This window comes from Vicia villosa, linkage group LG6, assembly GCF_029867415.1.
Source record: "Vicia villosa cultivar HV-30 ecotype Madison, WI linkage group LG6, Vvil1.0, whole genome shotgun sequence".
Taxonomy (NCBI): domain Eukaryota; kingdom Viridiplantae; phylum Streptophyta; class Magnoliopsida; order Fabales; family Fabaceae; genus Vicia; species Vicia villosa.
In genome coordinates, this window is record NC_081185.1 from 101,406,619 (window position 1) to 101,478,707 (window position 72,089).

At 35.4% G+C, this 72,089-nt stretch overlaps 3 protein-coding genes across 3 annotated transcripts; 2 read left to right on the top strand and 1 right to left on the bottom strand.

Moving 5' to 3' along the window:
- Positions 1–20,989: 20,989 nt before the first annotated feature.
- Positions 20,990–26,151, top strand: LOC131609419 (receptor protein kinase-like protein ZAR1). Its single transcript, XM_058881113.1, has 2 exons — positions 20,990–22,915; positions 25,223–26,151. Exons 1-2 carry the CDS (start codon positions 21,379–21,381, stop codon positions 25,849–25,851), a joined length of 2,166 nt encoding a protein of 721 aa, XP_058737096.1. The 5' UTR covers positions 20,990–21,378; the 3' UTR covers positions 25,852–26,151.
- Positions 26,152–31,097: 4,946 nt separating this feature from the next.
- Positions 31,098–39,627, top strand: LOC131614237 (protein DETOXIFICATION 44, chloroplastic). Its single transcript, XM_058885853.1, has 14 exons — positions 31,098–31,116; positions 32,711–33,101; positions 33,264–33,388; positions 33,520–33,678; positions 33,803–33,936; positions 34,731–34,866; positions 35,621–35,717; positions 35,825–35,925; positions 36,434–36,597; positions 37,528–37,599; positions 37,704–37,820; positions 38,433–38,528; positions 38,650–38,771; positions 39,074–39,627. Exons 1-14 carry the CDS (start codon positions 31,098–31,100, stop codon positions 39,132–39,134), a joined length of 1,794 nt encoding a protein of 597 aa, XP_058741836.1. The 3' UTR covers positions 39,135–39,627.
- Positions 39,628–40,102: 475 nt separating this feature from the next.
- On the bottom strand, positions 40,103–42,141 carry LOC131609420 (uncharacterized). The gene is made up of 2 exons (XM_058881114.1): positions 41,920–42,141; positions 40,103–41,805 (listed from the first exon to the last, which is right to left on the bottom strand). Exons 1-2 carry the CDS (start codon positions 41,940–41,942, stop codon positions 40,305–40,307), a joined length of 1,524 nt encoding a protein of 507 aa, XP_058737097.1. The 5' UTR covers positions 41,943–42,141; the 3' UTR covers positions 40,103–40,304.
- Positions 42,142–72,089: the final 29,948 nt, after the last annotated feature.

A 72,089-nucleotide genomic window follows, 5' to 3' on the forward strand; every position in this document is an offset into this window, starting at 1 on the left:
GAGGTATTTTTTTGCAATTTTAATTGTTTTTAAAATTTGATATAAGTATTAATTGGATTGTTGGTTGGTTTTTAAATATTATGTTTTTTTGGTAAAATTTGTTATTAGGTTAATATTGTAATTTTTGTAACAAAAAATAAAAATTAATGCTATATATTTATTTAAAACGAAATATATATATATATATATATATATATATATATATATATATATATATATATATATATATATATATATAGAGAGAGAGAGAGAGAGAGAGGGGAATATTTTTACTCCAAGAGTAAGTTATAAAGACTTACTCCACATCTTGACCATTAATTCTTCTCAATCTAATGATTAAAATTAATGAGTATTAGTTTTTTCTCTCCATATTTGATTACTTATTATTTTTAACCATTAGATTAAGTAAAATTAATGGTCAAGATGTGCAGTAAGTCTTGATAACTTACTCTTGGAGTAAGAATATTCCTCTTTGGGCAAAGAATTTGCTAAGAATATGCAGACATAATTTGAGATGAGCATGATAGGTGAACTCAAGTTCTTTCTAGGTATCCAATTCAATCAAACTCCAGAAGGTACTTATATACATCAAAACAAGTATGTTAAAGAATTTCTGATGAAATTTGATATGTCAGAAAGTAAGCCAGCCAAAACCCCTATGCATCCGACATGCATTCTGGAAAAGGAAGAAGTAAGAAAGTAGAACAGAAGTTCTACAAAGGTATGATTGGCTCTCTCTTATACTTAACTGCGTCAAGACCTGATATTTTATAAAGTGTCTGTCTATGTGCCAGATTTCTATCAGATCCTCGAGAATCTCACTTAACAGCAGTTAAGCAAATTTTCAAGTTTTTGAAAGGTACTACTAATCTTGGTCTTTGTTATAGTAAATCCAGAGAATATAAATTAGTAGGTTACTGCAATGCTGACTTTGGTGGAGATAGAGTAGAAAGAAAAAGTACTTCTGGAAGCTGCTAGTTCTGGAAGATAACTTAATCCCATGGTCCAGTAAAAGACAATCCACTGTTGGGCTATCAACTGCTGAAGCCGAATGCATTGTTGCAGCAGGATGATCTGGATGAAGAATCAACTTGAAGACTTTAACATATATGAGAGTAACATTCCTATACTCTGCGATAATACTTCTGCCACCTGTATTTCTAAGAATCCAATTTTACATTCTAGGGCTAAACATATAGAAATAAAACATCATTTCATTAAGGACTATACTCAGAAGGGGGTTCTATCTTTAAAATTTATTGATACAGACCATCAATGGGCTGACATCTTTACAAAACCCCTTGCTGAAGATAGGTTTAACTTCATTATAAAGAATATTAGTATGAAATAATGTCCAAAATGAAAATGTAATTCTTATATGATTACTCCTAAGAATTTTGGTTGCCTTTTTGTAAACATCTGATCAATTGTTCTTCTTAAGTCAGAAGGAAAATTGTTTCAGAATTTCTCTAGAAGATCTGGAAGATGCTCAAAAGATATAACATGTAGTTCACTATATCAAAAGATGTCAACCCTAAACTCCAAATCACCTTCTAAGGCTGAACACGTGTTCAGAATCTGAAAGGCTGAAATGTTTAAGTTGATGCATTGAGGCTCGAGTCACATTGGAAAACTACTAGAAGGAATTCTTAAAAGCTCCATCAGAACTTCCATGCAAAGATATCAGAATCTCTAGTTAGAGATAAAGACTTCATTTAGGGAAGTATTAATTTTATATGAGTATTGTTGAATGCAGTATAGGGCAAGCAACAAAAAAAAAGATTTGGAAATATTGATCCGGGAATTATCGTCCTCAGAGATGGAGAGATGTCATTCAACAGTTTCTACGGTTTCGAACTTTGGATTGAATGAGCAAAAAGTAAACAAAGATATAGACAGGAAAAGAATAAACACATTCTTAGAAGAGAAATAACTTATCAGGAATGTAAATATATTCACTCTTCACAAACATACACTTACCAACCCGTTATACTCAACCTACGATACTCATCTATGTCATCACGTATCTCTCACATAAGCGTCCATCTCTGGAGCACAAACGAGATCATCTCATAACTAAGGTTATCTCTAACGCGAAGTCGCGAGAACATCCGTATTCTCGCGTCGGCGATCTCTCACGCGCCACTCAAACACGAAAGCATTAAGAACAGATACAAACAGTGAATGCTAGCTCTAAATCTATCTCTAGAGTTCAGAACCAATAGATTATCATCCTAGATAAGGATTCAAGAAGTTTATCTCTAAAGCAACCCAAATCCCCAGCATAGAGCAAAAATCCAGGATAACATCAACACAGATTTGTAAAGCAAGTTAAATATAACATTATAATCAGTAAATATACATAAGATTCAAGTAAATATACAAACAAAACCCAACCAAAGAGAAATACACAAAGAAGAAGAGAAATGAATCGAAAATCTCCCGGTTTGTCAGCTCCGTTCGACGCTCAATCCACCCCCGATCATCCTTATGCAACCTCCGAAGTTGTTTTCTAAGCTAATTTTGATCTAAGAATGAAAATGATGGAGTTGGGACTCAAAAATACCCAACCCATAACCTAAAAATGTGATTTTTGCCCCTTTTAACGAGCTGTTGTCTTAGCAGGTCCGCTTAGCGGACCCCTCCGCTCAGCGGACTCAAAATTGCATCCAGACTCTGATTTGCTCCGCTGTAGCTCCGCTCAGCGGACTGACAGCAAAAGTGAAATCTTGTGTTCGCCATAAGTTGAGAACCGTAACTCCGAATTGCGCCCGGTTCGAAGCGTTGGAAAGCTTATTCAATGCTCTATCCAATAACGAATGAATGGAAACCAAAATGATGATTTTTATCATCCTTATTTTGAGCCTTGTTCTTTGATGAATTGGTAGAATTTGCATTCTTGAAGCTTAGCCTTTGGTCTTTATTACTCAATGCTCCAAAGATGCATGAATACCTATAAAATGAATGGAAAACTATTAATTGGTATAAAAATGAATCAAAAACACAAGTATGCACATATTTACACAAAAGTTATGATTTTATTACAAAAATCATAAGAATAGAATCGATAAGTGCCACAAATATATACTCAAAATATCGATATTTTGGCACTTATCAAACTCTCCCCAACTTGAAACTTTGTTTGTCCTCAAACAATGTCAAAAAAATCAAAGAATCAAAAGCAATAAACCAAAGAATCATGAATCAACAAGTTTTGAAAACCAAAAACAAATGTATAGCTTAATACAAAAACGTATAAACAAAGTAAATACTTACCATTATCCTACAACGACAACATATGAACGAAACGAATCCTAAGCACAAAAAGCATACAAAACATTCTAACACAATACATGCTCACATCATGAATCACACCTAGCAAAATTTCATCAATGGATGAAGAACACACAAAGGTGACGGACTTTTAACACTCATCCAACAATCTTGCAAACAAAAGATTAAATTATGCATTCATCCAAAAATCACATTGAAGATATGAAAGCAAGAATCACAAGGACTTTTAAAGGTTGTAATGTGGCTTGGTTAATAAACAAGGGATATGTCCTAAGGCTAATCGAAACAAAAACTTGCCTAAACCTAAGGGAGTGATCAATCCACCAAAGATTCAAACAACAAAACCTCGATTAAACTTCTTCCATAACCACAAGTTTCTCAAACCAATCACAATACTTATTAGCACAATTAGTCGCTTCTCTTTTCTTTTTGTTTTTCAAAACTTTTTCACTTTTCTTTCTTTCTTTTTCTTTTCTTTTCTTTTCACTTTTTTCTTTTTCTTTCTTTTCAACCTCATAGCAACAACCACATAAATAGCAACCATTTCTCTCCCCAACTTGAATTCAACCACATCATCATGTGAATACTCCCTACTTCTAAGGCAAGGTAAAAATTCATACCAAAAATCATGGTTAAGGGTTTAAGAAAACAAAGAATCAATCATCCATGCAAAAATGAGAACTAAACACTCAAAAATAAGTATTTAGGAAAAACAACATGGACATTGACAAAAAGGCTCAAAAGGGTTAACAAATGATCACACACTCTCAAGGTGAATTGACTATTTAGTTATAGTGGTTGTGCTCAAAATGAAACAAAATGCCTTGATCCTTTTCATGCTTTCATAAAATCAACATAAACAAATGATTAAGCATAATAAAATCCAGTTAAAACAAAGATTGTGGCCTCCAGCATATGTGAACAATGGAAAGCTTCCTCACATTTATGGTTTGGGAACTAAAGTGATTCAATCAACAAGCAAGTAATGCAAAAGAATGAATGATATGGTAATTGTACAAATGAAAAATTTCCTAAACATGTTATGTTATAGAAAGCAATAAATGAGTACCTTGAATGATACAACTTCAAAAACAATATCCTACCATACATCCGCAAGTTGAAACACTCAAGCTTTGGAAAATATCCTCAAAAATCTTCGAATCACCGAACAAAATTTGAATCCAAACAACCAACAAAAGAATTAGAAAAACAAAACTAATATATATTACTAATTAGCCTTGGTGAAAGTGGGAAAAAGAGTGAACCAGGTGGAATGGGAACCCCACTGGTACAGAGCAGAAAAACAAAATTCTGCTATGCTCGCTTAGCGGAGCTGATCTCGCTTAGCGGGCACATCAGAACTCAGAAAAATCAGAATTGCACCAGCAGTTCCAATCACACACCACTTCACCTAAATTCCTCTTAAACATAAAAATAAACAAAACTTTACAACCGTTGGGGTGCCTCCCAACAAGCGCTTGTTTTACGTCGTTAGCTCGACACCTTTATTGTTTCGGTGTTTGGAAAGTAGCTTCCTTCCATCATGCCATGGTGACGTCTCACCGTGCAAACCTAAAGAAAGTTCCTAACCAACCACTCAACAAACGTTACAGGTACAAATATATACAACAATTATACAAACATAAAAGAAAACACACATATACAAATATGTACATGAACAAACACATGTATACAAATATGGAACACATATAACTATTATCATACAAAAAAGAGAAAATTGGTGAATGTTGAATTCACAAGTTGAAAAGTGAAGATTTTGAATAACAAACTGGTCCGATCTCAACGTGTTTCACCAACATTCACCAACAAAGTATACTTGTATGCAAACATATACAAGTAACTATATGGTGAACATAAACAAGTAAACATGTACAAGTAAATATATACACGTGAAACTATACAATATATACGTTATATACAAAGTTCAAAACCATGGAAACTATTGCGATGCAATCCACAACCATCCCCGGCAATGACGCCATTTTGTTGAATGCAGTATAGGGCAAGCAACAAAAAAAAAGATTTGGAAATATTGATCCGGGAATTATCGTCCTCAGAGATGGAGAGATGTCATTCAACAGTTTCTACGGTTTCGAACTTTGGATTGAATGAGCAAAAAGTAAACAAAGATATAGACAGGAAAAGAATAAACACATTCTTAGAAGAGAAATAACTTATCAGGAATGTAAATATATTCACTCTTCACAAACATACACTTACCAACCCGTTATACTCAACCTACGATACTCATCTATGTCATCACGTATCTCTCACATAAGCGTCCATCTCTGGAGCACAAACGAGATCATCTCACAACTAAGGTTATCTCTAACGCGAAGTCGCGAGAACATCCGTATTCTCGCGTCGGCGATCTCTCACGCGCCGCTCAAACACGAAAGCATTAAGAACAGGTACAAACAGTGAATGCTAGCTCTAAATCTATCTCTAGAGTTCAGAACCAACAGATTATCATCCTAGATAAGAATTCAAGAAGTTTATCTCTAAAGCAACCCAAATCCCCAGCATAGAGCAAAAATTCAGGATAACATCAACACAGATTTGTAAAGCAAGTTAAATATAACATTATAATTGGTAAATATACATAAGATTCAAGTAAATATACAAACAAAACTCAACCAAAGAGAAATACACAAAGAAGAAGAGAAATGAACCGAAAATCTCCCGGTTTATCAGCTCCGTTCGATGCTCAATCCACCCTCGATCATCCTTATGCAACCTCCGAAGTTGTTTTCTAAGCTAATTTTGATCTAAGAATGAAAATGATGGAGTTGGGACTCAAAAATACCCAACCCATAACCTAAAAATGTGATTTTTGCCCCTTTTAACGAGCTGCTGTCTTAGCAGGTCCGCTTAGCGGACCCCCTCCGCTCAGCGGACTCAAAATTGCATTCAGACTCTGATTTGCTCCGCTGGAGCTCTGCTCAGCGGACCCCCTCCGCTCAGCGGACTGACAGCAAAAGTGAAATCTTGTTTTCACCATAAGTTGAGAACTGTAACTCCGAATTGCGCCCGGTTCGAAGCGTTGGAAAGCTTATTCAATGCTCTATCCAATAATGAATGAATGGAAACCAAAATGATAATCTTTATCATCCTTATTTTGAGCCTTGTTCTTTGATGAATTGGTAGAATTTGCATTCTTGAAGCTTAGCCTTTGGTCTTTATTACTCAATGCTCCAAAGATGCATGAATACCTATAAAATGAATGGAAGACTATTAATTGGTATAAAAATGAATCAAAAACACAAGTATGCACATATTTACACAAAAGTTATGATTTTATTACAAAAATCATAAGAATAGAATCGATAAGTGCCACAAATATATACTCAAAATATCGACATTTTGGCACTTATCAAGTATCAAACTCAGGGGGAGACTATACTTAAATTATGTTCTTATTGTTTATTCAAAATATATGAGTTTTTTTCATCATCAAAAAGGGGGAGATTGTTAGAACATAGTTTTGTTCTACATCTTTGAAAGAGTTTTGATGATAACAAACACTTAATTTTCAATAAGAACAAATATGCACTCAAATCGTATGGTTTAGCTTGAAGAAGTTCTAAAGCATCTTAAAGTGATTTCTCAGAAGCAGAAGGCTGCATTGAGAGAAGTTTACAAGAATAAGAAGTTCTAGACAGTGATCTCTCAGAAGCAGAAGGCTGCATTGAGAGAAGTTTACAGGAATAAGAAGTTCTGAAGACAAACGAGGAGTTCTTAAACTCTGGTACCGAAAACGCTTCAAGCACCAACAAGCAATAGTTGCAACAAATACTCTGATGATCAGAAGATCAACAACGTTACAATCTTCAATGCAAAATCAATCAGTAACGGTTGTAACATAATTACGGTAGACAGAATCTTCATTTTTGGAAATAGCACTAATCAATATTTCATCATCATTCCAAAACAAGAAAACATGTCACTCAACGGATCAAAAAGCTCTCCATATATAAGAGGACATCGTTGAAGAAAATGATATCTACACACGCACGCAACAATTAAAAGAGCTCTCAATTTTTCATTGTCATTTTCTTATTCTTATCTGTATATTGCGCTAAATATTGTGTACACATCACAATTGTGATAAAGCTTTTTAAAAGCAATTAGTTAACACACTTAAGTTATAAGTTATAATTTTTGTTACCTTGAGAAAACTAGATTGTGGTTTTTCTTGAGAAGACTTAAACAGTTGTTTAAGTGATTGTGTAATCAAAGATTTGATTTGTGGATTAAGACCTCATAAGAGAGAGGCGAAATCACCTTAACAGGGTGGACTGGAGTAGTTTGAGTTCAAACGAACCAGGATAACCAAACGTGTCATAAGTTTTTAATTTATTTAAAAACCCAATCTAACCCCCCTTATTGTGTTTTTCGTTTCTTCATATACCACCCTTCGACCTGAAACCACTATGGATCCTAGATGTAGAGTCAAGTGCTTTATTGTTGATCAAACGTTGTCCATAACTAGATGACCATAAAGATAGTTTATTGGTACTTCACAAAGCATGTTGAGGGACATAAGTGACCTAGATGGAATTTGCCCATCCTGCATAATAGGATAAATGTCTAAGAGCCCAATATTGAACTGGACAAGGGTGACATGGCCTATGGCTTGTGTTCAATATAGACATAAGGAAAAAAGGGTAATTGTACACACAAGCATTATCATGGAAAGTTTTTTGTCAGATCACATGACATTTTTGTGACTTGGATAGTAGTGATGTGTTTCTAGATACTGCTCACTGTTTATTATATTAAATGTATGATTTAATATAATTGTCAATGTCGTGAAAACCTACAGGGCCACACACATAAGGACAGGTTGATGAGAGACAGAGTAAATAAGGAACACCGTAAAGTACGGTGCACTTAAGTGAATTCAGAATGTGGTAAGGTACCACGTGCTTAAGTGATACGTGGCTTAATTGGGATTTTAACTTGCAGTCTTAATTGGGCTTTTAGCTTGTAGCCCACACAAGTGGTTCTATAAATAGAACCCTTGTGTTGTAGATTAGAATTAATGAAAATTCGCTATGAGAAATCCTAGGCGTATTTTCTTCTCTCTCACTCAAAAAGCCTTCATTCATATCAGCTATCACTGAGAATGAAGGGATCTGTTTGTGTGGACTGAGTAGAGACGTTGTTCTTCATCAACGCTTGCGATCACACCTTTGATTCGGAATCAAAGGTTTCAATCACCACAAGAGGTACCCGTTTCTATCACTGATCATGCCCATTCGTAAGGATCACTAAAGGAAAATTTTAATTTCTGCTGCGTATTATATCACGATTTTCCTTCACGGTTCACTACCCAAACATGTGCTTAATCCACTAACTGAAATTAGTCAATTTTTTAGAGATATTTATGTGTCAACTTTAAGAGTGGATGACATCATTCAGTTGGACCGAAATATTCCAGTCATTCCCTGTAAGTTGGAACAAGTATTTATGTCTTGTTTTTTTACTCCATGGAGCATCTACCTGTGCATCTTGCATATGAAGCTTATCTTGGCGGCCCTGTTCAATATAGGTGGATGTATCCATTTGAAAGGTTCATGGGTGATTCAAAGCGATCAGTGAAAAATAAAGCTAGAGTTGAAGGATCAATATGTGCACATTACTTGCATCAGGAAACATCACATTTTTGCAGTCACTATTTCAATCACTTGATGTTAACTCCAAGAATCATAAGGAATCCTGAAAAATGTTAATGAAAGAAGTCAATTCACCTTATTAGTCTTCGGGCTTCCAGGTCGTCCCTCTGGAAAGAAGGGTGTGCATTGGTTGACCCAAAAAGAAATGTAATCCGCACATGTTCATGTCTTGATCAACTGCATTGAAGTTAAACCATATCTTGAGTAAGTATACCCCAACTATTTAATTTTATTTACAGTCTGAATATAAAACTTATTACCTTGAAACTTATAGTGTGTTTCTTTTTAGGAAACTTAAAACCTCCTATTTTCATAGTACCGGTGTACAAGCAACATCCGGTGACATACATGCTCAATTTCCAACTTGGTTCAAGGAGAAATTCTCATGCATTATTGCACCGAATCAAGAAATAATCCATTTGAGATACTTGTCTGAAGGCTCTATTCAAAGCGCAAATGAATGGCACACATACTTCATGAATAGATATAAATTTCACACTAAAACATGGACTGAAAGGAAAAACCAAAAATAGTGGTGTATTTGTAAATGGAGTTACATATGGTGGTGAAGATGACTTCTATGGATTTTTGTAACATATCTACGAGTTGGTATACAAATATTTGGACTCTGAAAATAAAGTTTTCTTATTTTATTGTGAACGGTATGATCCAACTAGAGGAACAAAAATAGATAAGACATACGGTACTGTTGAGATTCAAATGGACCAAAGGTACAAAGAGTATGACCCTTTCATAATGTCACATATTGTTAGGCAAGTTTATTATGTTCCTTATCCTTCATTTTGTGCCACGTAAACAAGGGTGTTATGTTGCAATCAAAACAAAACTATTGGGTCATATTGAAACTGGCGATCTAGTAGAAGATCTTGATTACCAAGTTGATGAAGTTGAGCAAATTAATGATATGATTGCATTTGAAAGAATTACAACTTTGTCTAATACAATGGTTGAAGGGAATCAAGTTTATGCGTTTATTTTGTTGGTTGAAGATAAAGTGGACGAAGAGCATGAAAAATTTATATCCAAGGATAATATCACATCAGATGATGATAATGATATGGATGATAAGCATGAAGATTTAGAATAATGAATGTATATTGAATGTGTTAATGAATAATGATTTTATAATTTTACTTAATGAACCAAGTGTTGAATGTGTTAATGAATATATATATATATATATATATATTGATGAGAATGTGTTGTTTAAATTTATTATTTGTGTTGATGAATATATATTTATTGTGTATTCTCTATAAATAGGTAAAATGCCACCTGATCTGATAAGGGTAAGGGTAGTGGTAATGGTAAGAAGACCCAACACTTGAGGATAGTAGTATGTCAGTCACCTTAGTCGAAATTGTGTCCTCCCCCGCAGAGTCAGGTAGATCATATGTCCATGGCCAGTACTCAACCTCTTATGCCATTACTCTCCTCTCATGAGTATCCTAGGTTCCCATCAGGGATACCATATTTTATTAGCCAATATGGGGGACCTAGCTATCCATACATACATAGTGTGGGACCTAGTTTTCCACCTAGCTTTCCCACACATGTGCCTTCATCCTTCATGTTGTATGGGGGGTCTAGCTTTCCACCTACCACACATGTGCCCTCATCCTTCCAACAGAGTGGGGGATCCCGCACCCCACATTGCACACAGGTGCCCTCATCCTTCCAGCAGACTAAAGGATTCTGCACCCCACATCCCACCCAAGTGCCCCCATCCTTCTAGCAGACTAGGGGATCGAGCACGTCACCTACCACACATATACATGCACGTGAGGATGATCATGTGGAGCTGAATGAGGATGATATTGAGTTGGATAAGGACGATATTCAGTTGGATGGCGATGATATATATATATATAGGGGCGACTCAAGTGAGAACACTTAATTATTATGAGAAATTAGAACAATGAATCACGACCATTAAATTTTAATTTGTTTATTTTAATGGACTGGATTGGTTTCTATTTCTATGATTCTTAATATTTATTTTAAATCAACATAGAAAGAGAAACCAATCCAGTTCATTAAAATCAACAAATCAAAATTTAATGGTCGTGATTCATTGTTCTCATTTCTCATAATAACCAAGTGTTCTTACTTGAGTCGTCCCCATGTAAATATGATAAGATAGAATTATTTTAATAAATATGATATGAGCATGAAAAGAGCAATAATAACCATTAGATCAAAACAAAATCAAGGGTTAATAAAGAGTGTAATTGTTGGTGTAACTTATTTGTTCAATTTGATCATTGCTATAGGGCATATCTAGTGAGAATGAGTAAGTTATATGAGAATGTGAGAATGAATCTGAATCATTAAATTTTAAAATAAATGATGAAGGTCATATGTCATTCTTTTTCTCTCTCCTCCATCATTTATTTTTATAATGGAGGAGAGAGAAAAAAAGAATGACACATAATCTCCACCATTTATTTTAAAATCTAATGGTTCAAATTCATTCTCATATAACTTACCTATATATATAGGCAGGATCCGCTGACACCAGGTGTAAGTCTAAAAGACTTACACTAAATCTCAATCATTAAAAGAATTGATCAAATAGTCATATTAAATAAAATAATATATATATATATATATATAGTCTATTATTTCTCCTAAAAAATAAGTCATTTATAAGACCGTTTGATCGAATGCTATTAACTGTTGAGATTTGGTATAAGTCTAAAAGACTTACACCCGGTGTCAATGGATCATGCCGCATATTCCCAATGTTAGTGGCGCCCCATCAGGACTCTTCGTTTTCTTCTAGTGATAGTTGGTCTAGGAGCATACCTAGCAAAAACCCTAACCTTGTAGAGCAGCGACAAGGGCTTGGGAGGAAACTATTTTGGACCTCCCAGAAGACCTAATGCGAAAATCCCATAGGAAAATGCTGAGGATGCATACACATGGAGAAGGTGATCTTTCACTATCACTAGGGGTAGGACATTCTAAACTCTTGCACATCATACATCATCCAAATTAATAATACGGTCCACCGTGCAGCACACGCATATCCCATGCATGCAATTCCAACCTCTCTTACTATATAAGAGAGGAGGTGCACCATATCTAGGTATTTCAAATTAATTTCCCCTTTTTATCACTTCTCATACTTTCACTAACTTATCATACTTCTCATACACCCCACGCCATCATACCAAAAGTCTAGTGCACCATTCCTTGGATCAAGTCCTCTGCCTTACCAACAATATTTGTTCCATCATATAACATATTTAATACTCATGAGCTTGATAGACTTCTTGTTTTATAATTGTGGCAAAGAAAGTGTTCTTCTGGTAAATATTCAAAGAGAGGTGTTATAGGCTACATGAGGGGAAATGAGACGATACTTAGTATAAAACAAACTTTTAAAACACCTCAAAGCCTCAAAAAACAAAGTATCATTGTTAGTGCACTATAAAGCCCTCAACCCAATCTCCATGATACTACATTGAGGTTACCAGGTGAATTTTCTACCCAGGAAATCTAAATACATCAAGTTATATTTGGCTATCATGTTAAAAAAGCTTATTTTTCTTAGGTCGGGAAAATTTGTATCCTCCTTGTTCGAAGGGAATTAAAATATTATTTTAGTCACCCAATAACACCCACAAATAAAAAATACGAGTCATTAAGTTGCGATAGACCTATAAGTTTTCTCTTACCCAAGGTTTGGGGATCACATGAACTCTTAAACAAACCCAATACATATTACCCTAAGTCATTTTAAAAGTAATACATTGAACTACACTCTGAATCACCTAAAATGAATATGATATAGAGTCATTATTTAAGACATATAGACCACCTGAGTGTCCGTCAACCTCTATTTCATAAACAACCATATAACCTTCCTTCCCCTAAAACTCCTTAGAATGATCAAATTTTGTATGAGTTTCACACATAACAACCACACTAAGCTTGAAATGCTTTATAATTTTTGGCATGTGGCATTGGCTCTTCCAAATAGAAAAGCTCCTCACATAAACAAATCATGAGAAAAATAACACAAAAACGAAGGCACACTCATATGCATGTGGTGTCTCAACAACAAATTCCACTATATTCCGATTCTATAATTTGAACCCATGCTAGGGAGATTTTTCATGTTTCAGATTCTCTAATCTAAAACGTGTCAATCAATTTAATTCTACTATCCATTGAATTACTTTGTGTGGTCTACATTATACTGACACTGTGGTGTCATTTTTTTACCTCCCCGTTTCACTTGGGAGGACGACACGCTAGACCCTTCACGCAAAATTTGGAAGGAGAATGCGCCCGTGGTCGGATGAATTTTATTTCAGTTCTTCCTACGATAACACACGAACTTTTTAATTATCCTACGAAAGAGGAAGGGGAAAAAGATCTCAAATAAACCCTAAGAGTTTGCTAAGTATGGGGATTCACCTAGACTAGAAATTTTGGAGTCCGGGAGGTCGGTTATACATAGGGAAGGTTTTAAGCACCCTACATATCCATAGTACTCTACGGGAACCTTCTCTGTGTCTATGTGTTTGTGTTTGTTGCTAATTGATTGGGAAAGTTTCTCCTTTGTGTTAGGAGGGAAAATTGAATTGAATGAAAAGAAAGACAGACAGACTGACTATTTTTGGTTTTTTATTAGCTCGCTGAGATTCCTTGTGAACCTCATGCCTACATATCCCTAATGGAAGTTAGAGCTTTTTGTAGTTCGGGGAACTAATTAGGGAAAATAATTATTTTTGGTGCCTTGCTTAAAGCTCAAGGTTGAAGCTGGAATTAAATCTCTGTTTACAGTAAAGAGACATGAAATCATCTTTACAGAGAGGTATTTCTACAATTCTACCACAAACATTAAAAGAGTGACAGAAAAGCTGAATTCATTTCATTCAAGAGGGGTAGGGGTGGGAATAGGCTAGGCTAGGCTAGGCTTTATAAGGCCTGAGCCTGGCCTATGATAAACTTACAAGGCCTGAGCCTGACCTATGGCCTACTATAGGCTCGTTTTTTCAGCCTGGCCTGGCCTTTTTAAAAGCCTGACCAGGCCTGAAAGCCTATTTAAAAGCCTCTTTTTTATTAATGTTTTCAATTAATTCATATTACTTAAGAAGCCTTATAGGTCGCATATATATGAACATTTAGACCGACCTATTTAGCATTTTTTTCTAATATATATGCATATATAGACCAATCTATTTAACATTTTTTCTAATATATATATATATATGCATATATAGGCTAACCTATTTAAACTAATTTTAATATATATGAAAATATAGGCCGGCCTACAAGGCTTTATAGGCTTTTTTAATAGCCTAGGCCTGGCCTATTTTATTAAATAGGCTTTTAAAAAAGCCCAAGCCTAGCCTTTTTATCAAATAGGCCTGGCCTGGCCTTAAGTAGGCTAGGCTATAGGCCCCTGTAGGTCGGCCTGGCCTATTCCCACCCCTAAAGAGGGGGACCTTACTTGCGTATGTGCAAGTATACCAGTCAACTGCGTCTTGAATGAAATAATGATACTCAACCAAATTAGGGAAAGTTACACATGCCAGGGTTAACTTGCCAGAGCATGTCTTTCAAAATCCTAAATGAGAGAATGATTAAAATTAAAATGTAATGATTATTGAATGTGGTGAGATAGGAGAAATATCTCTCTATAAGGATAAACTATATCTATCTACTGTATAAAAGATTTGACTTTAACTGGCTTGTATGAGGTCCAAGCTTGAGGCTTTTTGATTGATTTTTATTGACTCTGGGAGATGACTCCACTGGGGATTAACTTAAACTAAAAGGTTTTGGTGTTCTGTACAAAGCCCAGAATTGAGGCTGACTCTAGTTGGAGAGTGTTTATCTGATGGATTTTATTTGGTGTTCTTTACAAAGCCCAGAATTGTGGCTAACTCTTAATTGGGAAATATATTATTTTCTGCCTTGTATGAAACCCAAGGTTGTGGATGACTCTTAAGAAAACTGAGTATGGATGACTCTTATGGGGAAAAGATCCTAAAGGTTAGGAATCTTTTGACACAGGGAATGTGGTTTATCTGCCTTGTACAAAGCCCAAGGTTGTGGCTACTTGAAGGTGAAGGACTTACCGGGGAGACTTTATTATCTGCCTTGTACAAAGCCCAAGGTTGTGGCTGACTCTGAATAAGGGTATACCTATGAGTAAGGTTTTGACTCTAAAGGGATATTTTGACTCTGTTGAGGATTATCCTAAAAGTTGACCCTACTGAGGATTGTGCTTTTGTTGAACAGGAATTGATGAATGAAAGACCCAGGTTTGAAGATGGACTCTATTGGGGATTTTGTCTTTTAAAAGCTGAATTTTGGAAGCTAACCCTTTCCAGGGAATTATGACTTTAGAGGACTGATTTTGGAGGCTAACCCTTTCCAGGGATTTTACTCTGCTGGAGAGTTTTATCTTTTGAAAGTTTAATTTTTGGAGGCTAACCCTTTCCAGGGAATTTTGTTAAAAATGAAGGACTGAGTGGAGGCTGACCCTTTCCAGGGAATTTAGATGATGGCAGAATGATTAAATATTTGAGACTTCTTGTTTAAAGCCCAAGATTAAGGCTGACACTGACTGAGGATAGACAGATATGGAATCTAGACTCTGCTAAGGAGGAAAATTATTGGAGATAAAGGTGACAGAGACTGTCCATGTCTCTCATTCCAAAAGGTGTACTCAATACTGAGATTGAGATATTCTTAGCTTGTTTAAAGTCTGGTTTGAAGAGTAGAAGAAACTCGCCAGGGTAGGCTAAAAGGTGACTAAAGACCTGTTCTTATGTTTATAAGAAACCTGATGGGTCCTTGTATACAAGCTCAAGAGTAAGCTGGGAATGCTTTTAAGAAGCCTGTGGGTCCTTGTACAAAGCCCAAGAGGAGGCTAGTCGAGGGTCATCGAGGGTCCTTGTTATAGCACAAGAGAAAGCTATGTGGTTTTGAACTTATTTTGGATCTAAGCAAAAGGGTAAGAGGTTTCACCAAAAATAATTCCTCTTGGGTGGATGTATCCTATTTGGATTCTAAGGCTTTTTCAAGATGTTTCACCGGGAATAATTCATCTTGAGGGTTTGAACTAAAGATCTCTAATTAGGAAAGAGCCTTCACTGGGAAGACATTCTCAATCCTAGGCCATAGTCATGTAATATATATATAGCTTAACTGTCCTAAGGTTTACACTCAGACGTAGTTCTAAACAATATATATACAGTTTATATTTGACAGTAATTTAAATGAAAATTGTAAATTGAAAGCCATAAAGCCTAACCTGGATGGAGTGGAGGCCTTTGAAGATGTATGTACAAAGCCTTACCAATAACTTTTTTGTTTATTGATAACAGTTGAATATTTATTATAAACAGTTAAAGATTTTTGAAAACAGAAGAAGTGAAGATGGACCTTAGGTCACATAGGTATCTAAAGAGTTTCACCGGGAATAATGCCCTTCAAATACCAGAAGAATGTTTTGAAAACAGAAAAAAGATTTTGTAAATATAGTTTTTAAAAACAAACTAAGAAAAGAAAAAGGTGTTGAGTCTTACACTCTATTAGAGACCCATGGATTTATTTACTGTTTATGAAAATAGTTGGAAATGATTTGTTGGACATAAGGTTTTATTGAATGAAAACCTTGGTCGTTTTATTTGATCGAAGTTTGAAAACGAACTTCAGTTTTTTTTTGACAAAAGTCAATTTAATTAGGGTAAAGACAAAATCTATATCTTATTAAGACCTAAATGCTTAAGGTTTTATCACAAAATATTTACAAGAGGTTAGGCTTTGAAGAATAAGTGAAAACTATATTTTAAAGTATTAAAGCATACTTAAAACATATGATTTTAAACCTAATTAAAATATATCAAAATAATATATTTTTTTTGTGATTTTTTTGGATATTCTCAAAATAGACATATTAAATGAGAAGTGTGTGAAAAATCAAAGGAAAATGATTTAATTTGATAGATGAATTAATTAGTTGAAGTTGTGAAGAAATTGAAATGGAAAAGTGATAAAAAATAAGGTTTTGTCTCCTAAAGGGCTTGAACTCACGCCCTCTCAGTCACCACCCAAAACTCTTACCATATGGACCACGCGCGCAGCTTGTTAGACAAACGCCTTCAGTTTATTTTATTTGAAAACAAGTACATAAATGAACTAAAAATAAAACAAGCAAAACAAAAGGTCCGAGAGGGGGTTTGAACCCCAGACCTTGGGCAAGAGAGAGTGAGAAACGCATGTAACCAAGTGAGCTGAACAATTTAGTCGTTCAAAACACGCTTCCATATGATTATATTTTAAACTTGCCTCTGGAATTCAAAAAAAACGCGCGCAAAGCATCTTCATCTTCAACCTCACGATTTCAATTTCTGGAAATCCTATCTCCCTCAATTCTCAACCAAATCCAAAGATGTAAAGATGGATTTTGCTCGTTTTTGGACAAGGATCATGATGGTGTCCTTTAATTTCATTTATTCTGAGTGTAACTTAAAATTCACAAGCATGGACACTAAGAACCCTAAAACTGGAATTTAAAATGAAATGATGTATATGTATTATATGATGCAATTGATCGAGGGTTAATGATCCCTAAAGGTGCAGAAACCAACTGGTAACTTCATTTTTAATTTATCATGCGTGAATTATAGAGTTTGAAGTTCATGAAACTTACCTTAAAAATGGAGGTTAAGCTCTGATCAAAGTGTGCTACAGAGTTGTTGCAGTGTTCCAGATAGCTTCAGTGGTCTCTCATGAAAGTGTTGAGATGCTTAGCTTGAGTTGAGACTCCCCAGAACCTCTTGCTCGACCCCAACTGATGTAGCTCCAAGTGAGAGGTGAAGATGATGATTATCCACGTACAAAAGTGTTCCAGACGTTTGGATCACCTCTAAATACCTCCCTTGATGTGTTTGAATACTTAGTTTCAAAGGAAGAGCTTTGGTTTGAAGAATCCGAGTCTTCTTGCCAAAGAACCTTTGAAAAACCTAAGTATGAGAAGAGAAGAGAGAAAGCAAGATTTCTGTTGCTTTGGTGTGGTTTGATACTGAAGTATGAATTTGTATTTATAGGCAAAAGGCTCAGAGCAATTGGAGATAGTAAGCTTGCTTAATGAGGTTAACTTGGTTTCTTGGTTATGAAGGAATTTCAAAAATATCCAAAATGCAATGATGGCAATTTTGATTCCATTTGATCAATCCCCTAGCCATCGATTTTGTGTGATTTTAGGGGACAATTCTGTTGCAGAATTGAACTCTAATTGGCTTAGGAGAAGATTCTTTGGTGATTCATCAAGATTCCAATTTTGTAATGATTACTTAATCACATGGCATTGAATTCTTGCAACTTGGCCAAAAATGATGAAATAGTGCATTTGATTCCTCCAAATCCCTTCTGATATATCATGGACGAGGATGAATCAATTGGTATAGGCATTGGTACAAAGTTTGCAAAAATTCCAATTTGGGCATGACCTAAAATTTCTCTTCATGAGCCCAACTTTGAATCATCATAACTCCTAGCTCAAAATGAATTTGGAGAAGGTTGAGCACAATTTGGAAAGCCCTTAACATGTACTTCAATTCATTAGTTTGGAGTTTCTTCAAAATCTCTTGGAAAAATTGTGAAAAACAGGCCCAAAGTTTGAAGAAAACTAGGTTAAAAAACACTTAGAATTTTTCTGAGTTTTTATGACCTATAACTTCAAAAGCTCATATCTATTTAATGATTGATCTCTTGAAAAAAGTTGCATTGTGAGAAGTTGTTTTATTTTGCAAGATCTACAACTTTCATGTTGGAAGTTTTTTGAGTTGTGTAGGTGAAATTTTGAGATCCATGAACTAGGTCAAAATGTACTATTTTTGACTTTTTGTTGACTTTTTGATCCTTGATAAATTTTCTTGATTTTCTTTGGTCAAATGCCTCCAATAATCATATGTTGATGATATTGATCCTTAAAGTTATGGTTTGATCAAAAATCCCAAAAGTCAAAGGTGATCTTGTACAGTTGACTTTTTCCTAATGAAGTGAAATCTTGGACTTTTGTGTTGAATCAAGCTCTCCTCCTCAAATGAATGATATGAATGGATATATTGAGGTAATAGAAGTTCTTGAGCCATGTTTTGAGTTATGGACCCATGTCCTGATTAAAAGTCAACTATCCAGGTGAATTAGGTAAAAAACCCTAATTGTCGACCAGATGAATTTGATGACTATAGATCTTGAATTGAAGTACAATGCCTAGTGGATATTGTTATATGAATCATTTGAAGATGATTGAAACCTTTGAATGATGTCCTGGAGCTTTTTAGGGTTTCCCAAATGTGGTCTCTGATTTCAGTCCTTGATGGGCTCAAAACCCTAGTTTGGTGATGTGAGCAAACCTGAGCCTTGATGACTGGTGTCTAATCAATCATAGGTAAATAGAATGAAGCTCTTGAGTCCTGTGATTGAATTACAGACTAATCCTTTTATTGATTGATCCTTTGCCCGAGCTTTTTTATCCTTGAACATCCTTGATTAAGTACCAGATGAAAAAGTGACTGCTCTGAGTACTTGTCTTGAGTTTGATGAAATGTATGAAGGTGTGAAATCTCAGGGGGGGTCAAAATTAGGGTATGACAGACGCTTTTGATGGACCACATTGCACAAAAACTTGTATAAAAAAATAATATGTTTGGTTCATTTGCACTTAACATCTGAAAAACAAAGAACTCTTTTTATCCATACCTAGTTAGAATAAACTCTAACCTAGTTATAATTTATTTCACCAATGGGGCTTTTCCCCATTTATTCAAGATCAATGTTAGTGTTACATCGTCAAACCTAAAGCACCAAATGGACCAAATGAATCTTTATACAAACCAATGTGACATAAAAAGGGTGGCCAATCGATGATGACAAACATGTTCAATTTCTCATTATGAAACTTCAAAATAACAATAAAGTCAAAATCATGTTCTCGATATTTAGTCAATATAGTACCAAGGGACCAATCAAGTTAGATTCTATGTTGGCCCTATCCATTCATGTTATTTGTTCAAGGCCAATTCATTATAGAACACTTGATATGAATCACGACATGCATGGTTGAGTTTGATGAAGAAGTAATTAATTTGTATGATTTATACTTTTGTTTGTATTTAATCAATACTTTTAATTATTCATAAATTATTGTTCGTATTTGATATATAACCTGTTGAATCTAGAAAAAGTACAAACATAAACACTTCTTTAAAGAGATTAATTGGTAAGCACTATCAAAAGTTTTACACCATGGATTCATCACAACCATTCATAAATAATATTTTAGATATAATTAAAGAAAAAGTCAAACACAAATAAAAATTTAACGAACCCGTCTCCGCCCCGAAATTAGTGAGGAAAACCTGATTTAATCAGGGGCGGGTGCGAGTGCGGTGCGGGGAAAACCGGTTTTTTATTTACGGGTGTGGGTGGGTGATGCTAGTACCTGTCATGCACCCGCACCCGTTCCACACCCGTCAACTATATTTAATTTAATTTTTAGTAGTTTTATTACTCATTTACAGTTTTCAATGTTATAATATCATGTTTATTAGAATTATTATTTTTTTAAAATGTAATTTAAATAAAAATAAAAAACATAAAAAATTCTTTTAAAATAATCAATTATTTAATTTAATTATTGATTTTTATTTTTATTGAAAAAAATTATATTTTTAAAAAATTAAAGTTTTATTCGGACGGGTGCGGGAAAGCACGTTTCTTATTAGGGGCGGGGGCGGAGGAACAAATATTAGCTCCGACCGAATTTGAAGACAAATGCGAATCTGGATCTAAGTGACTGTGTGCGGATCTGGGTGTACTTAAACCTGCCTCCAACCCGTTGTCATCCCTAATCATTTTCACCTGCTGGATATACCATCACAAACCTAACTTCACTATATCTATTTACGAGTCCACACACAACCATAACAAAAAAGAAACCAGCATCATCAAGAACCCACGAAGCAACTACAGTTCAACACACATTCATCAAAAATCATTTCAATCTTTGAAACTCAACCGAATACCAAACCCATTAATCCAAATACAGAAACTATAACCCTTTTCTTCTCTTTCACTTCACTCTTTCCGCCGTTAACAAATTCTCTCCTCACTCATTTTCACTCACTTTCTCTCTCCATCTTTTTGGCGCCAAACGGACCCCACCAAATTAAACTCCCATCCTCCCCATCTCTTCTGATAAATAAATACAACTACTTCCTTTCTTTCTCATCTTCATCCATTTCCATAACACAAACACTCAACTGAACCAACCGTACTATACTCACCGTAACTAACACACCCCAAAACGGTGTCGTACTGCAAATTCTAAATGATACATACTTTCTTCCTTTACTTCATCCTCCTTCTTTTCTATTTCCATCCAGTCATTTCTCTCTCCTCCGACGGCCTTGCTCTTCTAACACTCAAATCCGCCGTCAACGGCGACAGCGCCGCCGCATTCTCCGACTGGAACGAAAACGACCTTACTCCGTGTCAATGGTCCGGCATTAGCTGCGCAAACATCTCCGGTGAAACCGAAGCTCGTGTCGTTGGTATCGGTCTCGCCGGGAAAGGTCTCCGCGGTTACCTCCCGTCGGAGCTTGGAAACTTAATCTATCTCCGTCGTTTGAGTCTTCATACTAACCTCTTCCATGGCTCTATTCCTGTTCAGCTCTTCAATGCCACTTCCCTCCACAGCATCTTCCTCCATGGAAATAACCTCTCCGGTAGCCTCTCTCCCTCCGTCTGCAACCTTCCGCGCCTCCAAAATATTGACCTCTCACAAAATTCAATCTCCGGTACAATCCCGGAGTCTCTCGGAAACTGTGCACAGCTCCAGCATTTAATCCTCGCGGGAAACAATTTCTCCGGCAACATTCCGGTGACTCCATGGATGAAGCTTAAGAATCTAGTTCAGCTCGACCTATCTGCGAATCTTCTAGAAGGTTCGATTCCAGACGAGATTGGCTTACTTAACTCCCTCACCGGAACGCTAAACCTCTCATTCAACCATCTATCAGGTAAAGTTCCGAAGTCTCTAGGAAAATTGCCGGTGACGGTTAGCTTCGACCTTCGTAGTAACGATCTTAGTGGAGAAATTCCTCAAACGGGGTCGTTTTCGAACCAGGGACCTACCGCGTTTCTGAATAATCCGAAACTATGTGGGTTTCCTCTGCAGAAACAGTGCACAGGTTCTGCTCCGAGTGAACCAGGGAGTGGTCCTGGTTCAGCTCGACGACAGGTGAACCGGTCGAAGAAAGGGTTGAGTCCCGGGTTGATTATTATTATAACAGTAGCTGATGCTGCTGGTGTGGCTTTGATTGGGCTTCTTGTTGTGTATGTGTATTGGAAAAAGAAAGATAACTCCAATGGGTGTAGTTGTACTTTGAAGAGGAAATTTGGCGGTAGTGGAAACAATGAAAAATCGAGTTTCTGTTGTTTTTGTTTGTCTTTAGGGTGTGTTAAGGGGTTTAAGAGTGATGATTCGGATGTCGAAGAGAGTGAGAAAGGAGGAAGAGAAGGTGGTGGTAGAGTGGAAGGTGAAGGAGAAGGTGAATTGGTGGCAATTGATAAAGGTTTTAGCTTTGAGCTTGATGAGTTGTTAAGAGCTTCTGCATATGTGTTAGGGAAAAGTGGGTTAGGAATTGTGTATAAGGTAGTGCTTGGGAATGGTGTTCCTGTGGCTGTGAGGAGATTAGGGGAAGGTGGTGAACAGAGGTATAAGGAGTTTGCTGCTGAAGTTCAAGCTATTGGGAAAGTGAAACATCCTAATATTGTGAAGTTGAGAGCTTATTATTGGGCTCATGATGAAAAGCTTTTGATTAGTGATTTCGTTTCCAACGGCAATTTGGCTAATGCTCTTAGAGGTTAGTTCAATTCCTTTACATTTTGTTATCTTTGTTTTTAGGTAGTAGTATGCATGTATGTATCCCTTTCTCTTTTTCCTTTTGGGTCGTTGATTTCATGTGTTGCATTCATTCTTGAGGAGGCTTAACCTCCATTTTTACTCTCACCACCACGGACACCAGATACGGCACTGATCAGACATGTCGACACCGTAATAATTTGAAAAGATGAATAAAGTGAATGCAATCAAAAGTATTGGTATCGTTTCGGTGTCAGTATTTGACACTGACATAGACACGCATTTTTAAGAGATCTCGGTGCTACAGGGTTAATATCAGAGTAAGAGTAGTAGGCTTGTGGGAAGATAGCACTATTTCATTGATAATGAGAGTGCAATAATAGTACTAGTAACAAAATAATGAATGACAGTTAATGATAACATGGTGAAATTGGAATCTTACGTAATGTAGTCCTACCACTACCAACTTCAATTTAATTGGTACTCCGATATACACTATCATTGTGAGTTATACGTTACATGCTATCAATATGAATTTATTTCTACACATGCATTCAATCACATCTCATCAATATACTATCAGTTAGTTATGTTACTCCTAAAATGATTTTGGGGGTTCTAATCTACGACCCTGCACCTGATGTCCCTGCACAGCTATCAACTGGGCTGATTTAACGGGACATTACACAATTATCTTTAGAGAGGTGCATTTGGATACATTTCAATTAAACTCTGCCAACATTTTAAATTCAAGAAGTGGTTGTAGAATATTTAATTTAGAGGATTCTGGACTTGAACTTTATTTTATATAGGTTTGATGGATGTTTGGTCAATTTTTGTCCTTTAATTTCAGCCAAAAGGAAAATCAATTTCTTGTCTTATCTAGTTTGTAGAAAGAATGGGTAGCAAGACAAATAGTAATAAATTTAATATTTTTTAATAGAAAATGCTACTAAATATGCTAGATTTCGCTTTCATGAAAGAAAGCAATCGAATTTGGAGTTCTGTCTTTTCCCATTGTCTCTTTGTTTTCATGATTGTCATTTTCTTTATTGTTTTGTGGCACAATGGGACCATGATGGTTAGTTAGCTGCAAATGCACAATATTAAATTCCTATTTGTCTTGGTAGAAATGAAGAATTATAATATATTACTACTTAAGTTTTAACTTTGAAATTTGAGGGGAGAATATGGGTGTGGCTAGGTGAATACCTTAATTAGATGCTTACCTATTATTGGTAATGGCATTGAATCGAGAAATTGTTTGGTAGGACAATATTGTCAGTGTTATTGTAAATTTCAATGAGCTGCCCTTAGGAAGAAAAATAAGGACATTCGCCATGTGTCTCAGATATGAGATGGCAGTGGTATTCATGTCTGGGACCATGAACTTCTATCTATGTCTTTATCTCATTCTCACCACATGGGGTCACTAAACAAACCAAATTTTTAGGCGCAAAAGTTGCAATTAAACACCTCAGTAAGCCATGTTCCTGCATCATGAAGCTACAAAATCTCAGCTGTTGGATTAATCCAACAGTTAAGATATTGTTTTGCTCAATTGTTAGATTAAGTTTAAAGATTGAGAGTTGACTAGAGATACAGGAGAGGATCCAATGTGTTGTGTCTTTTGACTTCAATTTTGTTTGCAGCTGTTTGGATATTTTATACTATTAATTTTCAGTTTTACACAGCCTTTATAGTAGTATCATTTAAAGTAGCTTTGTATAAAGTATCATTTATTTGTAGTCTGAAAAAGAACTTGCAAGTTTGTGCCACTTTTTTGGCTTTATTCCATTCAGAAAAGTTTAACTTCTTAGCTTTGGTTCTTTTTTATTTCATTAGAGCTTCTTAGTTCTTGGAGTCTTGGTGGAAAGCTTTGCTTTTCTTTGTTACATCATCAATCCTTAACTTTTTTGCTTTTAATGCACTCTACCCGCTTCACAATCTCTTGATTCAAGCAGGGCCTACTAGAACTGCTTTCTCACTCCTTTGCTTCTACTACACTTATGTTTGGATATTATGAAGAAAATTAAACACATAAATACTTAATTTTGACTTTTAGAATAGTCAATAGTATAATCTGTTATGTAGGATGTAAGATACACCGACCAACCAACTATTCATGATTATTATGTTTGAAACTATTCATAAAAGAAAAGAAATTTGCTACATATGAATAGCATAATTATGTAACTGCAACAAAAAGTAATTCATAATCAGCATTTGCACTCTAATAGATTTATAATTTTCACAATAACTTGTTTTGCTGCAAATAGTTCACATTTAATTCGAAGTATTTTTGCAGGGAGAAATGGCCAACCATCTCCAAATCTTTCATGGTCAATCAGGCTGAGAATAGTCAAAGGAACAGCCAGAGGTTTAGCTTATCTCCATGAATGCAGTCCAAGAAAATTTGTTCACGGTGACCTCAAACCCTCCAATATCCTCCTCGACTCAGACTTCCAACCCCTCATTTCTGATTTCGGTCTTAACCGGCTAATCAGCATCACTGGCAACAATCCCTCCACCGGCGGTTTTATGGGTGGAGCTCTTCCTTACTTGAAGTCATCGCAAACAGAACGAATCAACAACTATAAAGCTCCCGAAGCTAGAGTACCAGGCTGCAGACCCACCCAAAAATGGGATGTGTATTCATTTGGTGTTGTATTACTTGAATTGCTCACCGGTAAATCACCAGATTCTTCTCCGGGAGCATCAACTTCTGTGGAAGTACCCGACTTGGTAAGGTGGGTTAAGAAAGGGTTTGAACAAGAAAGCCCTTTATCCGAAATGGTTGATCCATCACTTCTTCAAGAAATACATGCCAAGAAAGAAGTACTCGCTGTATTCCATGTAGCACTATCATGCACTGAGGGAGACCCTGAGGTCAGGCCTAGAATGAAAACTGTTTCGGACAATCTTGAAAGAATTTGAACATAATACTCTGATGTTTACCTGCTGAAATTTGTGAGCATGAGACTGGAAAGGAACATGCACTTCAGTTTCATGATGCATTTTTTGGTCAGCAATTTTTTGAAAGAGGTAATCAGCACGGGTCCTGCCTTATCTTTCAAAGACCAAAAAGTTTAATAAATTATGTTTAAATTTTGTTGTGGTCTCGTTCTCTCCAGAATCTGATTACAATAATTTCACATTAGCTAGCATTGCTACTGAATTGGCAATTTCATATGTATTATACATTGTTTATAAGAAAAAAATCTCTTTAGTATCCAACTCTCCATTTTGAATGACAATTCTTCTCAATTTTAATGGAATGCTGTTTTCACAACCATTCTATTTTTCTGAAAAGTTTAAATGGTTTCTTTTCATAATTTTTATTGAGATCATATCCTTAATACAATTTGGAATAATTTCATAAATATAACAACAATATCATAAATATAACAAGGCATAGATTTTGTTCTTTTGCAAGAGTGTGAACGGAGCTTGATAACTCGGAAAAAGAAATCAGGAAAGCTTTGTTCACGGGTTTTTGGATGCTCCTACAATGAAGAAAAGATAAATGTATTTGTCGAAAAGTATAGAATGTGTGGCACCTCTATGCTGATAGGGATGGTCAGAGGCTTAGTAATTTTCAACTTAGTATTCAACTCATTTGCATCATTCAAATGATTGGAAACAATCAACATATCTTCAACATAAAGTAACATGAAAATAAAAGACCAATCATCAAGGTTCCTCACATAAACACTTAATAACAATCACACCTTCTATAGACAATCTAGAGCATGTATGAATCAAAGTGCTTGTACCACTTCCTTGGGGACTGCTTCATTCTAAACAAAGACATCTTCAATTTGCAAACAAGTCTTCCATGTTAAGTATCACTAAATCCCTCTAACTGCTCCATGTAGATTTGCTCCTCTAGATTACCATGGAGGAAAGTTATTTTCACAACCATCTTCTCTAAATGCATATTCCTGCTGGCTACTGGGTCCAACACTACTTTGATAGAAGTGTGTCTAATGATCAGAATGAAAATCTCATCATAATCAATCTCCTTCTGCTATGAGTACCCATTTGCAACTAGGCAAGCCTAGAAATTTTCCCTTTCTTTTTATGTTACTTCTAGATTTTTCTTGTACATCCATTTGCAACCAATAGCTCTCTTTCCTTGTGGCATCTGAACAAGATCCTATGTCTCACTCTTTTTCAAGGACTCCATCTCCTCCAACATAGCATCCATCCAGTTACCTTTCTTCTAGAGAGCCATAGCCTCTTAAAAAGTAGAAGGGTCTCATGAACTGGTAAGAAGAGCATATGCTGCTAAGTCTTAAAACCTATATCTTACTAGAGGTGTAATACGACGAGCTCCATATCAAGAACAAGTGTATAGTCTTGTACTTCATTTGAATCTTGCACTCTACCTGAATCTAAGCCTGGTCCATCCTGTTGTTGAGCTACAATTTTACTTGGACTCACAAATGGCTACTTAATATCCACCTGAATCTTGTCCTGACTTGAATTTTCTACCTCAATATCTAGCACAACTATCACATCTGACTGTTCAACATCGACTTCTCATTAAATACAATATTTATACTCACAAATACCTTCCTCTTAACCGAATTCTGCAACTTTTACCCCCTTCACACCTTTATTGTAGCCAATAAAGATGCACTATTTTGACTTAGGGTCAAGTTTAGACTGATCCTTGATAGACATAAGCATATATGCTAGACACTAAAAAATAAACTACTCAGATCAATGGGGTTACCTGTCCACACCTCCTCTACGTCTTTTCTATCCAATGAAGCCCCGGTGATCTGTTGATTAGATAGCTTTCCATATTGAGTGTTGTTGTCCATAAAACTTTTGAAAGACAAACATTCAAATGAAGGCACCTTGCCTTCTCCATCAGATTCATGTTCATCCTCTCTGCAACACCATTTTGACGCGGTGTCCTTCTCATAGAAAAGTGCCTCTAGATTCCATTTTACTCACAGAAATGTACGAACTTCATGTCAGTATATTTAGTTCCATTATCAAACCGCAAATACTTTATTTTCTCCCTATTTGGTTATCAACCTCTACCTTCCACATTTTGAACTTAGAAAAGACCTCAGATTTATATTTCATAAAATAAACCCAGACCTTATAAGAAAAATCATCACTGAATATCACAAAGTACTTAAAACATCCAGCAGAAGGCTCTTTTGTAGGCCCCCAAACATTAGAATGGACATAGTCTAAGATTCTCTTGGTCTCGTGTTTCCCAGTCTTAAAACAAATTTTGCACTATTTCCCAAGAACATAATACTTGCATAATCCAAATGTGTAATTGAGAACACCCTCCAGCAAATTCCTTTGATCAAAGATGAATCATCTTTGTGTGTCAAGGTGAGCTCTTTAAGGAGAAAGTATATTGGAAACTTTGAGAGAAACGCTTGAGGAGTAAAGGGTTCATCAAGTGTTCGTCACCATCTTCAATTCAAATCCTACCCAATCTAGGTTTTAATTAAGAAAAGGTGGATTTTGATTAGGTGTAGTAGGGCTACAATTATCTAGGATCAATGCATGAGGGAATGTGGCTTAAATTTATGATATTTCTACTTGAATTGCGTGGTTCTTCATAAAAAGCATGTCATGTTTGATTCTTTGAGTATGTATGCTTGCAAGTTCTGATATAGATGTTGATTGGCCATTACAATATGTTAGAATATGTTTGCATTGTGTTTTGATTGCAGAAATGATGAAATTCAAGTGGATTTTTGAGTTTTCACATACCTATAACCGGTTACACATAGAATGTAAGTGATTACCACCCAAAAAATGGAAAATTTATGAAACAGAAAGGGGTGTAACCAGTTATCTATTTTCTGTAACTGGTTACCACCTGGGTATTACGTTTTTTGTGTCACCGGTTACATGTTTTGGAAAAATGATTTTTCACTTGTTTACCTCTTCCATGAGAAATTAAGTGGTAAATTTCCTTTGCCTAAGTGTTATTATATAGGGATACTTTGTTTCTATGATATTTGATGGAAGATATCATGTTTGATTCAACCTTGAGTGATGTGATGTGCATCATGTCTAATATGCATGATGGCTCGTTATAAGTGTAGTTCTACTTTACCTTGTTTATGTCGTTTTTCCTTCTCAGAATATTTGTATGATTATGTTACCTTATAATTATAAACATTAAGTGAGAATAATATGGTTCATCCTAGATAGGTGGACTCTCTATTTATACAACGTGCCATGTAAGTCATGGCAATCGGAACACCATTTATGGAGCTAATCTATCTCAAATCTTACCAAACTAGAATAATTGTCCAATTTAGTGATGACTAAAAAACGTCACGAACCCAAAGATTGGTTAAAGGTATGAGCCACAGGGTTATTCCTACGTCACAGGGGCGAGCGCTTAGATAGAAGCTATTAGACCGGGAGTTCAAGCTCACGTGAACTAAGTAGATAAATGATTGAATAATTAAGAAATCTTACTAAAATAAATTCCCGTAGAAGGATCCCATTGATAAAAAGTAGTTAATCGCCCCCATGTTTATTTGTTAGTAGATAACAAATGATAGGCGTAGTGGCTACAGTGTTAGGTCGAGCAGAGAGCCGAAGCCTTTTATATTTTTTTAGGTGGGATTGAGTTTAATGTAGCTCCACCGATGTATTTACCATCTTTTATTGGACTCATGTATATATTTTGACTCTGGGGAAATTAATCCGATTAACATTTAAGAGTACCACCTCTGTAACTAAGATCGTAACATTGTATATTAAGTTCTAGATAAGTAATATGTGATGTCACAGTTGGTAAACCATGTTGTTACATATTTTACTAACATTTTCTTGTATATTTTCCTCAAGATTTATCTGTGATGGATGAGGTGATTATTTCACTAATGGACACTAACATGAACCAATCCATCACTAAGATTCCTTCTTAAGAGGAGATCAAGAGGAAATCTTCAATCTTAGAAAAGACAATGATACTGGTCCTGATGGCCTTGGAGGAGTGTTCTACCACACCTATTGGCCTATTATCAATAATTATGTTTGTAATGCAGTTCTTTAGTTCTTCAAAACTGGTTGGATTCTACCTAAGTATAACTCCAACACTATAATTCTGCTGCCTAAATTCAAGGAAGTTGACACAATGGACAAGTTCTAGCAAATTGTTTTGGCGAGTTTGAAGTTCAGAGTTATATCGAAGATCATTAGAGATAGAGTGACTACCTTCATGCCATCTCTGATTTCCTTGGAGCAAAGATGATTTATTTAAGGTAGATGCATAAAAGACTGCATTTTTCTTGCTTTAGAAGCCATAAATCACCTGGATAAAAAAAGCTTTTGGTGGGAACCTGGCCCTTAAAACACACATAGAAAAGGATTTTGAAACAGTAAGTTAGGAGTTTCTTCTATAGGTTCTCAAAAAATTTGGTTTCAATACAATTTTCGACAATTGGATACAAACCATGCTAGCCTCATCATTCCTTTATGTATCCATATATGGTGTTCATCATGGTTTCTATAACTGCACAAAAGGAGTCAGTCAAGGAGATCCGCTATCTCCTCTCCTATTTTTCTTTGCAAAAGAAGTTTTAAGTATAACTATCGGTAAACATGTTGAGGATGGCTCCCTAAAGCTTATCAAAAGTAGCAAAGAAAATGATATCCCCTCACATGTCATGTACTCAGATGGCATCTTAATTTTATGCAAAGGAAAGATTTCTAACATCCAAGTCCTCATCAATCTTTTCAATATGTATTCACTTGAATATGGGTAGAGAGTCAATACATCCAAATCTTCTATCTATTTAGGTTCCATTCCTTCTGCTAGGTTGTTTCAGATTCTCACCATGACATGTTTCTCTAGAGGATTCTTACCCTTCAATTACCTTGGAGTTCCTATTTTCATGGAAGGGTTAAGGCATTATATTTACGACATATTATAGATAAAATCATTTCCAAAATGGTTGCTTGGAAGGGCTCTACTCTCTTAATGGTTGAAAAAGTTTTGTTGGTTAAATCTATCATTCAGAGCATGCTCACCCATACTATCACATGTTATTCTTGGCTTGTTGCATTATTGAAAGATATTGAGAGAAAGCATCTAAGAATTTCATAGGTTTGAAATCCCTTATGAGACTTAATGAGGCATCTAATATAAAGCTTGGATGGGATCTGATAACTAGCTAGGAGTCATGGGCTACAATCCTCAAAGTAAGAAATTTCAAATCTTATGGCATAATTAAACATCATATCTTTTTATCTTTTTGGTTCAACATCAAACCTTAGTATACCACCATAAAATCATTCTTCATGGTCTCTTAGAAGTGGTACCTTCATCAAGTTCTGACAGGATACTTGATGTGGGCCTCCTCTCATCCAGGAAACCAATTTGGAATTACTTCAAAGCGAAGGCACCTCTATTCAATCTAAAGTCTCAAAATTCATTTCATATAGTTGTTGGGATTTTCCTCATAATTGAAGCATAATATTCCTTTTTCTTCTTCAAAGAATTCACCAATTCGTTTTGCACAATATTAATTTTGAAGATATCATCATTTGGCCCTTGTCACACTCGAGCTCTCTAAACCTGAAAGAAGCATACCATTTCGAAGCTCCATTCATTCCTCAATATTGGACCAAGACTATTTTGTCTAATGATATACCTCTTTCCAAGTCTATGTTCATATGGAAGCTAATGATGGACAAAGTCCCTACTGATGACAAGTTAAGACACATAGGTTGCAACTTGGCCATAATGTGCAATATTTGCAAAAAGGATGAGGAAACTTCTCACCATCTTTTTTTTTATTGCCCTTTTGCCAAGAAACTATGGCTTTGGTTTTACAACACAGTCAAGATATCCAACCTTTTTAATAATAATTTAAAAGATTGGTGGACTATTTGTACTACTAATAGGTCAAAACAATGTTGTTTAATTCTAAAAGTTGCAATTACTTACATCATCAACAATCTTTGGAAAGCTAGGAATTGAGAAAGATTTAGAAATAAGTCTCAAGATGTCAAGTAGGCCATTGACAAGATAAAAGTTCAGTTGCTTCTGACTAGAACTAAGTCTTCCACCGTTTCATCTTTCTCCTTGGATGATTTCAAAATCATCAAGGCTTTTAACATCCCCATTAAGCCTCCAAAAACTCCTCAAATTGTAGAAGTTTTATGGCATCCTCCTCCTCTTGATTGGATAAAATGCAAATGTGATAGTGCATACTGCATACAACCATAATCTCCTTTCAGTTGGTTGTGGTGGAATCTTTCGAGATAACCATGGTAACTTTATCTTAGCCTTTGTTGATCAAGTCATACGGACATTTTCCTACCTCCGTCGAATTCTTTGTTGTCTTTAGAGCCATGGAGATTATAATGGATAAGGATTGACCGAAACTATGAATTGAAGTATTGAAGTGTAAGATTTCCATAAACCATCTTTGATATCTTCACAAGTAAGAAACAATTGAAATATTTTGTATGACCTTTTTCTTTTCTTTTTTCACATAAACATTAAACATCATTTCACATCTCATAGAAAAAGGAATTCATGTTCTGACTTTTTTTGAAAACATGAGTCTCACTTATAATTATCTAACCATTTTAAAATCTATTTCTATTTGCATTATTAGAAAAAAAAACTTCTACAAAATTGAAAATATGTTTCATTAAATTTTCTAGACTTGAGATCTCCCTCTCTCTCTTTTATATTGTTTTGCTTTCTCAATATATCCACGAGGCTTAACACAATAACCCACCAACGATATAGATATTTATCATGATTTTTATTTACGAGCCAAAGAAATACACGTATCCGTTGAAAATCGAGAAAAAAAAAAACAAATAATAGAAAAAGTAAATATACGGTTATGGTTTGTTTGGCTCTGCTTTGTCAATTGTCACTCTAACTTAGATATTCATTCTTCTCATTTCATGCTCCCTCCCAAATTAACAATGGCGTCTTCTTCTTCTACGCATTTTCTTTGCAATTGCATTTCCTCTCTCAAATCCCCAACACCATTGAATTTTAAATCTCCAACAACAACACTAACCATAACCCCTCCTCCTCTTCGACTTCGTCTTTCACTCAGAGCTTCTCCTCCTCACAACAACAATCCCATCATCACTGACGATGATTCTGTTGACACTCTACCCCCTAAACCTAAACCCCCTTCTCTACTTCCTAACTTCAGGTACCTTTTGATGAATTCTTCTCCAATGCTTTGTTCATGCATAGTTGTGATTCTGAAATTGATTAATGATTATACATTTATACTATTTAAGTTATGTGCTTAGTTTCGTTATTAGGGTTTTTATGATTGATTATTCGGTTCTGATCACTGAATACTGAACAGAAATGGTTGGTTTAAATTTGATGAACTTGGAATGGATATGCTGTCCATTGCTCTGCCTGCTGCTGTTGCATTAGCAGCTGATCCAATTGCATCATTGATCGACACAGCTTTTGTTGGACATATAGGTACTTTAGTGGAAATTAATTTAATTATTTTAGTTTTCATGATGATGATGATCGGATTTTGTATGGATTTGTTTGTTTGTTTTAGAGTTGTTGTTGCGGAATTTTTTTTATTAATTAGTTACATTATGCAGGAGCGGTTGAACTCGCCGCAGTTGGGGTTTCAGCTTCTGTGTTTAATCTAGTGTCAAAAGTATTCAATGTTCCTCTACTTAATATTACTACATCCTTTGTTGCCGAGGAGCAAGCGCTGATTGGAAAGGAGGAAGATTCTGGTGGAACCGACGAAAATGGTATGAAAATTTTCATGAATGGGAATGGGTTGGTTTCACAGTTTTTTTGGTAGGAAGTCTAGTTTTCATGGACATGGTTGGGTCGGATAGTTTTGGTCTCATGTAGTTATGGTAAATTTCTCAGGCATTTTCCAACGCAAGAAGCTCCTTTCTTCAGTATCTACTTCTTTAGCACTTGCTGCAGCTCTTGGAATTGCTGAAACTGTAGCGCTTTCACTCGGCTCCGGCTCTCTTATGACTATCATGGGTATAGCTGCTGTATGTATGTCAAAGCTCATTATTTATCCATATATTGCCGAGTATTTGTATTCTACTTCTTCATGTTCGAATTTCTTCCATGTCTGTAACTTACCAGGAAGACAATCTCTCCAACCCAAAACAAAGAAATTGAAAATAAATAAATAAAAATTGCTGTTTGTAAATACTAGATGCACAGTTATTTAACCAGATTAGTTCTAACTGTCTATGTGCAACTTGTGCGGAGACTGAAGAGGTAGAGCTACAACAAAAATCTATCTTAATTGACAGTGATATTTTGAATTTAATTTGATTTTGCTCATAAACATGTAATAACTTGCTTACAAATGATTTTTTCTCTCCCCATCATTTTATGATCTATTGTGGTGCATAATTGTTTCGATTTTCATGAAACGTGGAAATATTGAGATGAAAAAAATGAAATTAGGTGTAAAATTGTGTTTTATTTTAAACAGAGCTTTTTTATTTGTATTGGAAATGGTTCTCCTGCATAACTTTAAGTTTTGTAAAAAATTTGCAAAGTTTTCAAGTCTAATTGCATTGTGTAGTTGTGGCCTGACAGTTAATTATTCATATTGTAACCAATTCGTGAAATGTTAGCAATCATTAGAAATTTACTGTTAGGCATCACATTCATCAGTTATCAGTTCTATGCTATGCATCAAAAGAAATATATCCTGGCCTTTTGTTGCTTTATTGTTGGTTTGAGGTTATAAAAAAGAGAAAAAAGTTTATATTGCTCTTCATGGGTATGTCAATTTTATATAAATGAATTTACTTCGTATGCTGTACAGGACTCCCCGATACGAGGACCCGCTGAGCTTTTTCTTACATTGAGGGCTTTTGGTGCTCTACCAATTGTGATTGCATTAGCTGCACAAGGCACTTTTCGTGGATTTAAGGATACAAAGACGCCTCTATATGCCGTTGGCAAGTATTGCAGCAGCTTTCTTTCTTTCTCTCCATTTACTTATAAGTTGCATACAGTTGACTCCAGTTACAATCACTTATAGCCTTTAAATTGTTCTATTTATCCAAAAATGAACACTTAAGCACACCTCTGAAATATGTATAAATAAATAAAAGAGACAAAATTGTGCAGATTTTGTAAATTTAAATTATAAACAAGTATCCTTGGCAGAGATGATCCATGGAAAATATGTAATGAATATTGCATAGCTGACATAATTGCTGAAACCATAACATTTGCTTTTTATACTTTTAAGAAAATTTTAACTTTGTCAACAATAGGATCATTTGAACATCTCAAATTCATGGTAAAGACCTTCTTAGCCTACTATATTAAATGCAGGCTCAACACAATTTTACTATAAGGAATAATGAATAAACTGGGGATTGAGCAAATCAAATAGCTTATTACCTGTGAAAACCTTCTGACAATTTCTTATTGTACTTTTTTTCTCTCCGTAGAATAAGAAACAGATCCTCTACCAATTTGTGTGACTTTTTTCTTAGTTTATATCTGTGATTTCCCTGTTGATTTTCTATAACTTTTTACTACTATACCGCTCTACGAGCTGCCAATTTCTTGTTTTTACATGTTTATACTCTGCAAAATACTCCCTGCAGCCCTCCCAGTGCTAATATGGAGAAATAGGGGTGCAATTCTAGGTAAAAGATTTTCTGGATTTATAAATGACAAAAGCTTATCTTGACATTCCAGGTGCTGGAAACTTTCTTAATGTCATACTGGATCCAATATTAATATTTCTTTGTGGTCTTGGCATTAGTGGTGCTGCAATTGCTACAGTGATATCTGAGTATGTCAGGAGTGCGGTAAACTTAATACTATATGTGCATTTTGCACATGTCCTTTTAATTCATGTGATCTTCTGCTTTTAACATAATTTTTCTTTTTGTTCACCAGATATTTGATCGCTTTCATTCTTCTATGGAATTTGAATGGCAAAGTGCTGCTAATCCCTTTTGACTTTGACGGGACAAAATTTTTCAGCTATTTGAAATCTGGTACATGCTTTTCAATTTAGTTGAATTTCAAAGAAATTAGTAATGATAATGAAATCATGAGAGTTTATTGGAAAGTTATTGAATAGCATTAGCATTATATCTTTGAATTTTTCCTAGACACACTTCAACTGTGCTTGAAAGTGGATTTTAAATTTTATTCACTGAGTATCTCAATATTGTCTTATCTTTAAAATGAATCAATTAAATACAAGTATGTGAGTGAATAACATAACTTTTGGCTTTTGGTGATTATATGCTTAAATAGTACTGAACATGATATATGATATGAAATTATCACATCATGTAATCCTTGTTACCCACCTCATCTAACGGGAAAAACTTTTGTTGTTGATGTATGAATTATGATTATGCATACTTCTGCATTTTTAACAAAATTTCATTGGCTTGAAATTTTTTTATTTGGTTAACAACTATTTCTTGACAGAAGAGACATGCCAGGTAAAGAGTAATGCAGACTAATTTTTACTTTTATCATTGCATTTTTTAGGCGGTCTTCTAATTGCCAGGACTTTGGCTGTGTTTATAACTATGACACTCACAACATCTCTGGCAGCTAATCAGGGCCCTATACCTATGGCAGGCCATGAAATTTGCATGCAAGTTTGGCTGTCTATTTCTTTGCTCACCGATGCTCTGGCACTAGCTGGTCAGGTTGGATCATACTGTAATTGTCACGGTTAAACTATGGATAAATATGACCTCTATTTGTTTTGCCACAGTTGAAATGTGTTTAACCTATACTAGACCTCCAAAAACTTATAACAACCTTAAAACATATGTTCAGACCATATATTGTCCGATGTGGGACTCTTAACACCCCGCTCACGCCCAACACTATGGATTTGGTGTGTGGATATAAATGGTAGATGATCCGATAGCAGAAATTTGATAGCATGTGGCTCAACGGATCTTTAACCCAGCTTTGATATCATCTTAGAATTGTGGTTTAAGACTAACTCAACCCTGCAAAACAAGTTTGTAAGGTGAAGATTGCACCTACTTATAAACATATGTTTAGGCCACATATTGTCCGATGTGAGACTCTTTAACACATACCAATTTAATTATCAAAGCATATAGCATAGGTAGTTTAGCTCGTCCAGTTTGCAAACCACATGAATCCAGAAAAATACAGTTTTATAATGATGAAGTGCAATGTGTTGAATATTAAAGGGCTCCCCATGGCCTTTAAATCAAACAAATTGGGTATCATCAACTTTGAAATATTTGCTGACAAGAGAAAAGTAATCCAACTTCCTTAGCATTGCTGAAAATACTGTCCCTTATTGCATGACAAAATCCATATTTTTCCATTCCACGAGATACTAAAATGACATTAGCAAAGAGTTCCAATATTCTTATTATTAAAAAAAATAGTTGGAAAATGACAAGTTTTGAAAGAATTGATTGTGTATTATACTTTTTAAAATGATAGAGATGCTACAAAGTCTACCAATAGTGGAATTCCTATTATTTAGAAATCTGGCATAAACAAACTGTTTGAAATTATTAATGGGTGCAATGTATTTGACAGAAACTTTTGACAGAAACTTTGTGACATGTTATGCATTTATGTTGCAGGCTCTTCTTGCCAGTAGTTACTCACTGGGAAATTACGAGCAAGCACGCCTCGTCATATATAGAGTGATACAGGTTACTGGTTGTTATCCCCATAATCTGCTTCCCTTTATTATCAGATTAGGATATACACTGATTCATAATTCTTTTGCTCTCCTTTTGTTCTACATTTCTATCAGATTGGTTTAGGAGCTGGAATCACTTTATCGATGATCTTATTTTTTGGGTTTGGAGCATTTTCTACTTTATTTAGCTCAGATTCAGAAGTTCTGGATGTTACTCGGTCAGGTTTATGGGTAAGAAATCACAATTTTTTTGTTGAGAATTACTTTCTATAGCTGCTTGATTGCCGCAGGCTATTAGTTGAAATGAACTTAAGTTGGATGACTTTTTAGTTTTTATGTTTAGATTCAGATTGTTATTCATTTTATATGAATGAATCCAAGTGTTGTTAAATGGCTACCATGTCACCGCCGTGACGAGGGAGATTTTTGGACAACCGCCATAGGAAATTTATGAGGGAATGCCAGCCATGGCGGTGCCATAGGCTGCAATGGCGTGTTTATGTGGAAGATTTATGGTCTTCCACCGTCAACAAGATTGATGAATCTAATAGAAACTGGTGTAAAAAATGTATTTACTGAATAAGAATTGAAGTTTATTGAATATTCTCTGGAGAAAAGATCTCAACAGAAACATAATACATATATACACACTATTACATAATTGCTAGTAATTATTAATTATTAAAAAACAGTAAGTGCTAATAAAAATAAATAACTGCCTACTGCCCACATTAGTTTCTCCTTCTCCTCTTATAAATATTTTTTATAAAAGGTCTAACAGAATCATACCCTGCTTGAAGAGCAATGTTGTTTGAAGTATCTGAAACTTACCCATATGTGCAGTTTGTTGCTGGATCTCAACCAGTGAATGCTTTGGCATTTGTTATTGATGGGATTTACTATGGGGTATCAGACTTTGAATATGCTGCTTACTCGATGGTAATTACCTACTTTAATGATTATTAGATGCTTAAACATTTCAAGTTGTTTTATCCTCTTAACTGGGTTTCTTTTCTACTCCCTCTTTCTTACTTATTTTGTTTGGCTTTTGCAAGGATAGGTGCTGGTTGGATTAATTTCTTCAATTTTCATGCTGGTTACCGCTCCAGTAGTTGGACTTCCTGGAATCTGGGCAGGATTGTTTCTCTTCATGGCGTTGCGTGTTCTAGCTGGAGTTTGGAGGTAAAGTGCATATTTTAGTTTTACGGGTAATGCATTGTACTATTCATATTTGGATCCCTGCACAACTAGCAATGGTTGAATGATACGGGTGACATTGGTTTAAATGGAATTTGTCATGATGTCTTGAATCTTGGGAGACATTGGTTTAAATGGAATTTGACATGATGTCTTGAATCTTGATCATTAGTTTTTTTTTCTTCTGTCTTTATCTATCCTACTGAGTATGGGGGAAAGCAGGATATACTTGTTTGATTACATGAGAAGATTTTGATAGAGATAATATGTATTTTCATTTTTTTAAGATTAAGCAGCAAAAGTGGCCCATGGGATGTGATATGGTATAAAGATGGAGCAGAAGACTGATTTTCACATGGATACAGGCTTTGTAGCCTCTCCTGCTAAATCCCGGCACTCAACTCAATGACAGTCCAGTAGCAGTACTGGACTAATATATTATTAAAATGTGGCAGAAATTGCTGAAAATCAAATGCCGAAGTCTTTCTGGAACAAGGAGAGAATTTGAATGGCTAAATGAGCACAGGGATGGAGAAAATCGTTTAATGACTTGCATGCAGCATAGAAGTCAAATCTTGTAACTTTATGGTATTTTGCAATTTTCATTGCTGAAGGAAGCTCTGCATCTTAGAGCTACGTGTCGGGTAATGGCATGTGCTCTGTAATTTCTTCTATATTTTATATAAATATAAAGTCTTTCTAGGAAAAAAATCAGTTTTGTCTATTTAATCTTCACTGACCAATTGGTTAGAGAGTCTTAGTTTCTTTTCTTTAGGAAATATATTATTTAGTAAGATGTCTGTAAATAGATATTTAAATATGTTAATTTCTTCACAAATCATTCTTGTGTCTTCATAATTTGATTCTTTTGTGAGCTATCACTAATAGTGTGTAACTGAATAACTGCTGTCACATAGTAACTAGTCATAACTCTGCATGTATAAGGCCATGTGGTACATCAATTGCTTACATGAATCCTTATACCATGTCATGTGATATGCTCCTTTATAGGGAAATGATAAACTAGGAGGCTTTAGACAACCAAAGTAATTAGAGTTCTTATTATTTTAGAGACCACTTTAGAAACCATCACTTTAGAAACCAAAGGGTACATGAAGTTCATATTTATGGGTTGGCAGAGTTTCATGTAAAAAAGTGTATTCCAAAAAGTACAAAAGGGTATCATAGTTAAAATTATAATTCAATGAAAAATTCATAGTACACAGAAAAAAGTACAAAAGAGTATCATATTCATAGTTATAATTATAATTCAATGAAAAATTCATAGTACACAGAGAAAAAAGTACAAAAGAGTATCATATTCATAGTTATAATTATAATTCAATGGAAAATTCATAGTACACAAAGCATCTTTACATGACTGAGATGCTGAATAGAAAGCAGAAACATGGTATTATTTAAATCACTGAGGTGGGAAAAAAAGACCCTGCTACAAATAAACCCACCAAAGTGAAAAATAAAAAACCATGTAAACAGCAAGAAACCTTAAGATCCACCTTAAGATCCTATATGTGAAAAACATATATCTAGTAACTTCTTCTCTTCTAGTAAGCCAAAATCATAATCAGGTTTCAAGAAACTATAATCATAACCAACTTCAAGATCTGCAAACTGCATATTATTCCAATTTTCAGGCAAGTAACCACCCAATTTCTGCAGCTGTTGAGAAAGATCACTCAACTTCCTACTTGGCCCTGAACTAAATCCATAAGGTGCACTTCCATTGTTTCCTCTCTCTTTTAAATTAGTGCTTTTATTAGTATTGTTGTTCAAAGCCTCAACTTGGGACATTCTATCGGTTGGTCCAACACTGGCACCACCAAACAAATGAACTCCCTGCACGCAAGGTAATCTCTGAGCCTCATAATTATTGCAATCAATAGATTGGCCTCTCAGCTTGCATTCCAATCCCTTAAGCTCATTTTTCATCCCATCAAAATGTCCATTTTTACTTTGCTCATTTTGTGACTGATCATGGCTTAAGAAATGTCCAATTACTTCCTTCTTATGTCTCTTTACAAGGGAAGCCTCGGTTCTGATGTTAAAACTCTCAGAATCTGGTATTGGATTGAAATCTGGAAGCATATTGTGCAGGTTTCCAAAGAAATTGTTGTTGCAGTTCAACTCAAAGGATTTCAAATCCTCAACTGATCCTCTACTTGTTTCTTCACTCTTCACCAGAATCCCATTTTCCGCTCTATCAGAAGATCCCGAGTTCATGGCTGAATCTATAGACTCTTTCTGTACATGATAACACTCTCCACCCATGTCAGAATTCTCCAAAACCTTCTCTGATTCACTCTCTGGCAGTTCATTTTCTACACGTGTTTCTGATTTAACATTCTTGTAGGACTCTTGATGAACAGTTTTCTTACATCTCTTGTTGGTTTTACATTGGACAGTACCAGCTATTATCCCTTCCTTCAATTCCTCTACTGAGTCGCCATCAGCAACAAATTTTTTAGCAAGAATCTTATTCTCTTTATCATACTGATGAAGATTACCCTCCAACTCTTCAGCTTTTGCAAGATCCTCCTCACCCTTCAATGAATCAATAGAACCTGAACCACCACTTGATGATGAAGGTGGCAATCCATTAGGAAAGTTCAAACGAGCACTAGGTCCATACATAGCCTTAGCTGCTTTATCATAAGCAAGAGCAGCTTCATGTGCTGTAGAGAAAGTACCAAGCCAAAGCCTATTTGCTTTCTCACCAACATGTTTACCATTGATCGGCTCGCGAATCTCAGCCACCCATTTACCCCAAATCCTCTGTCTAACTCCTCTGAAATTGCAATCTGAATTCTGAGGACCACCTTTACCTCTCATGCACCCTTTTCTCGAACCTTTTGCTGGAGCTTTATGAATCTTTTCAGCTCCATTATCTCCACAACCAAGTTTTTGCTGTTGCTGCTTGTTGTATTTCTTCCACTTCTCAAGAGTATCTTCCACTGAATCCCTTCTTCCGCCACTGCGTCTCTTGCGTGATTTCCTTTCTCTGCAGCCATCAAATAAACAACAAAATTTTGTTAGTTTTCTATTAGTTTCTTAAAAAAAACTCAAGCAAATTCACAAAGAAAACAAATCAAGAATTTAGAAGAGAGAAGCTGACCCAGAAACAGTTTCAATCTTCATACGCTTTCTGTTACTGAAGGAGCATACAACTAAGTTCCTTCTTGTGTTTTTATCTATAGTAATAGAGTTTGTGTTTTTCTTAAGGGTTTAAAAGAGGTTTTATGATTTGTATATTGAACTATAGTTGCATGAAAGCGTCATCTCAAACGTCACTCTTGACTTGAAAACTAAGAAAAAAATGTTGAAGTGATCAATTTAGTATTTGTGTTATTTTTATAACAGTGACCTTTCTACAAAAGGAAACATAGATTTTGGATATGATTGATGACATGACTTCATCCATTTTGAGAATATAATGCATAGGCTGATGAGCTTCTAGGGTTGGGACACGTGGCAGTCGTTGTTTCATTGGTGGCAGCCTGTCAAGAGCTTTCTTCACTGTGAAGGGCTTGCTCTCTATTTGGTGATGCTGGTTGCAGCTAACAGTTTTTGTTTCTGGCTGATTCTTGTATTTTTTCAAAGCATATCTTTGATTCATTTGTTTTTTTAGTTGTATATATAGCAATTATATAAAAGAAAACTATATGAAGGAGAAAAAAAATATTTGATTTAATATTTGGATTGATATATACTCTTTCCATACAACATATCATTAAATATGAATTTAATTTATATAGAAAAAATATTATTAATATTTTTTGTTTGAAGAAATAAAAAAATATATAAAGTAGAAAAGAATATTAGTTTTAATATTTGGATATATACTCTCTCGTGTCCAGACATTGGTCCATTTGTTTCAACATTTTTAAAAAAATATTTTTTTATATAATATATTTTTAATTTATAAATAATTTATTTAAAAAAACTAATAAAAAATTAAAATTTTAATTAGCTCAAAAAATATTATGTTAGATATTCCTATATAACTTTTTAATTTTAATATTTCATAACATAATTTAAACTTTTCAAAAATTTTGAGATTTAATTTTTGTAAAAATTATATAATTTTAATTGTATTTTAATCTTTAACAATGTATTTTTATGTTATTGGGTGTTAAAATTAATTTTTGAATTTATAAAATATTTAAATAATTTCTATTTTAAAAAAGTTTACTTAAAATTCATTTTTAAAAATATATAAAAAAAAAACTAATTTTTAAAAGCTAAAAAAACAGATCCATAATTGTAAACAATACATTTTGAGCTAAAAAATACATTTAATTTTAAAATAGTTAAAATATTACTATTATTTCAATAATTATTTAGATAAAATCTAAAATATTGATTAGTATATCTAAAACAATCCTTCTAACTAAGTACACATTACAATTATAAATATATGAATTTTTTTAGTGTGTACACATTTTATATTACTTTAAAAAAATAGAATAATAAGTAATAATTTTAGAACATAACAAACATTTTAAAAATAAAATAAAATTCTTAACATAGAGAATAAAATATAAATTTTAATTTTGGAACAGTGATAGTAACTAGATAAGCTACCGCACTTTCCAAAACTCAATTTCATATTTACATTTTCTTTTCATGGAAGAAGAAAATGATGACTTACTAACATATGAAACATAAGACTAATTTGTGAAGTGTGAAGGGTTGTTGGTGGAATCTGTTTTAGAGGAGTGGCGTTGAAGTTTGTTGATTCAGAAGGTTAATTTAGTTGAGTTCGTGGTAAAGGGGCTTTCCTAAAATGAGCATGATGATGAATTTGGTTTTTTTTGAGAAATGAAATAACACGTTTGAATTTGGAGGTAAAAAGGGTTATTGTTGTAGTAGTTGTTGGAATTTAAAGGTGAAAAAGAAGAGGAAAATGAATAATATTTATGACTTTATGTCATGTAAATGTCTTTTGAAGAAGAGAAGCTTTCTGTTGTTGGGATTTGAAGGTGAAAAGAAAGATGAAGGTGTTTATGTCATGTAAATATGTGATGAAGTTTGAAGCTTATAAAACACAAGGCAATCTTCTTTTTACGAATTGTTCCTTCATTCTTTTGACTTCTACCAACAGGTTTGTCACATCATCATAACCAATTTTTGTGAAGTAAAATATAATGTTTATTAGATAAAGGATGAAAGTAAAATTTTAAATTAAATTAAAGAAGCTCGAGGTTAATTAAGCTTTAAATATAATATAAGATTGTTGTTAGAAAATAATCAGTAGTCAAATCAAATTCTAATTGATGTTCTTGCACTCTAGTGAAGGAAACAAGGTTGTCAAACTTAAGACACTTAAATACAAATATAAGTGTGCTGAATATTTTTCATGTTCTACGATTCTTACTAAGATTGTGGAAGTATTATGATCACTTAGTAAATGACAATTCTAGAAATGTTAAGCTTATGCCCTGTTTTGATGTATTACTTATCAGCTAAATTCTTTATGTTAGTAATGTGAAGTTTAATAAAAAGTAACTTTTTTTGTATGATCAAATGTAATTATAGTAGTATATTTTGTTATATGTTTTAATGATACATATTTATTTCATTGGTTAATTATCTTAGGAATAGACAAAAGTTTATCAATGTTGATGAATTCTTTGATAAATGGAAATTATGACCAATATGGATAAAAGAGTAAATAAGAATATTTTATATTTAGTTATTTTAGGAATAAAGAATTTGAATCATTGGGAAATCATAACTGAACAAAGACATGCACGTATGCTATTGTGAAACTTAGGAATTTGTTTCATAGCTATTTGTTGCATTTATTTTGTCGTCGTAGACATACACCACTAGGTCATGTTTTTGTGCCCTCATCTGTCATGACATGTCTCATCACACAAACACACTAGATGAAACTCATTAAATAAATCCTTTGTCACCATGATCTCATATTGTTAAAACTTCCTTACCTTTAACTTATCATTATTTACTCTGAACTCGTAACACAACAACTATTATTATTTTTTACTAATGACTATTCACAACTTTTGATGTGAAAATCAACATAACTTAAGATAATCTTTGCGAAATTGCTATATTTATTTTTACAATTGTTACCACTTTGACTATGTATGCTTGCACATACAAAGATTTTTCACAACAGTGTCATTGCACCTTATGGATTCATCCACAAAGTTTTTTGGGCGAGCCAAAGCCCGTCTATGATATTAAAACTCTCAGAATCATCTAGGCGGTGATAGAAGAGGTGGATCGAATCACTAAAAAGACACAAAATTAAGATACTTACAAAGTTTCAAAAATAATTCGTCAAAATCATAAAGTTTCATTGATAAAAAAAAAAACCTTAAAGGGGGTAACAATATATTAATAAAAAACCCTAAGAAGGGTGTTATTAAACAAAAATAATGCGAATGGCGGGTCACGTATAACAATATTTAATTGTTGGGTGGAATGGACTTGTCTTATTCTTGAACCAACCACTCATCACCATCAGTGCATGGGCAACATCATGCTCCATGACGATTTCCTCTCTTGCATACAAAGAGTGTATTATTCTCTTCGAGCTCATCTTACTCATCGACTAATGTCCATCCCAAATTACCTTAAAATATCAAGCTTGCCTAGATACAAGTCAAGATGGAGGCAGAGTACTTGTGCTTTAACCACTACGCCAAAAAAGAGCAAAGAAAGCGCTTTTTGGCCATTAACAGCGCTTAAAAGCGCTGCCTATAGTGGCGCTGCTGTAGGTATAGACAGCGCTTTTTTTACGCAAAAGCGCTGCCTTATGTATACTTTAGGCAGTTCTTTGAAAAGCGCTTTCTAAAGTAGGTTTGTAGCAGCGCTTTTTCCTAGAAAAACACTTTCTAAAGTAGGCCTTTAGCAGCACTTTGTCTAGCCTTTTATGCCTTTTGTTGGCATCTTTAGGTAGCGATTTTTAAGGAAAAAACGCTTTCTATTGACTCCCTTTAGACAGCGCTTTTAAAAGCGTTGTCTAATGTATTTTTAAGGCATCTTTAGGCATCGCTTTTCCAGGAAAAGGCGCTTTCTTTGCTTCATGTAAAAAATGACATTTTAAGCGTTTTTTATGTAAAAGCGCTTCCTATTCTTTCTTTTTTAGAAAACATATTTTTGGGAATAATCCCATAAATCTGTAAGGCTTGAATACCATTATAATACCATTATATACCATTATAATACCATTATATACCATTATATACCATAAACATGTAAGGCTTGAATACCATTATAATCCAAAATGGCAGTTCAAAAAAAATTGACCTCTTCTTCCATCCATTCTTGACAAGTGTATGTGCAAAAGGCTTGCCAAACTGAGTACTCACATCTTTCACCTTTTCAAAAATTTGATAACCTGTCAATATAGGTGGAGCTCTACGTTGTTCTGCCTTTCCATTGAATGCTTTTCTCCACCCACGATAGTGATGATTAGAATTTAAGAATCTACAATGACTGAGAAAGACATTCTTCTGACAAAGGTCCAATCGCGTCGTATCGGTTCCATCTTCACAAACAGGACACGCTTTTTGACCTTTAATGTTGTACCCTAATAGATTTTTGTATGCTGGAAAATCATTAATTGTTCCAAACAACATTGCCCTCAAGTTAAAACTTTCTTTCCTATACCCATCATAAACCTCCACACCGTTCTCCCACAAAAACTTTAAATCTTCGATTAAGGGTGTCAAGTATACGTCTATGTCATTCCATGGTTGTTTAGGCCCAAAAATTAACATAGACAACATCATGTACTTACGCTTCATACATAGCCACGGAGGTAGGTTATAAATCATAACCACAGGCCATGTGCTATGCGAGATACTTTGAATACCGTGTGGGTTCATTCCATCAGTAGACAATTCTAAGCGAAAGTTTCTTGCTTCTTTTCCAAACTCAAGATACTCATTATCAATTTTCATCCACTGTGGAGAATCTTCCGAATGTCGAAGCTTTCCATCAATACTTCTTTCATCTGCATGCCAAGTCAGTTGTCTTGAATCGGTTTCACTATGATACATGCGTCTAAATCTCAGAATTATAGGAAAATACCATAAGACTTTTGCTGGAGACAACTTTTTCTTATATCGAGAGACACCGCATTTAGGACACTCATTTAACAATGCATACTCGTTTTGAAACAAAACACAATCGTTTGGACAAGCATGTATCTTATCATAGCTCATGCCAATAGAGCACAACATCTTTTTGGCTTCATATGTTCAATTGGGAAGAACATTATCCTCTGGTAGCATATCTTTCATAAGGGCTAATAACTTTGTGAAACTTTTATCTCACCATCCATTGCCCGCCTTTAAGTTGTACAACTTTAATACCGCAGACAATCTTGTGAATTTTGTACAACCATTATACAACGGTTTCTCTGCATCGCTTACCAACCTCTCAAATATTTTGGGATAACCCTTAAGATCTTCTTCAAGTGCTTTTGCAATCTCTTCGACTCGATCATAATCGTATGTATCTATGCCATTGTCGTTTGAAGCATAGTTCGTATTATCCCCCGATTCAACATTCCCGTTACTTTTCTCACCATGCAAATTCCAACATGTATAACTTCTATCAATTCCATGACTCTTTAAATGCGATGCCAACTAAACTGCGTCAACCTGACTCCCATATCAGCAGCCCAAGCAAGGACATGTCATTCGATTGGGGTCTTTGGCGTGCGCAACAACAAACTTAACGAATTCCGATACACCATTCTCGTACTCTTTCGATAATTGATTGGAATACATCCATGTCTTATCCATGGTTTTACTAATGAAGCTAAACAAAAACAACTAATTAGGGCACAAAACGGTATAATGTGTTTATGTCAAAACGCAAAGTATACACGAAATGGATCCAGAAACGGTCAGAATTTTGGAATAATGATAGCAAAAGAACAACTAATTACCTGTAGAGAAAGTCAGCAACTTCTGGAAACCGGGGATGCATCAGCGACGATGAAATCGGACAGCAACTATACATAAACAATTATGTTCATTAAGTCCATTGTATTCATCGTTCCAAACATTGACAAATTAAATAAAGAAAGAAACAAACAAATCATCAACAACACATGACAACTTCTAATCTATCTTAACTCTAAAATTAATGTACGAAATTCAAGACAACTAAAAAACCTACATATCAATATGAGACTAGTCATTGATCTTTAAAAGTAAAAAATGTAAAGTGGAAGTTGATATAATGTTGTCAACAAGTGTTATAGGGCTCTGCCATGTTATAGAAAAATCATTTGGAGTACAGTCATTTTAACCATTTCTATTAGACAGTGAGAAGGAAAAAAGCGACAGAGCTATTTAAAAAGATGTAAACTTCAAATCACATATCGGCAACCAACCTAAACTTAAAGTATCACAGGAATCGCTTCTTCAGCAGCAAAATTACCTAAAATCTTTCTCATATTATGATTTAATCCATAGAACCTTTCTCACTTAACTGGGAAAAAAATGATTGTTGTTAAAACAAACAAAGAAGTAACAGACAAGAGGACACTCAAATTTTTCTTATTCAATAGAATTCACAATCATAATTGATGATAGAAATATAATCCCATAAACATAATTGTTTGGGACATGGTAGACACAAATTCCATATATCATTATAATTAAAGATCAGTATTTCTGTGCAATCTCTAGAAGGATAGAACTAAGATTCTTTGGTTTGGAGAACATAACCATGTGATCAGAATCCTTAATCACTTTCACCTCAGCAAATGGGCCACTTATCTCGATTATCCACTTTTGAAAATCTTCTATTATTAGTTTATCACTTTTGAAAGTCTACTTATCAAAAGGTAGTAGCAACTTCAATCATTCAACCACACCAGAAAAGCACAAAAAGAAGAAGTGGTCGTGATGTACCTGTGGAATCGAGGAATCAAAGAAACGTATCAGCATTGTGGAATCAAAAATCGCTCACGATCTCCACCGTGGAATCAAAGAAGAACGAAATTGCAGAAACTAAAAGTAATTAAGAAGTCTTATTAACCATATACAGCATGAATGAAATTGCAGAAACTAAAAAAGCAAAAGCTGACCAACCAACAATATAGAACAAGAAGAGAAATTTTACCTTTGAGAGTTGTTAGGGTTTGTCGACGAGTGAAGAAACGAAGAAGAAGAAAAGCAAGTTGAGATTTGAAGAGGGGAAATTGGCGTTGCACGGAGGGAGAGAAGACTGGGATGAAGTTTTTAAGGCTTATTAGTGAAAGAGATGAACGAGTAAAATTGCGTGGGCTGTCGTGGTAGTTTCCGTGAGCAGTGAATAGTGAAACGGCGGTTTATGGTGGTGGTGGTTTCGTGAAACGATGATTTATGGTGGCGATGGTCGTCGTGAGTAGCAGTAGCGCTTAAGGGAAGAAGAAAATAGAAAAGTGATAAGATGAAAACCTAGAATGTAATTTTTAATTTTAATTTTAAATGGGTTTAAACAGCGCTTTTAGAAAGCGCTTTCTAATGTATGGGTTTAGCCAACGCTTTTCTACAGTATGGGTTTAGATAGCGCTTTTTAATTTTAATTTTAAATGGGTTTAGACAGCGCTTTTAGAAAGCGCTTTATATTGTTGGGCCTATATGCATATGGCAGCGCTTTTATAAAGCGCTTTCTTATGTATAATCTCTTATATTTTATTGTGGAACTCTCAGGAAAAAAATCTTGAGGTGAAGATGTATATCAATTGGTTTAGGCCGAACCTCTATAAACCCTGGTGCAATCTCTATCCTTATTTCTTTTACTTATGGTCATTTATTTTCTTTCCTCTCCATTTCCTTCTCTCTTAATTTTTGTTGCTTTTATCTCTATACTAACATAAATTGTTTTCAAAGTAAAAAAATTTCAAATTAATAACTATTTCTGCACTTAACAACTCACCTCCCTTCTTTTGTTTGGAGTTACTTATTCAACAAGTGGCATCAGAGACTAACTCGTGTTCATGGCTAAACATCCCTATGAGATGATGATTGTAACACCCCGAAAATTATTTCTAATTATTTAATTTAAGTAGGAAAATTATTTAATTGGAATAATTGATTTTATGAGGAACTTTGAGAAATATTGGAAAATAGTTATTGGGTTGTGTTGTGGTTAGTGAGAAAAGGAGGTGTTAACTTGTTAGGCCCATTAACCAAAGTTATTCTATTTCTCATAAAATAGAAGGAAATTGTGGAATAGGAGGGTTACAGAAATTGGGAGAAGAGAAAGAACATGAAAATAATTGAAGAGCTTTGGAAAGGAGAAAACCGAAGATCAAACCTAAGGTAAGGGGTGATTACTCTAATTATATGGTATTATGATTTTGATGATGATAGGATTGAATTAAGGGATTAGAATCTCTATTTGGGATGTTAGGTTTTGTGAAATACCAACACTGACATGCATGATTTGATGAATTGACTGCAATTGATGATGTAGTATTGTTACATGGTGTTATGGTATGTTGTTTGTGCATTAGAATCATGTATTTGGAGTATTTTGATGTTATTGGTGATCAATTTTGTAATGGTATGAGTTGGTATGTGTTTGGGATGCATAAAAGCCTTAAAAATCATGTTTTTCAACTACTGGGTTCGTGGGAACCGGTTCCCATGTGGGAGGAACCGGGTTCCACTGTTTTAAAACGTTAAAAATAGCATCTTGGTTCCAGGAACCGGTTCCCACATGGGGAGGAACCGGGTTCCAGTACAAATTCTAGCAGCACGTTTTGAAAACTATTCTAACTTCAAACAGCTCTAATTTTCAAACCGTAAGTCCGTTTTAGACGCCGTCTTGGACGTTGTTCCTTAAATTGATTGCTTTACCATATGAAATAAAGAAAACAATAATAACTTGATTTTATTTTGAAAATCTTGATTTATTTCGTTTATGGCATGTTTTGTACATTGTATGCATGATTTGGTTAATGTGACAATGTAGTGATGTTGTAATGATATAACTGTGATTTAACGTTATATATGGTGTGAATTATATATGATATAATTGTAAATGGTGCTGAAACCGAATATATCATTCGGTGCTGCTTTTGGTGAGTTATTGGTAATGACACTGTTCATCTTGATCATGTGGTGATTGTTGTGATCGTATAATGATAATTTGATTTGCTTTGAATGATGCATGATACATGTACATACTTGTTGGTGATAACTATGTTGAGTTATGTGAGGCGATGTTGTTCATCGGATCGGTGATGTTGTAAGTATGTCATATGTGTGCATTCATTCATACGCATTTTGGTGATGGATCCCGGTGATGTTGTGGATCAAATGGTGGGCATAATTCCCATTGTGTGGAATTTGTGCCGGTTGGGCTGTATCTCGGTGATGAATAGATCAGTCGGATGGGTTTAGCCCATGTTTGGTACCACATGCATAAGAGTCTGCATGGTCTTTGTATAAATTGTGACATGTCAGGATGAGTTCCGGTGTTATGATTGTGTTGTGTTATTGGTGCATACTATTGACTTGTGCTTGTGATTGGTATGGATTGATTAATCTGAATATGCTAAGTAGGGTGGATAATTGTTTATGAATTTTATATCTGATGATTTATAATGCTATTTAATTTATGATGTAGTCTCACCGTTACTTTGATGATTTCAGATTGAAGTAGCGGCTTAAGCGATCGGTGAGGATGGCTTGTAAAGTCATGTCGTTAGTTTGAATAAATAGGTGTCGGTGTCATGATCTGATTTGTAACACTGGGAATGATAGTCTTAGAGTTACTTGTGATACACTATTTTACCGTTTTTGGATTATGTACCGTAGACTTTGTTGGTGATGTTTTATAACACTGTTGAATGAGTTTCCGCTGTGCTGAATATGACTTTTGTTATTTGTGGATTATTCCTAATAAAGCATGACAAACGACTTGGAGATTTCTTTATTTTATTAATTGTAACATCCTTGTTGTATGATTACTCTGATTATTATTGTATTTTCCGCGGGGGTTTAGAAGGGTGTTACAATAGTGGTATCAGAGCATATTCGGCCGTTGTGACCAGAGTCTTGTTGTTAATTTTCCTTTCGGTATGCGGCATGGGTGTGAAACATTGTCGGTACTCAGTGTGTTCTAACTGTTTGCCTGCAAAAGTTGGATTGAAACTAGCGGGGGAGAAGCTATGCTTCTTGGATATGTCTCAGATGCAAGATGTTAGCGTGATGCGGAGGGCAGCAGTACAAGAGTGTGGAGTTAATGTTTTTTGAAGTGAAGGTGACATGGGCTGTAGACTGTGGTTGTTATTTCAGTTGGAGTGTCTTGGAGTAGGTGATGGTTATTTCTGGAAAATGGAATTTTGAAGTTGTGAAGCTTCAAGTGCTAGTGATGGACTGTGATGTTATCGTGTGAGTAGCCCTATGTGAAAGGTCGCTGTTGAAGCGGTGATTAAAGGAAGTATTGTCGTAGACCTTGCCGTAGGATTACTAGTAAGTAATTGAGATGATGGTAGATGTTATCGATGTTACTGAGAACGTTTTGAAGCGCGAGTAATGCGAAGAGACGAGTATGATCTCAAGGATAAGAAGGTTGATGATGGCGTACATGAATTTGGTTTCGTGATGTTGCAGAAATCGAACTTCGGCGATGAAATGTGTTGTTCAAGTTATAAGAAGTTTGGAAGCGAAGAGATGTGATAAGGGGATGTTAATAATGTGATTGATTTGAAGAGGATGAGTTTGGAGCGGAATTTCCGTAAGCAAAACGCAGGAAAATTGCTGAATCGTTATGAAACTTCGAAAATTCATAACTGGAGTTCTGGACATCCGATTTGAGTTCCGTTTGAAGCGTCGGAAAGCTAACGAGATGAACCTTGTTATAAAGATAGTTGCATCAGCTGTAACATATTTAATTGAGACAGGATGATGTTGGAAAGAGGTGAAGTTACGGTTACGCTTGTTCTTAGAACTAGACTTGTTTGTTGGTACTGCACGGGATGTCTGTGTCGGAGTTGAACGGATTGAAGAAATAATTAAAAGGTTTGTTGAGAAGCAATTTTAGGAACTAAATATGCCAATTGAGGAGTTTTGGAGATGTCGTATAGAGTGTCGCTGCATGGCGTCGGTATTGCATTTTTGGATAACGATTGGAAACATTCATATCTTGAGCTCTGAGTGTCGGATTAATGTGCCGTTTGGACTCACGAAGAGGAGAGATTATGTTCTACCTTATGGAAGAGTTATAAATACAGTAGAGTGGTCCTATGAGGAGATATTATGATGTCGGTTAAAGAAGCATGAAAAAGTGTTGAATAGGAATGCCTACTACCGAGATTGTTTGAAACGAAGTTGAGTAGAATATGTTGTTGATGAATAAGTTGATAAAGATGATTTAAGTACCGATGGATTTGAGTGATGAGTGAATCAGTATAAAAGGTGAAATAGACTTTGGAACCGTTTGTGGTATATTGTGATGCGTCACTGATGGGTTTGGGTGGTGTATTGATGTAAAATCAGTAAGTAGTAGCTTATGCGTCGAGACAACTCAAGGTGCATAAAGGGAATTATCCGACTCATGATTTAGAGTTGATGACTGTGGTTTTGTTTGTGGCGACATTATTTGTATGGTTCGAGATTCAAAGTGTTTAGTGATTATAAGATTCTGGAGTACCTCTTTGATCAGAAAGGGCTTAATATGAAGCAATAGAGATGGTTAGAGTTTTTTTTTTTAGATTATCATTTTGGTTTGAATTATCATCTTGGTGAGGAAAATGTTATGCCAATGCGCTGAGTAGGGAGCCTCTAAAAATGTCGATGCTGATGGTGAAAGAGTTGGATTTAATTGAACAATTCAGAGAATTAAGTTTGGTATGTGAAGGTGCTCCTAATAATGTTGGATTGGGTATACTGAAACTGACTAATGGTATTCTTGACGAGATTAGAGAAGGTCGAAAAGATGATGTTGAGTTGATCGATAAGTTGACTTTAAATTACCAAGGTAAAGACGGTGAATTCATAATTGACGAGAATGGTGTAATGAGGTTTGGGAATCGCGTTGGTGTTCCTGATGTTACCGAGTTGAGAAAGCATGTTCTAGAAGAAGGACACCGTAGAGAATTATTAGACTATGACGATGTTAATGAAATTGAGTGCAAACTCAGAAAAGACATTGTTATGTAGTAACGACAGTTTATGCTTAAATATGGTTGTCGGCTATCTATTGACAAATTGAGGACTTGATCACCCTTAATCTCTTGTTGATAGTAGACGGAATCATATGGATGGGATGAAAATGTTTGTTACCTTAATGGTATGGGATGTGGTGAATGCTAAGCCGTGAGAATAATCACTCACCATGTTGTGTGGGCATATGAAGAAGTGAATATGAAAGGATGCGACATATAGGACGGCGACTTAAGACGGGTAATCAAAGTCGCACAGCGGAAGTGTGATGAAGATGGTGTTATGAGTACTACTCGTGGGCAGTGAGGAATTAAAATGTCAGGAGCCAACGTAGAGAACATGTATTAATCTATGTGTTGGATTTAGGATCTAGTGGCTGTAAGGGTGTTGTATTAGAGGACGAGAACCATTTTGAATAATTGTCGAGATGATGGATATGTTATTATGGTTGTACGTAGTTAACGAGTATGTATTCGGAGAAGTTAAGACGATGAGTTGATATTATATGATGCTATAATAATCTTGTGATGTTGTAAGGTGTTATGTAGATTTCTAAATATAATGAGGAATTATACTCTACGAAGGACGAGGTTGATTTTATTCTTAATGGAGAGCGGGACTCAGTTGAGCTATTTTGTAAGCAATGGTATATTGAGGCTGATGAGCTGTGTAATTATAACTACTTGCGTGTACTCGTTCCGATGGTGGGAATGTTTTAATAGATGTAGTAACTCAGGAATTTGTTTTGAGTAAGTGTAAGTATTACTTTATCGCTAAGATGGAAGAGTGTGTCTAAGGTTGGTACGTGGGTAGATGGAATCCATTACAACAGTGTTGATCAGTTGTGATCATACCATGAATTGTGTAATTGTATTATTAAGTTATTGAGCGTATTGTATGGATCGCACCTCGACGTTTCATTGTCGTTAACCTTTGGAGATATAGCGAGTGGTATACCTTGGGATGGTCAAATGCGACGTAAGAGCTGAGATTGAATGCATGAGACATGCTTATGTTGGTTATGTCAGATGAATTTTGAGGTTCGACTAAGAAAGTGTTAACTAGGAAGGGGAGAGTCAGATGAAGGACTCTTATCCGGAACTTTTCACTTGAGGTATGTTTTCGAGGACGAAAACTCTTTTAGTGGGGGAGAGTTGTAACACCCCGAAAATTATTTCTAATTATTTAATTTAAGTAGGAAAATTATTTAATTGGAATAAATTGATTTTATGAGGAACTTTGAGAAATATTAGAAAATAGTTATTGGGCTGTGTTGTGGTTAGTGAGAAAGGGAGGTGTTAACTTGTTAGGCCCATTAACCAAAGTTATTTTATTTCTCATAAAATAGAAGAAAATTGTGGAATAGGAGGGTTACAACAATTGGGAGAAGAGAAAGAACGTGAAAATAACTGAAGAGCTTTGGAAAGGGGAAGATCGAAGATCAAACCTAAGGTAAGGGGTGATTACTCTAATTATATGGTATTATGATTTTGATGATGATAGGATTGAATTAAGGGATTAGAATCTCTATTTGGAATGTTAGGTTTTGTGAAATACCAACACTGACATGCATGATTTGATGAATTGATTGCAATTGATGATGTAGTATTGTTACATGGTGTTATGATATGTTGTTTGTGCATTAGAATCATGTATTTGAAGTATTTTGATGTTATTGGTGATCAATTTCGTAATGGTATGTGTCATACCCCAAAATTTTCCCATCACATTTCATTCCACCTGACTTTCAAATGCTCAAAGATCTCCAATTGCTCAAAGCTACCATTCTCCTAAACAAACAACCCACAACTAGGGTTTTTGCTTCTCTTCAAGAAAAATCAAGTTCTGACAATCCAAGTGGACCTCATAACCTCTCATATGCCTTAAGGGATACTCCTTCCAATTTTCAAGCTCTGACTCATAAAGATTTCCTAGACAGAAGCTCAGAAAGTCAACAGTCGACTAGTTTGACCCAAAAGTCAACTGTGGTCAAAGTACAGTCAAAACTCCTGATTCTTTGTCAACTACTTTATTTTGAAGTATAATTAATCATTTGATCAATGATTGATCATGATTCATCAAGAAAAGATCAAAAATCAACAAATTCGAAAGTTTCTAAATTAGGGTTTTCATAGGTGAAAGTCAACTGAACTTTGACCAGCCATAACTACTACATGGAACATCAGAAATTTTCCATCCAAATCTCATTTTTAAGGAAATTTGATTCTCTACAATTTTGTCTCTCACAAGCCAAGTCCAAAAATGCTTCATTTGAGAGATATGGATCAAAAGATTATAGGTCCTCTGTGAAAGTCAATCGAGAGCAGTTTTTTGTCAAAGCCATTATCATCAAGATAAATTCTTCAAATGGAAAAGAGCTTCTAAAGTGGCTTATATAGGACGTCTTGAGCTTTACATAAAGTACAAGAACATCTTCATAGGTTTAAAATTGAGAAAGTTATGACTTGCTAAAGTTAGGTAATTTTTGAGGCAAATGCATGAAGCAAATATTAGGCAATCTTGAGATTTTGCCAAATGGGCCTACTTTTTATGTTTGAAACATGTTTCTCACATTGTCAAAGGTCTATAAATCCATGCCCATATTTTTGTGAATTTTATTTATATTTATTTGTAATTTTTATTCATATAAAAGCCAAATAAATTGAATAAAATACTAAAATGCAAGAGTAAATGTGGGACATGGTTTTAAGTCACTTGGAGGCCCAAAATATCAGTCTTAAGAGTCAAAGAGCCGAGCTAGCATGATTGGATATGATTAAGGTTCAAAAAAAGGCAAGATTAAAGGAGGATTTCCAATCAAATATTCTGTAAGATTTCTCATCAAATATGTAAACCTAATTCATTCCACTACATATACACAAGATTTCTGAAGCCCTAGGGGAGAAAAAAATTCATAAGGATTCGTAGGCAGAACAGCTGGGTTCATCGTCCAAAAATTCAAGGAAGTATTGAATTCGGTTTGTGAGTTTGGTAGAGATTCAGAGACTGTTGAGGATCCAAACATATTCCTAAAGCACCCCTGGTCATTCCCCAATCGCTAACGAAGCCTGAAACACCAAGAATCGTGACGCAGACGAATTCGGTTTGCTCTCTTTTTCTAAATTTTCGATTTCAATAATTCATGAGCTTTAAACGTAATTTGATTGCATAATCATGTTCACAATCATGTTTTCAAGCTATCTGGATACTTTAATTTGGTTTTAGTCGCAGATTCAAGAAACCACCATAACTAGGGTTCACGGAACTAGAATTAGGGCTACGCCGTTAGAGAGATAATTAGGCCAAATTAATAGCGTTTTCATGTACAGGGGTTTATATACGTATGATCTGGGTTATTGGTTTGTTATAATCGGTGTTGATTTGCAGGTTTTAATGTTGGAGGTCTAAGGCAACGCTTTAGAACCGTAGCTAATAATGTGCCATTTGCAGAACCATCCCAACGAAGAAGATGGTCCGCGCGCGGGCTTTTCAGTTTTTAAAAAGTGTTTTTTTGTTTATTATAATTTCGTTTGTAGGAATTAACAATTAAAGCAAACAGCACCATTGGCAAGAGAGAATTCGCGCGTGACCAAAAGGGATGGGGTTCAATCCCCATGGGAAGTATGTATTCCCTTTATTTTCTTTTGCACTGCGTTATCATGTTTATTCCACAGATCCGGTGTGTGTGACGCGCACGTCTCCATCATGCACCACCCAAAGTCAGTCGTCAGATCTCCATCCCAGCTGATCCAACGTGTCAGGATTGAAGGGTGCACCATGGACCCTCCAAAAGCTTACCACACCAAATCACAAGCTGAGTTTTCTAGTTTTTTTTATTATTTATTTTTTACTTAGTCAACAATAATTATATTTAATTTATCTTTCATATAAAACTACTTTCAATTTCTTTTTTCTTTTTCATATAAAATTATAATCATTTTATTTTTAATAATAGTTATTTTATAATAATTACTTTGATTTAGTTATTAAATAATGTTTAAATATTTAATTAATTTAATTCAGTTGTTTAATTGGTCAAAATTAGGTTAATATTTTCATTAATTAATCAAGTTATCAGGGTCAGGCTATTTAATCAAAATTTTATCTTTTGCCGATTTCATTAGTTTGGTTTTATTTGTTCTATTAACTATAGTTAATTTGCATCCTAATCAGGGTTTACAAGGATCCTTCCTACACTGAGAATTTTGCCTTTTTTCTTTGCGCAGTTTTTCAGGGTTACCATCAGGGTTCGTCCGACTACGCGCCACGCCCATTACGAAGTTAAGTCCTGATTATATGTTTATTTAAATATTTATTTTGCTTCCTTTTTATTAAATTAGGGTTTATTCTTGAATGCCTATGAACTTTCATACACTCACTTCCTATTATTTTTCTGTCAATTCTCCGAGGATCAGAGTCAATGCTCGAGGCAACCTCCGACTACCAACCCTATCAGATCAAATCAAAAGCTAAGTGTTATTTTTATCTTAAATATTTATTTTATTTCATTTTACTTTGTTTTTTCAAATTATGATTAACCCTAGTTGTCAATGAATCGATAATGCACTCACTGCCCTTTGGTTTCTATTTTTTCCACATTTTCAAGGTTTGTCTACCGCCAAAGCTCAAATAGTCGGTAACCCTAAAAACCTTAACTGAAGGATAGAAAAACACTTAGAAAGGGGGGGGGGGGTTTGAATAAGTGTAGTCTAAAAACTTGAACGATAAAAACAATATGCACAGTTATTTTTATCCTGGTTCGTTGTTAACTAAACTACTCCAGTCCACCCCCACGGAGTGATTTACCTCACCTGAGGATTTAATCCACTAATCGCAACAGATTACAATGGTTTTCCACTTAGTCCGCGACTAAGTCTTCTAGAGTATCCTGATCACAACCTGATCACTCCAGGAACAAATGCTTAGACACAAGCTAAGACTTTCTTAGAGTATCCTGACCACCACGTGATCACTCTAATTACAACTGCTTAGACACAAGCTAAGACTTCCTAGAGTATCCTGATCAACACTTGATCACTCTAATTACAACTGCTTAGACACAAGCTAAGACTTCCTAGAGTATCCTGATCAACACTTGATCACTCTAGTTACTTACAAATTAATGTAATCAAATAAGAGTTTTACAATGCTTCTTAAAAGCTATAATCATAACAGTGATATTTCTCTTAACGTTTAAGCTTAATCTCACTAATATATTACAACAGCAATGTAGTGAGCTTTGATGAAGATGAAGTTTCTGAGCTTTGAATTTGAATAGCGTTTCAGCAAGTTAATATTCACAGAATTTGGTTCAGAGTTGTTAACCTTGCTTCTCATCGGAACTTCATATTTATAGGCGCTTGAGAAGATGACCGTTGGGCGCATTTAATGCTTTGCGTATTCTGTACAGCATTGCATTTAATGTTTCACGCTTTTGTCAACTACCTCGAGCCTTGTTCACGCTGTGTCTACTGACGTTGCCTTTAATAGCTTCCAACGTTCCTTTTGTCAGTCAACGTAGCCTGCCACCTGTACTTTCTTCTGATCTGATGTTTGTGAATATAATATTTGAATATCATCAGAGTCAAACAGCTTGGTGCATAGCATCTTCTTGTCTTCTGACCTTGAAGTGCTTTTGAGCGTGATACCATGAGAACTTCAGTGCTTCTGCTTCTGATCTCAAGTTCTTCTGATGCTTCCATAGACCCATGTTCTGATTCTGCCTTGACCATCTTCTGATGTCTTGCCAGACCATGTTCTGATGTTGCATGCTGAACCTTCTGAGACAAAGCTTCTGAGCGCTGATTTGTGCATACTCTTTATATATTTCCTGAAATGGAAATTGCAATGTATTAGAGTACCACATTATCTCACACAAAATTCATATCCTTGTTATCATCAAAACTAAGAATATTGATCAGAACAAATCTTGTTCTAACAATCTCCCCCTTTTTGATGATGACAAAAACATATATAAATGATATGAATTTGCGATCAGAAAGAGCAGACGGCTAAAGACAAATTACACAGCTATAGCATAAGCATGTGAATATGTCTCCCCCTGAGATTAACAATCTCCCCCTGAGATGAATAATCTCCCCCTGAAATAAATACTCGAAGAACTTTAATAATAAAAGACTTCCCTGATTATTTCGGTAGAGACGATCACATAAGCTTCTGTCTTCTGATAATTCATAGCTTCTGACTTCTGCTTCCATTGGACAGCTTCAGAACTTGAATTTCTTTAGATCCCTAGAACACTCACAGCTTCTGATTCCCGCTTCCATTTAGGACAGCTTCAGAACTTGAATTTCTTTGATCTTCAGAACATTCACAGCTTCTGATTCCTGCTTCCATTTAGGACAGCTTCAGAACTTGAATTTCTTTGATCTTCAGAACATTCACAGCTTCTGATTCATGCTTCCATTTAGGACAGCTTCAGAACTTGAGTTTTCTGGATCTTTAGAACATTCACAGCTTCTGATTTCTGCTTCCCTCGGATAGCTTCAGAGCTTTGAATTTCTTCTTACATCACTTCATGCTAGATTGTATCAGAACATTGTTGAATGTACCAGAGCATCATCAGAGCATCTCTACATCCTGAAATGTTACAGAACAAAACTAAACGACAAAAGTCAGCATGAATGAGTTAGAACATAAGATGTGTATCAGAACACAAAATATGTATCAGAGCCATATAAGCCATATAGAATATATCAGATCCAATAGACAATGTATCAGAGCAAATAGACAATGATTTGGATCATATTCTATTATCAGAATTTCTGATCATTCTTCCTTCTTGCTTCTGATTCTGAAGCTTCCTAGCACTCAGCTTGCTTCAAGAATCCAAGAGCTATTTCTCTAAAGAGTTGCTTCATCATCTCGTTGCTTCTTATGTTGATCTTGAATCTTCGATTCCTGCAACAACACAACTTAGAAACATATGAAGCTTGCAGCTTCTTGTTAGTACATGTGTGGAGCCTTTTTACTCGGTAACTGATAATATTAATCAGATCATTTATCATATATTTTCTCCCCCTTTTTGTCATAACATCAAAAAGCATAAAAGATTCAGATGTAAAGCAAGAGACAAAAGGAAAGAAACATAAATAACTTTTCATTGATTTCAATAAGAAGGATTACAAAAGAGGAATGCAGGAAAACAGATGCAACAAGGAAAGAAAACTACAAAGACTTAAAGCCTAAGACTCTATCCTACGCAAAGACTGCGCAAACAACTCAAGAACCCTCTGGTCTTCAGTTTGTTCAGCCATGGAAGCTTGAAAACTTTTCATGCCTGTCCAGACTAGAACCTCCACTGTAGGAGAGATCCAAGAGACCAAAGAGGAAGTGAGGGACAGTTCATAGACAGGGAGCTAATGTTGCAAACGGGCTCCAGTGACTCAAGAAGGTCTTCTTCCTTTGGATAAATGTTGATAACAGCATTGAAGAAGAGATCTGTCTTGAAAGAGACTTGGAGAGCCATCCCAAGATATGCTTCACATCCTGTAACTGATTAACCCTTCCATCCGTTCTCATTGAGTTGAAAGGATTCATGATGAACGCTAGGTTGAAGATGAATGAACTAGGGTTTATGCCAAAGAAAAACTTTGTTGGACAAGAGAGAAAAAGAAAGAGAAAGAGAGCCAAGACTTATTGAAAAAATGCAACGAAATGAAGGAATAAATAGAGGGAAAAAGAAGAGGGAAACGTTCGAGGAATATAAAAAAGAAAAGAAGGACAATAAAAGAAATGATAAATGGCATTTAATGTAACATGACGTGAGGAGAGATAATTATGACGAAAGACGAGATTTGCACAGTTACCTAAGTAGACGTCCCCTCAACTGCACGCACGCATGTCCAGAAATAGTGAACACGTGTTTACCATCTGGATAGCCAGTTACAGCTGTTTTGCTTTTAAAGAGATTCTGAATCAACTTAGACAATGAAACGTTAGTAATAACTGAATCACAATTTCTAATTGATTTCAATCAGAACTTCTTATAAAAAAAATCCAATTTCATTTCAGAAGATACTCATACATAAGATCTTCTCATCTTCTCATTCTGGGCATAAATCCATACTGATATTCTTCAGAATGAACTTAAACCTATCTTCAGCAAGGGGTTTTGTAAAGATATCAGCCCATTGATGGTCTGTATCCACAAAGTTTAAAGATATAACACCCTTCTGAACATAGTCCCTTATGAAATGATGTTTAATCTCAATATGTTTAGCTTTTGAATGTAAAATAGGATTCTTAGATAAACATATAGCAGAAGTATTATCACAGAAAATAGGAATGTTACTCTCATATATCTGATAATCTTCCAGCTGACTTCTCATCCAGAGCATTTGTGTGCTACAACCAGCAGCAGCAACATATTCTGCTTCTGTTGTTGAGAGGGCAATAGTAGCTTGCTTCTTGCTGTACCATGAGATCAGATGACTTCCAAGAAATTGACAACTTCCAGAAGTGCTCTTTCTTTCTATTCTATCTCCAGCATAGTCAGCATCACAGAATCCTACTAAGTTGTAATCTTTAGATCTTCTGTAAACTAAACCAACATTAGTAGTACCTTTCAGATACCTTAGAATTCTCTTAACCGCTGTTAAATGAGATTCTCTTGGATCTGATTGGAATCGAGCACACAAACAAACACTAAAGAGAATGTCAGGTCTAGAAGCAGTTAGATATAGAAGAGATCCAATCATACCTCTATACAACTTCTGATCTACCTTCTTACTTACCTCATCCTTACCCAGTACACATGTTGGATGCATAGGAGTTTTGGCTTCTTTGCTTTCAGAAAGATTAAACTTCTTCAGAAGTTCTTTCACATACTTCGTTTGATGAACATAGGTTCCATCGGAAGTTTGGTTGATTTGAATCCCAAGGAAATACTTGAGTTCTCCCATCATGCTCATTTCAAATTCAGCCTGCATAGACTCAGCAAACTCCTTTCCAAGTGTAGCATTAGATGTTCCAAAGATAATATCATCAACATATATTTGACAAATTAAAATATCCTTTTTAAATGTTTTACAAAAGAGAGTAGTGTCCACTTTCCCTCTAGTGAAATCATTTTCCAGAAGGAAAGAACTCAAACGTTCATACCAAGCTCTGGGAGCTTGTTTCAATCCGTATAATGATTTCTTTAATTTGAAAACATGATTTGGAGACATGGAGTCTTCAAAACCAGGAGGTTGGTGAACATAAACTTCTTCATCTATATAACCATTTAAGAAGGCACTCTTGACATCCATCTGATAAAGAGTGATGTTGTGTTGAGTGGCAAAAGAAATTAATAGACGAATAGATTCTAACCTGGCCACTGGTGCAAAGGTTTCTGTATAATCAATCCCTTCTTGCTGACTATAACCCTGAGCAACCAGTCTGGCTTTGTTTCTTACCACTTCACCTTTCTCACTTAGCTTGTTTCTGAAAACCCACTTAGTACCGATGATGTTAAATCCTTTTGGTCTAGGAACCAAGTCCCATACATCATTCCTTGTAAACTGATTTAGTTCTTCTTGCATGGCAATTATCCAGTCTGGATCTTCTAGAGCTTGATCAACAGAAGTTGGCTCTATCAAAGAAACAAGACCTAATTGACATTCTGCATTGTTCTTAAGGAATGCCCTTGTTCTGATAGGATCATCTTTCTTTCCAAGGATCACATCTTCTGAATGAGCTGAAGCAAGTCTAGGTGATCTTCTGATAGTTGGTTCTTCGGAAATCCTAAGATTCTCTAAAGATGCAGCAACTTGATCTTCTGATCCATTGCTTCTGAGACTGCCAGCTTCTGCAGCTTTGATTCTTGGTTCTACTGCTTCTGATATATCAATATCAAAATCTGCAAAATTCTCAAACTGCTTTGGTTTTTCAAGACCAAGCTTATCATCAAACCTGATATTGATTGATTCTTCTACAATCAATGTTTCAGTATTGTATACTCTGTAGCCTTTAGAGCGTTCATAATATCCAAGAAGGAAACATTTTTGTGCTTTGGAATCAAACTTACCAAGATGATCTTTAGTATTCAGAAAAAAACATACACATCCAAAAGGATGGAAATATGAAATGTTGGGCTTTCTGTTCTTCCACAGTTCATAACGAGTCTTATTTAGAATAGGTCTGATAGAGATTCTATTCTGAATATAGCATGCAGTGTTAATTGCTTCTGCCCAGAAATGCTTAGCCATATTGGTTTCATTGATCATGGTTCTGGCCATTTCTTGTAGAGTCCTATTCTTTCACTCTACAACTCCATTTTGCTGTGGAGTTCTAGGACAAGAGAAATCATGGGCAATACCATTTTCTTTGAAGAACTCCTCAAAGAATTTGTTCTCAAATTCACCACCATGATCACTTCTGACCTTTATGATCTTGCACTCCTTCTCAGATTGGATCTGAGTGCAGAATTCAAAGAACACTGAATGAGACTCATCCTTGTGTTTCAAGAACTTTACCCATGTCCAGCGGCTATAATCATCAACGATGACTAATCCATATTTCTTCCCTCTGACATATGCTGTTTTGACTGGGCCAAACAGATCAATGTGCAAGAGTTCTAACGGCCTTGAGGTAGAAACAACATTCTTAGACTTGAATGCAGGTCTGGAGAACTTGCCCTTCTGACATGCTTCACAAGGAGCATCTGATTTGTATTTCAGATTTGGGAGTCCTCTGACCAGATTTAGTTTGTTAATCTGAGAAATCTTTCTCAAACTAGCATGTCCTAATCTTCTGTGCCAGACCCATTGCTCTTCAGAAACAGACATAAGACAAGTCACCTTCTACTTCTCAAGATCAGAAAGATCAATCTTATAAATGTTGTTCTTCCTCTTGCCTGTAAATAGGATTGAGCCATCCTTTTGACTTACAGCCTTGCAAGACTTTTGATTGAAGATTATATCATAACCATTGTCACTTAATTGACTTATGGACAATAAGTTATGCGTTAATCCTTCTACAAGAAGTACATTAGTTATGGAAGGAGAGTTACCAAGACTTATGGTTCCAGAGCCAATGATTTTGCCCTTCTGATCTCTTCCAAACTTGACTTCTCCACCTGGTTTAAGCACCAGGTCTTGGAATGTAGACCTTCTTCCCATCATGTGTCGCGAGCACCCAGAGTCCAGGTACCATGACATTTTGCTTTCTGTCCTCTTTGCCGCCAAGGATATCTGCAACAGAAATTATCTTCTCCTTAGGTACCCACAATTTCTTGGGTCCTTTCTTGTTAGTTCTCCTCAAGTTCTGATTGAACTTGGGTTTAGCAAAATATTTAGCAGGAGGAACAGTATGATACTTCTTATTCTGAGTTCCATGATATTTCTTAGGTTGTGTCACATGCTTCTTGGTGTGTGTTATGTGAAAACTTTGTGCATGTGATGTGTGCTTAATATCATGGGAGTGGCCAAATTTAAATTGGTTATACAGAGGCTTGTATGATATTTTCATATCATCCACAGATTCAAGCTTGTATGGGATTTCACCCTCATAACCAATGCCAACTCTCTTGTTCCCAGACACAGCATATATCATAGAAGCTAGTTGACTTCTGCCAATACTTCTAGATAAGAACTTCCTGAAACTTAAATCATATTCTTTCAGAATATGATTCAGACTGGGAGTGGATTTTTCTGAATCAGAAGGAGATCCAACATTATTGGATAATTTTAAAACTTTTTCTTTTAATTCAGAATTTTCCAACTCAAGCTTCTTAGTTTCAAATTCAAATTGCTTTTTCAGCTTTTTGTATTTGATACTAAGATGAGCTTTTAATTCAAGAAGCTCTGTTAGACTGGAAACTAACTCTTCTCTAGATAGTTCAGAAAATACCTCTTCAGAATCTGATTCTGATGTAGATTCTGATCCATCATCTTCTGTCGCCATCAGCGCAAAGTTTGCCTGCTCTCCTTCAGAGTCTGATCCTGATTCTGATTCAGAATCATCCCATGTTGCCATAAGACCTTTCTTCTTATGAAACTTCTTCTTGGGATTCTCCTTCTGAAGTTTCGGACACTCATTCTTGTAATGTCCAGGCTCATTGCACTCATAGCAGACAGCCTTCTTCTTATCAGATCTTCTGTCACCAGAAGATTCTCCTCGTTCAAATTTCTTTGAACTTCTGAAGCATCTGAACTTCCTTTGCTTGCTCTTCCAGAGTTGGTTTACCCTTCTGGAGATCATGGACAGTTCATCTTCTTCTTCAGATTCTGATTCTTCAGGATCTTCTTCTCTAGCCTGAAAAGCGTTAGTGCATTTTTTAACATTAGATTTTAAAGCAATAGACTTACCTTTCTTCTGAGGTTCATTAGCGTCAAGTTCAATTTCATGACTCCTCAGGGCACTGATCAGCTCTTCCAAAGAAACTTCATTCAGATTCTTCGCAATCTTGAATGCAGTCACCATTGGGCCCCATCTTCTGGGCAAACTTCTGATGATCTTCTTTACATGATCAGCCTTGGTGTAGCCTTTGTCGAGAACTCTCAATCCAGCAGTTAGAGTTTGAAATCTTGAGAATATCTTCTCAATATCTTCATCATCCTCCATCTTGAAGGCTTCATATTTCTGGATTAGAGCAAGAGCTTTAGTCTCCTTGACTTGAGCATTTCCCTCATGGGTCATTTTCAATGACTCATATATATCATGGGTAGTTTCCCTGTTAGATATCTTCTCATACTCAGCATGAGAGATAACATTCAGCAAAACAGTCCTACATTTATGATGATTCTTGAAATCTTTCTTTTGATCATCAGTCATTTCGCTTCTCGTGAGCCTTACACCAGTAGCTTTAACAGGATGTTTGTAACCATCCAACAGAAGATCCCATAGATCAGCATCTAGACCAAGAAAGTAACTTTCCAGTTTATCTTTCCAGTATTCAAAGTTTTCACCATCAAATACTGGTGGTCTAGTATAACCATTGTTACCATTGTATTGCTCAGCAGAGCCAGATGTAGATGCAGCTGGATTTGTTGGAACTTCACCAGCCATCTTTTACTGAAGCGTTTTTCTCTTCCTGAATCTTTTCTAAACACGGTTAAGTGCTTGCACCTTAGAACCGGCGCTCTGATGCCAATTGAAGGATAGAAAAACACTTAGAAAGGGGGGGGGGGGGGTTTGAATAAGTGTAGTCTAAAAACTTGAATGATAAAAACAATATGCACAGTTATTTTTATCCTGGTTCGTTGTTAACTAAACTACTCCAGTCCACCCCCACGGAGTGATTTACCTCACCTGAGGATTTAATCCACTAATCGCAACAGATTACAATGGTTTTCCACTTAGTCCGCGACTAAGTCTTCTAGAGTATCCTGATCAAAACCTGATCACTCCAGGAACAAATGCTTAGACACAAGCTAAGACTTTCTTAGAGTATCCTGACCACCACGTGATCACTCTAATTACAACTGCTTAGACACAAGCTAAGACTTCCTAGAGTATCCTGATCAACACTTGATCACTCTAATTACAACTGCTTAGACACAAGCTAAGACTTCCTAGAGTATCCTGATCAACACTTGATCACTCTAGTTACTTACAAATTAATGTAATCAAATAAGAGTTTTACAATGCTTCTTAAAAGCTATAATCACAACAGTGATATTTCTCTTAACGTTTAAGCTTAATCTCACTAATATATTACAACAGCAATGTAGTGAGCTTTGATGAAGATGAAGTTTCTGAGCTTTGAATTTGAACAGCGTTTCAGCAAGTTAATATTCACAGAATTTGGTTCAGAGTTGTTAACCTTGCTTCTCATCAGAACTTCATATTTATAGGCGCTTGAGAAGATGACCGTTGGGCGCATTTAATGCTTTGCGTATTCCGTACAGCATTGCATTTAATGTTTCACGCTTTTGTCAACTACCTCGAGCCTTGTTCACGCTGTGTCTACTGACGTTGCCTTTAATAGCTTCCAACGTTCCTTTTGTCAGTCAGCGTAGCCTGCCACCTGTACTTTCTTCTGATCTGATGTTTGTGAATATAATATTTGAATATCATCAGAGTCAAACAGCTTGGTGCATAGCATCTTCTTGTCTTCTGAACTTGAAGTGCTTCTGAGCGTGATACCATGAGAACTTCAGTGCTTCTGCTTCTGATCTCAAGTTCTTCTGATGCTTTCATAGACCCATGTTCTGATTCTGCCTTGACCATCTTCTGATGTCTTGCCAGACCATGTTCTGATGTTGCATGCTGAACCTTCTGAGACAAAGCTTCTGAGCGCTGATTTGTGCATACTCTTTATATATTTCCTGAAATGGAAATTGCAATGTATTAGAGTACCACATTATCTCACACAAAATTCATATCCTTGTTATCATCAAAACTAAGAATATTGATCAGAACAAATCTTGTTCTAACATTAACTTCTTTTATTTTTCTTATTATTATTACTTATGTCAAACCCGCTGGTTTCTTTTTCCCCTTCCCCATATTGCTTTAATTATATTGTTTATATTAATTGATGTGGTTAGTAATCCTAGGGAGTGACAACCATTTAATTGAATTAGAATCACCTAATTACAAGATAATATAATCGAATCTGATCACGTGATTGTTGCACCCACGCACACTTTTTGGTAACCCCTCTCGTTGCCTGTTGCCTTGTGTTTTTTGCAGAATAGCCATGTCCCTCGAATACGAGGATACCTCATCCATGATGCCTCGACTAATACAAAGATCATAGTCCCTACTGATGCTGCCTTCGATACACTAATATGATCTAGTCCCTCGGAAGTTGCCTACGAAAGGCTGAGGTATCCTCTAGTTGCCTAAACGAAAGGCTATTCTGGTCCTTCCCTTAGACTACCTGCCTCTCTATGGCATGGGACAGTCTTATGGCGAACGACATTGCGACGACCCTTCAACCTCCAAATGAAAGGCTTCCTGCCCTCTTATGGCATGGATAGACCCTTTCACCTTGAAAGGCTAAAAGAACTATTTTCTACATTATTAAGGTAATTGCTCCTAATTGCCTTGCTCTGGCTAAAATCCTTTTCATATTCTTTCTCATAAACCTTCAAAATGGCTACGCTCATTTACGAGCTAAAGTCCGTATTCACTTCTTCTACATTTCTGAACGAAAAAGAGCAAAGCAATTAAGAGCTCATGGATAACCATGGATGCAAAGGGTGCCTTGCACCTTCCCTTTGCATAAATTACCCCCTGAACCTTGTTTTCTTTAAAAAGGTTTTTTCCTGTTCTTTTAGCCTTTCCGATATTTGGATAAAATAAAAGTCGATGGAGACTCTTGCTTACCGCGACATTTCAATTAAAAGTCAGTTCACCGTATTACAGTATGAGTTGGTATGTGTTTGGGATGCATAAAAGCCTTAAAAATCATGTTTTTGAGCTATTGGGTTCGTGGGAACTGGTTCCCATGTGGGAGGAACCGGGTTCCACTGTTTTAAAACGTTAAAAATAGCATCTTGGGTCCAGGAACCGGTTCCCACATGGGGAGGAACCGGGTTCCAGTACAAATTCCAGCAGCACGTTTTGAAAACTATTCTAACTTCAAACAGCTCTAATTTTCAAACCGTAAGTCCGTTTTAGACGCCGTCTTGGACGTTGTTCCTTAAATTGAATGCTTTACCATATGAAATAAAGAAAACATCAATAACTTGATTTTATTTTGAAAATCTTGATTTATTTCGTTTATGGCGTGTTTTGTATATTGTGTGCATGATTTGGTTAATGTGACAATGTAGTGATGTTGTAATGATATAACTATGATTTAACGTTATATGTGGTGTGAATTATATATGATATAATTGTAAATGGTGCTAAAACCGAATATATCATTCGGTGCTGCTTTTGGTGAGTTATTGGTAATGACACTGTTCATCTTGATCATGTGGTGATTGTTGTGATCGTATAATGATAATTTGATTTGCTTTGAATGATGCATGATACATGTACATACTTGTTGGTGATAACTATGTTGAGTTATGTGAGACGATGTTGTTCATCGGATCGGTGATGTTGTAAGTATGTCATATGTGTGCATTCATTCATACGCATTTTGGTGATGGATCCCGGTGATGTTGTGGATCAAATGGTGGGCATAATTCCCATTGTGTGGAATTTGTGCCGGTTGGGCTGTATCTCGGTGATGAATAGATCAGTAGGATGGGTTTAGCCCATGTTTGGTACCACATGCATAAGAGTCTGCATGGTCTTTGTATAAATTGTGACATGTCAGGATGAGTTCCGGTGTTATGATTGTGTTGTGTTATTGGTGCATACTATTGACTTGTGCTTGTGATTGGTATGGATTGATTAATCTGAATATGCTAAGTAGGGTGGATAATTGCTTATGAATTATATATCTGATGATTTATAATGCTATTTAATTTATGATGTAGTCTCACCCTTACTTTGATGATTTCAGATTGAAGTAGCGGCTTAAGCGATCGGTGAGGATGGCTTGTAAAGTCATGTCGTTAGTTTGAATAAATAGGTGTCGGTGTCATGCTCTGATTTGTAACACTAGGAACGATAGTCTTAGAGTTACTTGTGATACACTATTTTACCGTTTTTGGATTATGTACCGTAGATTTTGTTGGTGATGTTTTATAACACTGTTGAATGAGTTTCCGCTGTGCTGAATATGAATTATTTAATTTGTGGATTATTCCTAATAAAGCATGACAAACAACTTGGAGATTTCTTTATTTTATTAATTGTAACATCCTTGTTGTATGATTACTCTGATTATATTGTATTTTCCGCGGGGGTTTAGAAGGGTGTTACAATGATAAAGATCAAGTTCAAGAAGAAGATGAAAGTCTAAATGGGATGAATCAATCTAAATAAGCTAACTTATAAAATCAAAGTCTACCCAAATAATTTAGGACCATTAAGGACCATCCGATTCAGGACGTCATTGGAGATATTTCTAAGATAATTACAACTTGACACTCCTTTACCAAAGTATGTATTCATAGAAATTGAGCCAAAGGAAGTTGATGAAACCATCATCGATGAACATTGATCTTTTGATATGTAAGAAGAGTTAAATGAATTTGAAAGATACAATATTTAGGAACTCGTTCTCAAAGATTCCACCTAGGTTGATGAACATGGAAAATTTTTTAGAAAAAAATCGAGGCTTGTTCCGAAAGGATACAATCAATAGGAGGCATAAATTTTGATAAAAAATTTAAGCTCATATAGCTCGGTTAGAAGCCATAAGGATGAATTTAGACTTTTTCTTGCATCATGGATTTTAAACTCTTCCAAATGGATGTAAATAGCGTGTTCTTGAATTGTTACATCCAAGTAGAAGTCTTTTTTAGTCAACCTTTGTGTTTTGTAAATCCTTCCTTCCCCGATCATGTCTTCAAGTTGAAAAAGGCTTTAGATGATCATACATATCCTTTGATCCTTTGATCTCCTTTGAAGTTGAAAAAGGCTTTCCTGATAAGCATATCCTTCAGGTATCCATCCGAAAATGTTTTATCCTTCAGCATATCCTTTGGATGACGTCTGTAAGCCCATCTCCAAAAATGTTTTATCGCCTCTCCGAATGGCATCTTCTAGACCATTCAAGCAATATTATGAACCAACACCGTTACTTCCTGCACCAACGAGTGCAAATTTCTGGGCACTTAAGTGTTCAATCCTCTTCCACCTTCAAATCACGAATGGCGAACATGCCAATCTATCTCTTCAAGTTTAAGAAGATCAAACAGGGGAAGCAGTTGTACCCCAAAATTTTCCCTCCATATTTCAAGAAATTTTTTTTCTCGAGGTCTTCTCATGCTCATAGGGTTCTCAATTGCTCAAGGGTACTCAAGGTTTCATCAGATAAAGCCTCCCCCTAAGCAATGGACCTCTAACTAGGGTTTTGATTTCTTCAAAGGAAATTGAACTTCCAAGGCCTCAAGTGGACTTCATGGTGTCTCATATGTCTCATAGTATCTCCATGTTAAGTTTCAAGACTTACAGCTCAAGATTGTTCAGTCAATTGCTTAGATGATCAACAGTCAATTGTATTGGGTAAAAAGTCAACTATGGTCAACATACAGTCAAACGTCAAAATTTTTGGCCAACACCAAGGTTTTGAAGTCACATTCATCATTAGATAAAGGGTTGATCATGATTCAAAGAA

What these genes read in the sequence shown, in the direction of transcription:
- LOC131609419 (XM_058881113.1), top strand. Translation starts at nt 21,379, where the DNA reads ATGATACATACTTTCTTCCTTTACTTCATCCTCCTTCTTTTCTATTTC. An exon ending in TTTGGCTAATGCTCTTAGAG is followed by an intron (nt 22,916 to 25,222) that starts GTTAGTTCAATT and finishes GTATTTTTGCAG; the next exon opens with GGAGAAATGGCCAACCATCT.
- LOC131614237 (XM_058885853.1), top strand. An exon ending in GACGCCTCTATATGCCGTTG is followed by an intron (nt 34,867 to 35,620) that starts GCAAGTATTGCA and finishes TTGACATTCCAG; the next exon opens with GTGCTGGAAACTTTCTTAAT. An exon ending in TCATATATAGAGTGATACAG is followed by an intron (nt 37,600 to 37,703) that starts GTTACTGGTTGT and finishes CATTTCTATCAG; the next exon opens with ATTGGTTTAGGAGCTGGAAT.
- LOC131609420 (XM_058881114.1), bottom strand. Translation starts at nt 41,942, where the DNA reads ATGAAGATTGAAACTGTTTCTGG. An exon ending in AAGATTGAAACTGTTTCTGG is followed by an intron (nt 41,806 to 41,919) that starts GTCAGCTTCTCT and finishes TGATGGCTGCAG; the next exon opens with AGAAAGGAAATCACGCAAGA.